Source organism: Henckelia pumila, chromosome 4 (assembly GCF_033568475.1).
Source record: "Henckelia pumila isolate YLH828 chromosome 4, ASM3356847v2, whole genome shotgun sequence".
Taxonomy (NCBI): Eukaryota; Viridiplantae; Streptophyta; class Magnoliopsida; order Lamiales; family Gesneriaceae; genus Henckelia; species Henckelia pumila.
Window position 1 is genome coordinate 159,834,959 of NC_133123.1, and position 72,089 is coordinate 159,907,047.

Genomic DNA, 72,089 nt, shown 5'->3' on the forward strand with positions numbered 1-72,089 from the left:
TACACTCTTGGGAGGATTCATGTTTAAAATTGCTTTGATTTTTTCAGGGTTGGCCTCTATTCCTCGTTCTGACACCATATAACAGATAAATTTGCCTCCTCGTACACCAAAAGTGCATTTATCCGGATTAAGTTTCATACCTATATTTTCTGAGTATACTGAAACATTCCTCAAGATCTTCCAAATGATTAGATGCTTGAATACTTTTGACGAGCATGTCATCTATATAAACTTCCATGTTACGCCCGATCAAGTGTTCGAACATGGTATTTACCAAACGCTGATAGGTAGCTCCAGCATTTTTCAAACCAAACGGCATTACATCATAACAATAAATCCCTCGATCAGTGATGAAACTTGCTTTTTCCTGGTCTTCGGGCGCTAGGCCGATCTGATTGTATCCTTGATATGCATCAAGAAAAGTGAGCAGCTCGCATCCTGCTGTCGAATCGACTAACAAGTCAATTCGAGGGAGTGGAAACGGATCTTTGGGGCATGCTTTGTTGAGATCAGTGAAATCTATACACAAACGCCACTTTCCTCCAGGTTTCGGTACTAAAACCACATTTGCAAGCAAATCTGGGTATGAAACTGGCCTGATGTACTTTGCCACTAAGAGTTTCTCCACTTCTGCGGCTATATGCCGATTTTTCTTTGGACCAAATGCTCTTTTCTTTTGCTTCACCGGTCTCATTTTCGGATCAACACGGAGGTGATGAAGCGCATATTCATGAGGTATTCCTGGCAGATGCTCATCACCCCAGCAAACACGTCCAAATTGCCACCAAGAAAATTTTTCAACTTCTCTTCCAGCTCAGGAGGTAATTCGGTCCCGATCTTTAGGGTTTTCTTGGGATCAGTTGGAATGATTGCCACATGTTTCAGAGTTTTGGTTGCTGTTATTCTCTCTTTGCTCTGGGCTTCTTCATCCACCAAATGTATTCCGTTTTCACGTAAAATTTTTCCAGGTTTTGGTGCTCTTTCCTCACTGGAAACTTGTCTTTTACGATTTCCTGATGAACCCCGCAATGTCACCGCATGACATTCTCTGGCTAGACGATGGTCACCAATGGCTTCTCCTACTCCTCCTGGAGTCAGAAACTTCAGCTTCATATGATATGTCGATCCGATGGCTTGGAATATATTGAGACTTGGTCGTCCCAATATCACATTGTATGTAGATGAAGCCTTTACTACAATGAATTTCATCATTTTAGTAGATCTTTTGGGGTAAGAACCCAAGGAAAGAGGAAGCGTTATTTCTCCCAAAGCTTCAACTATTTCTCCGGAAAATCCAACTAATGGAGTGTTGACTGGAGCTAACTGTGCATTACTAATACCCAACTTCACGAATGCATCATGAAAAATTATGTCGGCTGAACTTCCTGAATCCACTAGAATTTTCTTTACCCAGAAATTGGAGATTGTGGCTGAGATAATTAAAGCATCATTATGGGTGCCCCAAGGGTTCTCCAGATCTTTGTCACTGAATGATAATCCCTCTTGGATGGTTCCAATTTCATATATCGACAAGGATGTGGGGCTAGATAAATTGTTGGTTCCTTTTGCTGCCCGCAGAAGAGCTTTTCTTGCATTGTTCGAGTCGTCACAAGCAGGCCCCCCAGTGATTACGGCGATTACCCCTCCTGAGGGCAAATTTTCATCAGCTCGTTCATGTTGTTTCCCAGTTTCATCATGTCTCTTTTGATAGTCACGTTTTGGTTGTTCGTCCCAACGCCTGTCATCTCTCTTCTCACCGCGGGACTTGTCCACAAAATTTCCCAAATGCCCGCGTTTTATGAGTTTTTCAATTTCTGCTCGCAAACTGAAGCAATCTTCTGTAGTATGGCCTTTATCTTTATGAAAATGGCAGTACTTGTCCGAACGCTGGCGCTTTGGGTTATTTTGCATTGGGCGAGGGGGACGCAACAACCCTTGTTTTTCAGCCACTACCAGTATATCGGTCAGACGTGCATTGAGGGGCGTATTTTGGAGGCGGGGGCTCTGTGTTGTTCGCTTCTCGTCTCGCTTTCTAATATCTGATTTATCTTCTTCTCTCTTTCTTTTATTGTAGTGTGGCTCTATAGATTCTTCAACCCGTATGTATTTCTCAGCTCTTTCCAATAATTCCTCTAAGTTTTTGGGCGGCCTTCCCGCTATTGATTCTTTGAACTTCCGATGGCGCAAGTTTTGTTGCATTATTCCAGCTAACAAATCATGGTTCACGTGTAAGACTTCGTGCACCGCATGAGTAAATCGCCGAACATAGTCCCTCAAACATTCTCCTTCTTTTTGAATGACTGTGAACAAATATGCTGCTGTTTTTGGGTATTTTTTGTTAATTGAGAATTGCTGGATGAAGCAATCAGTAAGTTGCTCCAAATTGGCAATAGATCCAGAGGGTAACTTGTTGAACCATGTGAGTGCTCTTCCTGATAATGTTGTTCGGAAAATTTTACAGTATGCAGCATCTGTGATATCATACAAATCCGCTTTCGCGTAGAATTTGTCAATATGGTCTTGGGGGTCACTCGTTTCATTGAACTCAGGTAAGCTGGGGATTTTGACTCCCTTTGGTAATGCTTCAGATAATATGTCATCAGTGAAGGGGCTTCGACGTGACGGCAAAATTGCGGACATATTCTCTCCAATTACATGTGTGCGAGATCCATCCTTCCGAGCTGGATTAGTGATCTTGTTTTCGCCAGAAATGTCATGAACTATGTGAACACTTGCTTCACCGTCTTTCTGAGTAGTATTTTTCTTGGTCCCCCCTTGATCTTTATCATTCACTTTAGACTTATCTTTATTTGGGTCTCCGTTATTAGGGTCAAGAGATGACGAGCCTTCAGTCTAAGCCTTTTTCTTGCTGCTTTTGTGCTTGCGGGTTTCTAGGTACTGAGCAACTGCATCTTTTGCTGCGAGTGCTGCTGTGTTTTCCATTAGCGCAGTCAAGTCTTCACGGGTGAGAGTAATACTCGGCGGTGCGTTTCCATTGTTAATATTTCCTTGAGACATTTTTGAAGTAATATGTGTTCTCAATGACGTAATGAACAGTTTTCCACAGACGGCGCCAAGCTGATGTAGCCAAAAATCACTTGTACTCAACACGTTTCTTCCGCAAAGTCTGGAGTATGAATAAATCCTTGTACGTTCCCTTGGAAGATCTTCAGTGGGTTGTTCCTACGTCACAAAACAAAGTCAGAGGAGCCGGGAGAGTTCCCGACGAAGGCACTCCGACGATCAAGTCAGTTATTACTCAAGGAATAATAATCGAGAGTAGAGCGATATAGTGCTAAAGAAAGTGTGTACCTTAATAATGAGGTGACTTGAGCTATTTATAGATATTCGGAGAGTTTCACGGGCTTGAGCCGCTTATGGGCTTTTGTAGAATTCAGGGCCTGCTTGAATTAAATATATAAAATATTTAAATAAGCTTGGGCCTGAAAAATATTTGGAGTGGACCTTCATGATTGGGCTCAGGCCCAGTTGAATTTTTAGGTGTAACCTATCACATTGATACATTAAAGTGCGCCTATGTGCAACGCACATATGTTTTTCTAGTATATATATAAATATGTAGCTTTCATTGTGAATTTATTTTGGTATACTTATTAACTGTTTTTCTTATTAATTGTTTTTTTCTTTTCTTCATTAATTGTTGTGCATTATTTGTTTGATTTTGTTATCATACATTATTTTTAAATTCATTGATTTTTTAAAAATAAGACTGAAAGTTATGTTCTTCAATAATTGTTTCTACCAATAATTTGTATCATATATTATTTTTAAATTCATTGGTTATTTTAAAATTATATATATATATATATATAAATGTAGCTTTCATTGTGAATTTACTTTGGTACCCTTATTAACTGTTTTTTTATTAATTGTTTTTTTCTTTTCTTCATTAATTTTTGTGCATTATTTGTTTGATTTTGTTATCATACATTATTTTTAAATTCATTGATTTTTTAAAAATAAGGCTGAAAATTATGTTCTTCAATAATTTTTTCTACCAAAAATTTGTATCATACATTATTTTTAAATTCATTGATTATTTTAAATTTTATTTTATATATATAAATATGTAGCTTTCATTGTGAATTTACTTTGGTACCCTTACTAACTATTTTTCTTATTAATTATTTTTTTCTTTTCTTCATTAATTGTTGTGCATTATTTTTTTGATTTTGTTATCATACATTATTTTTAAATTCATTGATTATTTTAAAAAAAGGCGGAAAATTATGTTCTTCAATAATTTTTTCTACCAATAATTTTTACTTTGGTATCAATTTTAATTTTTTTAGTTATTAATTGTTTTTTTATTTTCTCATTCATTATTGTGCATTGTCTGTTTGTTATTTTCTCATTATTGTCATTAACAAAAAATTATATGTTTAAAATTATATACCTAAATAAAAATATCAACTAAATCATGTGATTTGGTTTCTTATATCTAATTTTTTTTATTTTTTTTAAATTTTACGGTTTGTATTTAAAATTAAATTAAATAAAATTTGGTCAAAAGATTAATGTGTATACCTTTTGTTGATTAAATTTTTTTAATTTCATAATTTTATAGTGTGCCCCAACTTGAGAACAATTTTTTTATAATCTCGATAGCACCTTGGTCCTTACTGGTTCTCGATAATATGAATATAAACACTTAAATATATATTGAATGACTAGAAACTTCTGAATGTGCATTTTTAGATCTTATAATTCGTTAAACTCTTTATTCTACTTTCAAAAATTAACCACAAATAATATTTTTAATAAAAGTTATATTAATTTTTTTCAGAGCTTCTAATTTTCTATTGGCCTTATTATACTTATTGTCATTGATCATAAATTATATGTTTAAGTTAAGTATTTAAATAAAAATATCAACTACCTCATGTGACTTGGTTTTCTATATATAATTTTTTATTTCTATCAAAATTTTTACGGTTTGTATATAAAACTAAGTAAATAAAGTATGGTCAAAAAAATAATGTGATAAACTTTTTGTCGTTTAAAATTTTTAAATTTCTTAATTTACTTGTTACTCGACCCGGATCCACAACTAATCACTTCATAAGCATGTAATTAACTCAATTAAAATATTAACATATAAATAGCGGAAGATAACTGAAATTTAAGAATCAATTATATAACTCAATCAAATTACAACAAAATACAAAAATAAATTTAAACTAAAACTATCGGTAACCTTTGCTCCTACGCCTTGGTAATCGAATGAACATTGATCCACCTCCTGTACAACTTGAAAGTTGTCTCGTCGAATGTGATGTTCGTGATAGAAACATGGTCGTGAGTGAAATCATCATGTACGTAATCTCTTAGTACACATGCTTACATGCAATGCATGAAGCATTACTACTCTGGTAAGCATAGATTAAACATTGGAGCTCATGCTGATTATAAGCATCCCCAGTATGAGCACGCTGCTCCGAAAATTCAATTGGTGCTACACATACTAACTATGATCTTGACTAAAACTGTCAAGGGTAAGATTGCACATGCTGCTCTATGTACCCAGTGGTTGTCGCATGGTTATCAGAAACGAGGGTTGAGCGACCTACTCAACTGAATATCTTAAATGTTATCAGGGCTCAACATGATACATACATGTTCATATATCACATGACATAATAAACATGCATCATATGACTATTAATAATGCAACAAATAACAATGCAACAAAAAAATATGCATACTAAACTTGATATCTCATTCAATACTTATGTACATCTAAACAACTGGTTTATGAACATAGGGTCAAAATACCTAGCCTAAATATAAGTGTGTGCTTATCCAATAGCTACTGTCAAAGTTCCAATTAAGAAAAAGATTCGGGACTATAACTTTATCTGTCGTTAGTCTACATAACTCAAAAATGTCGCAACTTGAGAACAATTTCTCTTTGACCTCGGTAGGACCTTGACTCTTGCTGGCTCTTGATAATATAAATAGAAACACTTAAATATAGAATAAATGGCTTGGAAACCTCTGAATGTGTATTTTAGATTTTATAATTCTCTAATCTCTTAATTTTAATTTCAAAAATTAACTACAAAATATATGTTTTTCCTATATCTAATTTTTTATTTCTATCTAAATTTTTACGGTTTGTATTTAATACATATGGTCAAAAAAATAATGTGATATACTTTTTGTTGTATATAATTTTTAAAATTTTAAAATTTCTTTATTTACTTGTCACCCTACCTGGAACAACAACCAATCACTTGATAAGAATGTAACTAACTTAATTAAAATATTAACATATAAATAACGGAAGATAACTAAAAACTTAAGAATTAATTATATAACGCAATCGAATTACAACAAAATAACAGAAATAAATTTAAACTAGAACTATCGGTAACATCTGCTCCTAGGCCTTGGCAATCGAATGAACATTTATCCACCTCCTGAACAATTTGCAAATTGTATTGTCTAATGTGATGTTAGTGATAGAAACAGGGATGTGAGTGAAATCTTTATGCATGTAATCTATTAGTATACATGCAATACATGAAGCATGACTACTCTAATAAGCAGGGATCAAACATTGAAACTCGTGCTTAGATTAAAGGTATCTCAAGTATGAGCACGCTTCTCCGAAAATACAATACACATACTAACTATGATCTTGGACTAAAACTGTCATGGTAAGTTTGCATACACTGCTCTATGTACTCTGTGGGTGTCACATGGTTACAAGAAATAAGAGTGGAGCGACCTTACTCAATTGAATATCTCAAGGGTTCAGAGCTTCTAATTTGCTATTAGTCTTATTTTACTTGTGGTCATTAACCAGAAATTATATGTTTAAATTATATATTTAAATAAAAAATATCAACTACATCATGTGGTTTGATTTTCTATATCTAAATTTTCTATTTCTATATCTAAATTTTTTTGGTTTGTATTTAAAAAATAATTAAATAAAATATGGTCAAAAAATTAATGTGATATATTTTTTGTTGTTTAAATTTTTTAATTTACCGGTATTGGTCAAAGTTTTTATTTTTTTGTTAATTTATTTTATTGTTTTTCTCTGGATAGATAACTTGCAAGTTATCTCATCGAATGTGATGTTCGTGATCGAAACAAGGACGTGAGTGAAATCGTCATGTACGTATATAATCTTTTAATACACATGTTTACATGCAATGCATGAAGTATGACTACTTTGGTAAGCAGGGATCAAATATTGAAACGTGTGTTAAGAGTATAGTCATCTCCAGTATGAGTATGCTGCTCCAAAAATCCAATGGGTTCTACACACACTAACTGTGATCTTGGACTAAAATTTTCATGGCTAAGGTTGCACACGTTGCTCTATGTATCTAGTGGGTGTCACATGGTTACAAGAAACAAGATTTGAGCGACCATACATCACTGAATAACTCAATGGTTATCAGGCTCAACTTGATACACACATGTTCACATATAACATGACAGGATAAACATGCTCATATGACTATTAATAATGTAAAAAAATATAAATGCAACAAAAAAATACATACTCAATTTGATACCTCAATCAGTACTTATGTACATCTAAACAGCTGGTTTAAGAACACAGGTGCTAAAGTCCTAGCCTAAAGATAAGTACATGTTTATCCAATAGCTACTCCCAAACTCCCAATTAATAAAGGGATTCGGGACTATAACTCCATTTGTCGTTAGTCCACATAAGTAAAAAAATGCCGCAACTTGAGACCTATTTCGCTATGACCTCGGTAGCATCTTGGTCCTTGTTGGTTCTCGATAATATGAATAAAAACACTTAAATATAGATTGAATGGCCCATGAACCTTTGAATGTGCACTTAAGAACGAAAATCTCGCATCTCTTTGAACTTATGTGTTTAAATAAAATTTTTTTGCAACAATTGTAGTTTACAATTATAAAATATTTTAACAAAAAATGATAACAAATCATTTTGATATTTTTTTAGAGTTTTTAATTTTTTAAATCTGTAATTCATTTGTTTATGAAATTGACTAGAAGTTGTTATGTTTAAATAAAAGTGTCTTTATCTAACATTTTGTTGTGATTTTATATTTATAAATTACTTTAAAAAAACATGTTAAAAGATCATTGCGATATATATTTTTTTAAGTTCATAATTTTACAATCTCTTTTATGTTTAAATAATATATATATTTTTAAGAGTTTCTAATATTCTAATATCTTTTTTCAACACGTGGTCAAAAAATTATATATTTATAAAAATATCACCTATATAATGTGGTTTGATTTTCAATATTTTGATCATATTTACAAATAAAAAATACATTTGACAAAAAAATTAATATTTTTTCATGTCTGACCTAAATAAGAAATATATCTTATAAAATTAACTTCTCACGGTTACAAGAAACAAGAGTTGAACGATCCTACCCAACTAACTATCTCAAAGGATATCAGGCTCAATGTGATTAGCACATGGTCATACATATATTACAAGATAATATGCATCATATGACAAATAATATTGCAACATATAAAAATACATACCCAGCTTGATATCTCAGTCAATACTTACGTATCTCTAAAAAATTGGTTTAGTAGCACAAAGTCTATAAAGTCCCAACCTAAATATAAGTGAACATCATATGCCTATTTTTTTAATCTAAAGTTTCTATTAATCCAATAGATACTCCCAATACCTATCAAGTATTAAGGACTATCTTTCATCTGTCGTTAGTCCGTAAAAGTCGAGAGCCTTGCAAATGAGCACAGTTTCATTACGACCTCAGTAGCACAATGTTTCTTGCTAGTCTTCGCTAATATGGCTAGAACACTCAAATATAGACAGATCTCAAGAAACTCTATTGCACTTAGGCATGAGAATCTCACGTCTATTTTAACTTATGTGTTTAAATTAAAATGTTTTGCAACCAACATATTATTGTGATTTTTATTTATAAAGTACATAAATAAAAAACAATAAAATATCGTTTTGATATGATATTTTTAGAGTTTTTAATTTTTTAATTTGCAATCATTTCTTCCAACCAATGTTTTCTTGTGACTAGCGACCGAGGCACACACGATACGTGTGCGACGTTTGTACATGAATATTAAGCATAACAATTGAAATGACATAGTTGTTAAAGCATGGGTACATAAACACAAATTATGGTTTAATGAAAAAATTTTGCGTTTAAATATAAAACTTACATGTGTCTCATTTCTTTCTGAATTTGGTGGGCACTCATGCCGATAGTTCCATCGTAATCCAGTGGTTTGAATCCTCATAAGCTACAAAATTATTGTAATAAAATTATAATAAGTTGCATTTTCAATAGCACAATAACAGACAAAAAAGGTCCGTTGATAGTATTAGGTACAATACATTGTGAATGTTATTAGTGTAAAACAAATCGTAATTGGTCAAATTGTTCCACTGATGACCTGCATAGTAAAAAAGTTACGTCAGCAAATATGTGAGTAATTTTCTCAGTGTGAAAGAAAAAACCATAACATCATATCATTTTTAATGATCAATTATTGTGAAGTAACACGTCCTTGTAAACGACGTTTTTGGTGTAAACACCAAATCTATGATTTAGTTTTCCATCTCTGACCAAAAATTTTGTGGATTGCTGTGAAACACCTCTTGAAAGTGCAACGTAGAGTTGACCATGGCTGAACACATGATCATGTAAAAATATACCTACATTTGGTATAGTTTTTCCCTGTGCTTTATTTATTGTGAGAGCAAAACTTAATCTTATAGGAAATTGTTTACGTGTCAACTCCAATGGCAATCCAGAATCTAGTTCACTTTTCAAAGGCATTCGGTGGAGAAAATATCTTGTGCCTTTATGAGGACCCGCTATAATCTCAGCATCTATGAAGTTTGTGTAAAGATTGCGACATATCAACCTTGTTCCATTGCATAGTCCAAGTTCAGGTCCCACATTTCGTAAGAGCATAATAGGACAACCTACTTTTAATACGATTCTATGTAGTGGCAAACCACTTGGACTTAGAGTATTTAAGAACTCTTCTTGGAAAAGGTTGTTGTTGTCATCTTCAATGGTATCCCAAGATGCATATTCTCTTTCTTCCCCAGGAAATTTTGAAATGAGCAATTCATTTATTTTATCAACATCGGCATTTTTGGGAGTAATGATGGCTCTACTGACCATATAGTTTGCATCATTGATATGTTCTACCATATCTGGAAAAACAAAATCAATCAATTGAGAAATTGAATGTTCGTTTTCCCATGGTATGACCATTGAATCTGGTAATTTTATAAAATCACCATTTACGCAATGTTGCAAACCATCGCCTATGCGTAGTAGTAATTGTGAGAACTCAATGTCTTCCACAGATCTCATATTTTGATAAAGATGTATTACATTAACATCATTCCAAAATGTCGACCTTGAAATGCTTGCAGCAATTTGTTCTCGTGCGGATCCTTTTTTAACGACAGGTAATACTTGACGAAAATCTCCACCAAAAATCATAGTTTTCCCACCAAATGGCAACATGTTTTCCATAATATCTTGAAAAGTTTTGTTGACAGATTCAAAAGCATAACGATTAGCCATCGGAGCTTCGTCCAACACAATACCTGATGCGCGTCTGATCAACTCCGCAAGATCTTTTTGTTTTTCAATGTTTCAAAGAGTTTCTACTGTTGGATTAAGTGGAATTTTGAGACATGAATGTGCAGTCCTTCCACCTGGCAATAAAGTAGCGGCTATTCCTGAAGTTGCAACTGCAATTAGAAATTTTTCTTTCTTTCTTAAATACGCTAAAATTGAGTGGTATAAGAATGTTTTTCCAGTTCCACCTGGCACATCGATAAAGAATAGTTTGTGATGATTGCACATGGTACTTTGCACGACACTGCCAAAAGCTGCCCTTTGTTGAGAATTTAAGTTTTCTACAGATCTGAAATCTTCATCTGAAATTTGAATAGCAAGCTCCTCCTCAATTATCCTTGGAAGTGGAGATTCATCCAAAAATTGAACACTTATGTGCGGTAAATCAAAGTCACGGAGTTTCATTTTATGCTGATGTAACAATCTTTGTAACTAAAGCAACAATTTGTTTGTGATGAATAAATTGGTCGATGAAGTTGATATACCGTAATCCTCAGACATATAAGGATGAAACTCATTCCAAAGTTCTCTAACTCGTGTTGGTTGACAAAATACCAATACTGACACAAATAACCTTCTTAATGAAGATGAAAATTTTACAGAGAATGCTTTTTGCATACAATGACGAACATAATAGTCATGTTGAAGAAGTCCCCGATATTCAGCTGCCTCTTTGAATGTTGTGTACACGACACCATTTATAGTCCTGAGTTCTTCAAAATTTCTAGGCCCTCGAACATGATTTAAAAGGATACGCTGATAGAACCGCTCACCTTCAGATGGGGACACAACATATATCCTCCCAACAACTTTGTTGTAGCCCCTTCGTGGAACCCATTTTTTTTGAGATTGTACCCATCTGTAATATTGTGGAAATTCTCTATACAAATATCTCTCAGTTAATGAAGTATCATGATTCGCTGTGAAAAATTCTGTCAGCATTGTCTTTGAGTTATCATGATCTCCAATTATATATATCACTTTCATGTTCATCTGCGCTGAATCTAATTGACGTTGATTTGGTAAATGTATTTGCAGTCTAAAGACTGACGGATACATTCGACTAAATTCAAAACAAAAAATTCTCCATAATGCCTCAGGTGCACAAATCCACCTTCCATCCACGAATTGTTGTATTTCATCACAGTTATGTCCATTGCGTAATTCTAACGCCACTCTATCAGGTCCTTTATGAATGTACTTATAAATGTATTTGACACATTTTATCCCGCCGCACACTTCAACATTTATATGACAATCAAACTTTAGTAGAATCCACGGATTATACGGTACAAACCAACCATTGTCAACCATTACTTGACCATTTTCACTAACTGGGACTGATGCAGCTTCACGTCTTCGATATATAGGATATGAATCATTTTCTCGAGTCCTGTATGATGTGAAGGGTTTAGGGAATTTCTTCTTGCAAATACCATCTCGCATACATGGACTCCGAGGGTTTAGTAATCCACATGGTCCATGTATCATGTGGCAGATTACAGCTTCGTACAAACGGGGTTCATCTGTTTGTGATGGTATTTCAGCACGTACAACTGAATCAAAGTCATCAAGATTGTGCAACTTGTCATTGGTTTCAAATATGAGCAACATATGAACGTGAGGTAAACCTCTCTTTTGGTATTCGATAACATATGAATAAGAAAGTACTTATCCTAAAACCCCTTTCTCAACGACATCTTTCTTGAATTCTTCGAATTTTGCCCTGAATACCCTTGTTATCAAATCTGGACAATCTTGAGCTGATTGGCCAGGTAGTAGTTGCTCTTTTATTTCATTCCAATTTGGATTGCATGTCATTGTAAGAAATAAATCTGGCTTTTCATATGTTTGTACCAAAGTCATTGCATCCTGATATCTTTGATACATATCACGTGGACTTCCAGCGAAAGATGATGAAAGTACTATTCTACGACCGACATTTCCTACATTATAATGTATTTAATTTAATATGTAAAATTCATAACAGAAAATAAAGCTTATTATGGAAATTTGTCACAATTAAAAAAAAATGAAACCTGCAATATTTTCACCGCCATCTAAACAATCTTGTAATCCTTGGTAAAGTTCTGATCGAATATTTTGCTGATTTGTGCGAATCCATCTCAGCCGTTGCGTTTCAATCTTCACGTAATTGTCAACAACATATTGTTGTAGTAGACGACCTCCTCGTAAAAATAATGATGAATCATTTTCTCGTATCTAATACAAAAGACATTAACAATTTGAGATTTTTAATGCACCGAAACTCTAATCCATATTTAGTTAATAATATTAAGAAAGATATGACATGTTAATTTTGGATATTTCTAACCTGTAAAATGTAGGAATAATATTCTAAACATGTCAGTCGACTTCCATCAATAATGAGACTATTCATATCCCAGCCATATGTTCCATATGGTAGAAGAAGTGGATATTGCAAAGGATCATAATATCCCACCACGTCTTGAATATTCAGAAGACGTCCATTAACTCCTTCGACTATAATATCTCTACAATTCAGGTTTTCTGGAAATTCATTGTCTACAATAACTGCTGTGACTTGAGATACAGTAGGTAGGCAATATTGACGTTCATTTGATTTTTGCTGCTTTATGATTAGTTTGCAACTGTGTATATCTTGACGTTGTCCAATTTGTCTGAAAACTTGCACAAAAGGATTTCATCGATCAAGTATCCTCTATATCTTTACCAACAATTCTCTTCTCAATTCTTGGTTTTCTAGAAGTCTGTTATCTACTTCATGATATGTATCTACTATATACATTTGCATGTATCTTGGCCTACCATTTTCATGTAGTAGAATGCTTCCAATTGAGTGATATATATTACTCTGAGCACGAAATGCATAAATCGATCCCATTTGAACCAGTCGCCAATGCTTGATCTATGTTAACTCCTATAGAAGTAAAGGAGAAAACATGATTGTATGCTCTTATGTATTGCCTAAAGTGTTTGCCTTCTTCATTTTTCATGACAAATAATTCTAGTAGCTCAACTGGTGATAATATTGGATCCAGTTTTGTACGTCCATTTCTGCAACACAATTGAGATGTTTCTCCATGAAACAACAAAGCTTGACAGTGAGGGCAAGTACTTGGATTAGGCAATATCGGTCGATCGTGTGTTTGAAAGCCAATAAAATTTCTAGCCAGATTATGAAATCTCCGTGGACGTGTTCGCAGAAGACTGCTATTGTTAGTTCCACTACCAGTAAGATAAATTCCTGTAGTTGGATAAATATAATTAAAGTGGAAAAAACATATATTAAATACAAACACATGAAATTTATTATTGAGGTGTATTTAATTTTTTTTATATATTGAATGTAATAGTATTGTAATTGTAATTAAGAAAAAACCATCCTATATGTTTTATCTATTTGTAAGATATGATATTTATGGAGCAATTTGTGAAATGTTATGAAAATTTTTTCTTCTCGATTTATTTAATTTAAGTTTTTGTAATGCTGTAAATTGTAACACATTGTTATTCATGAACAAATTTTATTATATTGGGAATTTTTGTGTTTTGCGGCTAATTAATCAATTAATTAATATTAGGTATTGATAAAATAATATTTTTTTATTTGATATTGCTTGGATCAGTTAGGTAAATGGTTAGTAAATATAAATGATATTCTCTATATATATCTTGTATATGTTTATGGAATATATATGGCTAGCACGGGACACGCGCGTCGTATGGGCTATGTAATACACAAATATAAATAATTTTTTTTTATGTGTTGTTGTATGAAATCAATGTGTTACACAGAACAAATTATTTTTTATTTTAACAACAACAAATTCATTATTGAAAAATATATATTCTACCTTACAACATTAGAAAATTTTTAATTAAAGAAATTGTAAAGTGCAAAAATTTAACAACATGAAACAATTTAATCATGAAAGTTCACCGCTTACATGTTGTGAATTGTAAAAAAAATAAAATAAAAATTAATTAACAAAATAAATCAAGCACCAAACTTTTGTACTGATATTGCGGTCCTTATTTCTTAATTTTTTTTAAAAAAATCCTTATTATGTTTGTTGATAAAATATTATGATCTTTATATTGTTGGGATACGGAATCATCAAATATAAAAGAAGACAATTTCATTGCATAAAATGTTTCGTTTAAATCCTTAGATCTTATAGTTTATTTATTTCTACTGATGTTTGTGCATTCGAATTAAAAAGTATGTATGTGTGTGGAACAATGTTAATAATTAATCATGATTTAATTACGTTTTACCTAATAATAGATAAGTATTTTATGAACAAATAAATATTACATTGATTTTGTTGTTATTATTTTCACAATATTTGATAAAATTAATATTTGCTAGTGAAGATGATGTTATAAATTTGAAAATAACAATTACTTTAGTGCATGTATAAGAGGTATGAAATTTATCTCTTGACATAACAATATGATGACATTAATTAACAAAAACAACTTTAAAAATTATAAAAAATAGTTGTATAATATATGTTTTAAATATGTGTACATCTAATGAGTGAAATAAAATAACCTGCATCTGTTTGTGCAGATGGAACATGCACTGCATTTGTGCCACCGCTTTCAAAAGTAGAATAACATGTGCTATAAGTTCTTGGACGTAAGGTTGAAGTGTGCCGGACAGAATACGAAGCATCGTCACCTATGAGATTAGTTTCAAATATTAATGGCAAAATTAAATATGTAACATGGAAAAATTTTCGAAAATAAAACTAAATTAATTCAACTTAAAAATAATGATTGTAAAATAAAATTGATGCAACTTCCGTTTTATAGTTTACCTCCTCCATCTGCACGTTCAATTGGATTTGTGCTTATATTGTTGGTCATAATTTCATTATTTGTACTTAATAATTCCATCCGACGCCTTTGATATCTTGCACGCCTACGTGCAAGATATGCCTCATGCTCTTCATTTGTTGAAAAACGCCGCTGATGCGGCCTCGTATTTGCAATATTCCAAGATATCGATTGTGATGCTCTTGTTCCTGATGTCATTTTCAAATACATGAGACAACACAATATATGTATGAGAATTATTAAGAGTGAAGGATACATTATCTTCAAAAAAATTAAAAAATGTCAAGGATATATTAGAATCTTAATTAACCCTATGTAACATCATCAACCTCATTTCAATTTTAAATGTAACAGAGTAATGAACATAAAGTTATTTTAAGTTAGCACACCAATATATCAAATCAATTAACAATTATAAATTTTTTATATTTACTTGGAAATCAATAAATATTATTCAGATTACAATTTTTGTGGATTAATAAAAGTAGTCGTCAAACATTAGAAATCAAATATAAACACCAATGAGAAGGAAAAATATATACGTACAACCTAACCACAATGATAGGAATGAGAAATTTAAACTTTAAAATTTATATGCTTAAAAAGTTAAAAATAGAAATATAACGTTTCTATAGGAGACGCACAATCAAACATGTTTCAATATTTGAGATTTTTTATCTGACAAACAATCAAACGTGTTTCAATATTTGAGAATTTTTATCTGGCAAATAATCTATAGACTATAGTCTATTGCAAAAATCATTAAGTTGCAATGAAGAAAAATAATGAAGAGTTTAGAGAAACAGAGAAAGACACGCGAAAGTGTACAAATTCACATGCATGTAGAGAAACTGTTGGGATCGGTTCAGAGGGTAGAGGGGGGGGGGGGTGAATACACTCTGAAACTTTTCTTCTTCTTCTTTAAAATGATCAAGTGAGGTTTAGTTCACTTAATCTGTTTTCTCAACTTCTAAAACGTTTTGAACAACTTAAATAGTGCGGAAATAGTTCAGAGGTTTTAGTGATGCAAAGTTTATAATGCAATGTATGAGCAGGATGTAAGATAAAAGGCAGTAAAGATTAAAGCACGATCTTTATGGAAGTTCGAAGGCTTAATCCTTCTACGTCTCCCCTTCTTCCACTTAGGAAGGAATTCACTAGAAGACTTTGGTTATTACAACGTCTTGTAATACACCCACTTCAGACTTAGGACTTATCCAATGCCTAATCCAAAACTCCTAGATTTACACAGATAAGATTCTCAGTTCTTATCAGACTGGTGGAAGCTTTCAGAGCAGCTTCAAGTCTCTTCAACACTGAGTATAGTTGAGTTGAGCTTCTCAGACTGCAGAGCGGTCGAGAGGCTTGGAAAACCTAGTATGATCCTTGATGATCAGATACGTGAACTGTAGGCGAGGGTTTATTTGAGCAGCAGATGAATAATCTTGTAAGTGTGCTCAAGTATATCAGATGAGGACTTCTGATATTGCTCAAGTGATTGAGGTTTTTCTGAATTGCTTGTCTCTCTTCGTTGTCTCGAATCACTTGTTGTTATTCTCTTTTTTTTGTTCGTCGTTATTCACTTCTTGAGCAATCCTCCCTTTATATAGGTCAATCATCAACGTCTTTATTTTGAACGTTCTGATGCTGCATTGAATGCACATTTAATGCTCATAAATGCATTGATGATTCTGCATGAAGATCGTACACTGCAGACAACTTCCAGGGTCCAAAACTGGAATAAACGGTCGAATGCTTTATCTGCAGTCATTCTGTGTTTTTGCCATTTTGATACAACCTGTTGTCTTGATTTGCAGGAGTCAACAAATCTTCTGATACGCCGGTTCTGCTTTTAATAAAGAATCCTGCAAAGGACATTTTGTCACAGGTACTTGTCTCGAGATATCTTGATAGGCAGTTGTCATTCTACCGGTAGAGATATTTGTCCTCTGCTGGTTTGAATGACCAGTCGATAGGCTTGAGACTTCAACCGGTCGAGAGACATAGGCGGTTGACAAGCTTCCGGTAGATAGATTTATCCTTGTGTCTTCAGCCGGTCGAGAGCAAGGGCGGTTGACAAGCTTTGGTAGAGGTTGTAGTAGATTCCTGAAATACAATGGTTGGCAACCCATTCCAATACAATGAGTTGTTGTTTGTTATCACCAAAATATCGGATTCAACAGAAACTCCTAAATTTAAAGCAAAAACTAAACCTACGTAAAATTATGAAGGTGATTTAGCACAAATAATTGAAGATAACAACATAAAACCAAATAATTAAACTGTAGCAATTATAGGTTGAGAATTAAAGTAGTTATTCACATGTTTAACTCTAATATTAACAAATAAAAATTGCCTTATTTCGTAATACTTGCAACCTAATTCAAAAAACTGCACTGAATAAATTAAATTAGCAAAAAAGAGGCAAAGAAAATGCTAAGTTTTTAAAAGAAGCAATTACCATTAGATGAGTCAGGGGCGCCTGAGACAAAGTTTTGATCATTCCTTGAATCCTCCATGGATGATGAGAACGAAAAAGTGTAGTAACACAACCAACGTAGTCAAGTGATACAATGAACTTGAAGAGTAAATACAAATTTCAGGAATAGAGGCTTGAATCATCCATGTGAGATGAAAATGAAAGACTGGAGCAACACGATTGATGAAAAATGAGCAACACTATCCACAAAAGTGCGCGATTGACTGTAGTGAAACTCAAGAGGGAAAAAAATTCAGTAGAGGGTGAAACATATCTGAGAAGTGGAAGCAACAAACATATTTTTGCACTAAACGAACCGGTGGAAACTAACTGATTCTGCAAATTTTTTGGGATAATTAAATTTTTAAATTTTTTTTTTTAAAAAACTGAGCATTTCTTGGTAATCAGTTTTAGATTCTGTAGGAGGTGATGGTTTTGAACAGAAGTTTGGGCCTGTAAGTGGATCATGTCATTTTCTATTTGTAAATAACATGGAAGGTATTTAGCAATTTTTAATTATATTAAATAGTAAATATACTAATTGGATATGCAGAAATAAAAATTTTGTTTCCTTATTGACAGGTGCATAAATACAACCAAAAAATTAATTAAAAAAATACAGGTGCATAATATTCAAAAAAGTAAATTTAAAAAAAAATTAGAGTAAAAGGAGTTCAAGAATGCAGTTCCAGACGAAGATTTTGTATCGACACGATGACAAAGAACTTGAAAGTTGTGACAGAATTTTTGTTGCATGAAGTTTGCTTTTGAACATTTAATCAAATAGATTCAAAGCAGTAGCAGTTATATCCAAAAAAAAAATAATAATAAGTCTCGGTGTATCACCATCCTCTAATTGAATGGAAAACAAAAAATAATTAAGGAAAGTAAAAGTGAAGACCGAAAAGCAAAATTATCCCATTAATTTGGAATTATCCCATTAATTTGGAAGGAATTAAACCACATACTTTGATAAAACAATGAGTGAAGGAATGGAAGTTGAGTTATTTTTGGGCGACAATGACAGTGGAGATGAAACTGATTGGATTTGAGAAATCGGTTGTAGGGAAGACACAAACGTGGGTTGAAGTTATGGGGTAAGTTGTGGAATGAGCAGTGATAAAAAGACAAATTTGGGCATAGGTTTTGTAACGTGATTTTTGTTTTTTGCATTTACAATGACATGTAATTATGAATTTTTAGCAAGGGCAATTTAGCCTAAACATTAAATAGACCAAATCAGTTTTTCTAATATGTTTAACAATTATTAGATAGTAAAGTAATGACATGTAATTATGAATTTTTAGCAAGGGCAATTTAGCGTAAACATTAATTAGACCAAATCAGTTTTTCTAATGTGTTTAACAATTATTAGATAGTAAAGTAATGACATGTAATTATTAATTTTTAGCAAGGGCAATTTAGCCTAAATATTAATTAGACCAAATCAGTTTTTCTAATGTGTTTAACAATTATTAGATAGTAAAGTAATGACATGTAATTATTAATTTTTAGCAAGGGCAATTTAGCCTAAACATTAATTAGACCAAATCAGTTTTTCTAATGTGTTTAACAATTATTAGATAGTAAGGATTTACATTAATAAATTACTTTAATAAAACATAGTAAATGATCAATCTCACAAATTTGACTCATGAGACTGTCTTACTCAAGTTTTTTATTATTTTTTTTAATTTTAATTAATCTGTCGTATGTTCCCAACGTGCAATGTACGTGCACATTTTCTAGTTACAAAAATATTCGATAATTAAATAAATCTATTTAATTGATTCAGATTAAATAGGTTTACTCAATTTTATAATTAGGCAGATATGGTTTTGTATATAGAACTAAGTTTCCTTGTAAGTATTTTTCATATCTTTATTAATGCTGAGAGGTGCATAGAACTTCAATTAGGAATTTAGAAAAACTCAGGTTTCGAAGAAGGATAATTCATTCTTAGGAACAAGTCTCTTGTTCAAATCGAGCAGAACACTATCTTGACATTTCTCGAACCTATGAAACAACATGGATATAGTTGTGGCGTCAGCTGAGAAACCCCTTCTAAGTTTTAACCATTTCTTTCAAGTGTGGCATTGCTTCAGAAAGCTTTTTCCTTTTAAGCAAGCCTTGGAAAACTACGTTTAATGTCACACTATTGGGTGTACAACCACCTTTTTCCATATCCATCAGCATATCTTTTGCCTCTTGTAAATGTCTCATTAGACAAAGTGAGCTGATCATGTTGTTATAAATCACAATATCGGGCTTCAAACCTTTCGAATGAAGTTCATTGAAAAGAATTTTAGCAACATCAGGTTTTCCACCCTTGCATAATCCATTTATCATGACAGAATAGACGACTAGATTGGGATTTAGACCTTTATCTTCCATAGTTCGCAAAAGCGAAAGTGCTTGGGTGTTGCGAATTTTACGCTCGCAAGCGCACGATTGTCAAGTTTTAGTAAAGAGTAAGTGAAGTGTCGATCCCACGAGGAGTAACGTAAAAATATTCAGTGCTTATAATTAAAATAGTCCTAATTTTATTTATAAAACCAAGTTTTTATAAGAGATTTGCTAGAAAATTAAAGAAATGATAGAAATTAACAAGCACGAGCACACACAATTTTTAAAGGTTTATCAATCAACGAAAAATGATCTAGAGGTATTGATTTCACCTGGTTTCAACAATATTCATTCCTAATCAATCTATTTTCATGAATTTCTTTCGACTAATAACCAAGAACACTTATTATTCTATTTTTCTCTCCCGAGTATCAAATAGGTTCTGTCAACTAAAATTCAATTCCAATATCCCTATTAAAAATCTAGTCTTAGTGATATGTGTAAAACGATGTTCTTTTAAGGCTATATTAACGACATATACTCTTCCGAGTGATATAAATAATTAACAATGTTATTTCTAACGATCCTATTCAAAATCCCCTCTCCCGAGTGCCGGATTTCAAATAAATTTAACAAATCAATTTATGGACAGTAAATTGAAAAGACATTCAAATCTAGAAACACAATTAATCTCAAGAAATTCAATTCAATAAAAGTAAATATTCATGAACATGTTTCAACCAGGCTACATCAACCTCTAGACTAAGAAAATTAGTTAATAATAAAATTCAAACACACCCAAATCATGTTTAATAATCCAAACATAATTCAACAATCAAAAGAGTATAAAATATAGTAAAACAAAGCCGTAGTCTTTCTTCTGTGTCCGGTTGAAAATCCTCCATCTTCGTTCCAAGAAATTCTTCACTTCACAATCTTGATTATTCTTCCAAAAATCTTACAAAGTTGATCTCTCAAGAGTATTGTGTGTATGACAGCTGTTGGATCCCTCTTAGGGTAAGAAAAACTCCCTTTTATACGCCTAAAAGTTGTCCAAAATAATCCCGAAAAAATCCCAAAGTTTCCATAAAAAAAAAAATTCTCGGCTGCAAAAACACGATGCACGGGCGCGCCTTCTCTTACGCGCAGGCGCTTAGGTATCTGATTATATCTTTCAAAATTCTCGAACACGCGCGGGCACACAGATCCTTATGCACAGGCGCGCACTTCTCTCGGGCTCTAGCATTCACAAATTCCTTCAGACCGCGCGGGCGCGCAGCAGGACACGAGCGGACGCGCACATGGTTCGGCCTTTCTTCTTTTTCCTTCAACTTCTTGAACCAAATTTGCTCTGTTATCCTTTTTTCTTGATTCTTTCAACTCTATCCAACACCACTTCAATGTTTTCTGTAATTCCTAAAATCCACACAAACAACAACAAACCACTCATAATTTTGCTTGAAACCAAAAAATTAACCATGAATATCAATGTAAATTAAGTGCACAGAATGCACTTATTAAATTCCCCCAAACTTAATTATTTGCTAGTTCCGAGCAAAAAGCACTCAAAACCCACAACCAAAACACATAATACTCACTCAATCCATAAAAAAAATCAAGAAATAATATGGATCAATGGCCTCAGCAATGCATTCTGAGAATTTTTTTTTACTCCAATCACTTCAAACCTACCAACCTTTTTTTTAAAATAAATCACAAGCTAGTGAACCTTAAAGATTTACAAATCCCGCAACTCACGTTCAAAATACTCTTATCTAAGTTAATTCACACATTCATAGATCATGAGGACTTGCATAATAATAATGGATCAATCAACAAGATAAGATTCAATTGAAAACACACACAATCAGGTTATTTCAATGAAAAATAGTGTGTGCGTGTTTTGATAAAAAAATCCATGTTCATCAAAAGTGTCAATCGATAGTCCATAGGCAAGATCTCGCAACCCTTCTCCACTAGTATATTGGGCGACTGTGACTCGGTCAATAGGACTTAATCGGCTTGTAATGTTAGGCCTGGCTCATGGATACAAATTAAGGATAACAATTCAATGTAAGGAGTAAGTTAAAACCTATCATTATTTTTCATCTCCTTTTACATTTTTTTTTCAAGTTTCACTTCATCACACCATTGATTTCACAACCTTTTTCAACTTTTCTTTCTTTTCACACATATTTTTTCTACTACCTTTCTTATTTCAATTTTTCTCAACACTTCATTCCACTTTTCAGATACAATTCAGGAGCATATACAATTTTCTCGTTTAACTTACTCCTTCTACAGTGGGAAATAGTGTATAGGCTATAATAGGTAGTATATTTAGGGCCTTGAAATGATGTTGAATGGGGTTTTATCATACGTTTTCACACATGTCATTCATTTTTCAGTTAAGCTCAAAACAAGGTACTAGAGATATAATGTATCAATGGGTAACTTGAAAGGCACAAACGATTCCTGAAAAATTTTCTAAATAATTCCTAATCACAGTTATGCACGTATGTTGCCTCGAAGGGTGTCCGACTTAGTTCTAGACAAGTCTTAATCCACAATTAAATCACATGAATTTTAATCAGTGCAGAAATGAATAATCATCAACAGTAACAATGATTTTCAAACATGATTCATAATTTGTACCCAATGTACTCATAGATTTCAGTGACAGCTCAAAGGGCAACTAAGGATAAAATTACTTAAACAACAAAAATCATGTCCAAATATTACAAAAAAATTTGCCTCAATCATGTATATGTCTGTATGTTTCAAAATTAAGTTCAAGCATAAATCACAGAGTATATAGGAATTCACTCATCTAGTTGGTTCACCAACAAAAAATTTTTGTACGTAGGTTAACGATCATGGATTTTAGATACTAAACAAAAAATATCTTCATCATTGGCCATTTTTTCATTTCATTCTTGATTTCTTGAACTTAATCACACAATAACCAACTCACACTCACAACACAAATCCACAATGTACGTAACACAAATGTTCACTTGAAATATTGTCATCCAACCACTTGACACAACACACAAAAAATACAATCCTACGACTCCGAAACAACTAAACTACAAACAAGAAAAGGTATAAAAACATCAACGACAAATTTTTCATCAAAGTCAACCCCCCCCCCCCCCCCAAACTTAGGCACATTCATTGTCCTCAATGATTAACAATAAAGAAGTAAGGACATGTACCTGGAACGATGACCATTAGTGGTCGTCGAAATCATCACCATCAGCACCATGGGAAGGGTTCGAGGGACCATACGTAGGTGGCCATTGCGATTACGGAGGAAAGGGTGTGCCGAGCTCGCAGCATGAGGAAACTGGTGGCTCAAAGCGTCAGTAAAGCCCATCATATAATCCATCAATACACCAGTCGTATGCTGAAAGTGCCTGAACTCCCGTCGGTGCTGGCGGATTTCCTCCTCAAGAGATGTGACTCTGGAATCCAAAGAAAAGGGAACCACGGGTTGTGGTTCTGGGACTCGTCGAGCTGCAGCTCTAGCATTGAACGCCAATCTTGAATCTCGTTCTCGCAACTCAGACTCAAAAGAAAAGCGGGAGGATGGATCACATGGTATGGAGGCTTTGGGCTTCAAAAGTTCTTCATTAGGGCTCCAGTCCATACCCACGGCCTCGCACAGATCCGTAATAAGAGATGGCAAAGCAAGCCCCCCACTTGAATGATTGGCGATAGAATGCTGAATCGTATCCTGACATATAAGTCCCAAATCCACTGCTTTATCCACAACAATGCAGTACACAAGAATAGACCGTTCTTTAGTGACCTCGTGATCATGATCAGTGGGCTTCAGGCGAGCACAGACCAGATTATACCATCACTTAGCATCCGTAGTCAAATTAGTTTTTCGCAGCTTCTTTGGTTTGTAATCATTGCCAAGCCTCCATTCAGCTCCCTCAACACAGATAGTGCGAATAATGGTATCGTAATCAATTTCGCCAGACATGTACTCCACATATTCATCAATGTGTATCGGAGGAATTTCAAACATAGTGTTTATCGAGGTAGAATCAAAGGGCACCATATTTCCCCTCACCAGCACTTTGAACTCGACATTTTTAATCTTCAAGTTTGCATAAAACTCCTTAACCAAGGGTACCACGACATCTTGTGGCTGTTTAACAAAGTTATTCCAATGTCTCGCAATTACCTCACGACCCGCATTGCTCAAAACAGGTCCATCCGGATCAAATCCAATGATGTATCAAATCCCCACTCTTGCATAATGCTCTTAGATAAAAACAGTTGATAATTTTCCTCGGCCTTTGCATCCCAAAATCTATGGGCATCAAAATCAGGAGCCGAAGAAGAAGATGATGCACCATACTTCAACTTTTTCTTTTGTGCCATATCTCAAACACTTAGTGGGCGGGGCACAAAGGCAAACAATACAATATAGATCAATATCCTTCAATTCCCCAAAAATTGCAATTGACTACCACCAAACCCAACACAACTCTCAACACTGAATAATACCACAAGGCAAACCACAATCGCAAGCCAACACCTGAATCAACAACTCAACCTATATAACTCGAAAGCTTGCAACGCCATCAAAGAGAGAAAATGTACCACACAACCTCAAAAGAATGAAATAGAATGCACAAAAATTCCCGATGGTGAACTCCCACGGCTCGAGGAGAAAATAGAAGGGTGATAAAGAAAAATACGGAGAAGAAGCTAGAGTTTAAGTAGATTAAAAAGAGGATGGACTGTAGATGAGGAATTGAGGATGTAAATTAAAGTGTAAGAGGCGATTTGAAGAGAAAGGAGAATAAGGGGACGGATTGTAGGGTTGGAAAGGGAGGAAGATTGGAGAAAGAAATGAAATAATCTACGTTAAAACACAGAATGGGGCGGGCACGCATAGGGATCGGGAAGGAATATTTTTCGTAGCATAAGAGGCGCGTGCGTATGTGGAAAAAAGGGCGGCCACACATAGCTCATCGTTTGGGAAGAAAGATTGCACAGGGATGGCGCGGGCGCGCCTAATATGATGAGCGGCCGCACACAAACTTCTGTTTCGTTTTTTTTCAGGCTAGGGTGCGCGGGCGCGCCCTTGATACTGCGTGGGCGTGCATAAGACTCTGAAAAGAGCGTTCCTGGAAAAAAACTAAGGGATCAAAAAAAATAAAACATACAGATAAATAAGTGCACTAAAAAGTAATTTATTGAAAGAACAAAAATAAAGAAAAACTAAGCAACAACGAAATGGAATGAAAATTTGGGTTGCCTCCCAAATAGAGCTTAGTTTAGAGTCGCCAACCCGACTTTCACCAGATTTAGGCAGGGTCTGTGAGCGAAGTGCTCTCAGCATTTCATACTTCATTACCAAAATAGTGATTGCCTCTCTGCCCGTTCACCTTGAATGTCCTTCCATCGGTACATCGCAGCTCAATAGCTCCATGCGGATACACCGTTTTCACAGCAAATGGCCCGGACCATCGCGACTTCAATTTTCCTGGAAGCAGTTTCAAACGAGAGTTAAATAATAATACTTTCTGACCTGATTCTAATTTCCTGCGGACAATGTGTTTGTCATGCCACTTTTTTTTTTTGCTCCTTGTATATCTTGGCATTCTCATATGCTTCATTCCGGAATTCGTCCAATTCATTCAACTGCAATTTCTGCAACTCTTCGGATACTTCAAGATCCATGTTCAACTTCTTGACAGCCCAAAACGCCTTGTGCTCTAACTCCAATGGCAAATGACATGCCTTACCAAACACCAACCTGTAGGGTGACATGCCATTGGGCGTCTTGAAAGCTGTTCGATATGCCCAAAGAGCATCGTCCAGCTTAGTGGCCCAATCCTTTCGATTCATGTGAACTGTCTTCTCCAAGATTTGCTTAATCTCTTTGTTAGAGATCTCCGCTTGGACATTGATTTGTGGATGGTATGCGCACGCCACCTTATGCCTAACACCATACTTAGTGAGCAAGGTATTAAAAATTTTATTGCAAAAGTGCGTACCTTCTTCACTGATTATTGCTCGTGGAGTTCCGAATCACGTAAAAATATTCTTTTGCAGAAACTTTACTACAACACAAGAGTCATTAGTAGAGGTGGCAATTGCTTCCACCCATTTCGAAACATAATCTACTACAATTAAGATATAAATGTAACCAAAATAAGAAGAAAATGGACCCATAAAATCAATACCCCACACATCAAACAATTCATCTTCTAAGATATTTGTGAGGGGTAGTTCATGCTTTCTAGATATATTCCCAGTTCTTTGACACTTATCGCAAGATTTCACTAATGTATAACTATCTCTAAACAATGTAGGCCAATAAAAACCTGATTGCAATACCTTAGCCGCAGTCCGTGTTGCTCCAAAGTGGCCTCCTTAAGGGGATGAACGACATTGCTCTAGGATTTCATTTGCTTCTTGACCCGCCACACATCTCCTAATCACTTGGTCTGCACAACGCTTGAAAACATAGGGGTCATCCCACAAGTAGAACTTGATGTCATGGAGGAATTTCTTCTTTTGATGGTTATTCAAGTCTGGAGGCATGACACCACAAGACAAAAAATGAGCAATATCAGCAAACCATGGAATGGAAAAACTTACCCAAAAGATTAGTTCATCCAAAAAAACTTCTTTTATGTTTTTATCCTCCTTAACCTCTTCTAACTTCAGTCGAGACAAGTGGTTTGCTACTTGATTTTCACTCCCCTTCTTGTCCTTGATTTCAAAGTCGAATTCTTGGAGGAGTAATATCCACCTTATCAAGCATGGCTTAGCATCCTTCTTGGCAAATAAGTAGCGAATTTCTGCATGGTCAGTGATCATAATAGGTGTTGTGATTAACGCCGTCTTGATCTTCTCAAAGGCCTACAAATAATCATCATCAAATATGAAAGAATAATTTTTTTCAAGCTAGTTACATAGGGGTTTAGTGATCTTAGAAAAGTCTTTGATGAATCGCCGATAGAACCCCGCATGGCCTAAGAAACTTCTGATGCCCTTGATATTCTTTGGTAGTGGAAGTTTCTCAATTGCTACCACTTTGGCTCGATCCACCTCTAATCCATGAGATGACACTTTATGTCCAAGGACAAAGCCCTCTTGAACCATAAAGTGACATTTTTCCCAATTAATAATTATGTTCTTTTCGTGACATCTCTGCAAAACAAGGAAAATATTATGCAAACAGTGATCAAAAGATGAACCAAAGACAAAAAAATCATCCATAAATACTTTTATAACGTCCTCCACCATATCGGAAAAAATCACCATCATACACCGCTGAAAAGTCGTTGGTGCATTGCACAAGCCAAAAGGCATCCTCCTGAAGGCAAACGTGCCATAAGGACACGTAAAAGTAGTTTTCTCTTGATCCTCTGGTGCTATAACAATTTGATTATACCCTGAATATCCATCTAAGAAATAGTAATAGCAATAACCAGCAAGTCTATCAAGCATTTGATCAATGAAAGGAAGTGGAAAATGATCCTTCCGATTAGCTTTGTTCAACTTCCTATAATCTATACAACCTCGCCAGCCAGTTACTATACGCATGAAGATTAACTCATTATTTTCATTTTTGACCACAGTAATCCCACCTTTCTCAGGCACCACTTGAACAGGAGATACCCAACTACTTTCAGATATATCATAAATCACACCAGCATTTAACAATTTCAAAACTTTCTTTTTAACTACTTCTTTCATAGCAGGATTCAACCGCCTTTGATGATCAACATAAGGAGTATAAGACTCTTCCATCAAAATTTCATGCATAAAAATTGTTGGATTAATACCCTTAATATCATAAATTGACCATCCTAAGGAAATTTTAAAATTTCACAAGACTCTCAACAACTTATCTTTTTCTACCTCAGACAGATGAGAAAAAATAATGACAGAACATGTAGAATTCTCACCAAGGAATGCATAACATAAATGTGCAGGAAATTCTTTAAGATCATGAGTTTCAGCAGATACATCTGGTGCAGTATTTTCCAATGCTTCAGATTCCTTAGGACTCACCATTTTTTTCTTGGGATCTCCTTCGAGAAATGCTTCTTGTTCATGTCGCTCCCAATATTCTTCCTTATCAAATGACTCATCCGCAACCAAACATCTTTCTAATGGATCATTAATTTCTGCACATGAAAAAGAATTATGAGAATCAATGACTTCAATACTTTTACATGTACTTACCTCGTTTGGTCCTCTCATGGTGTGATAAATGTTGAAGATCACCGCTTCACCACCAACTCTAAGTGTGAGCTCGCCCTTATGGACATCGATCAACGCTCTTGAAGTGGTCAAAAAGGGTCTTCCAAAAATCAAGGGAGTTTCTTCATCTTCATCCATATCCCAAATCACGAAATCTGCTGGAAATATGAACTTGTCTACCTTCACCAAGACATCCTCCACAATACTCTGTGGATATGTGATACTCTGGTCAGCCAGCTGTAATGTGATGGTGGTCGCCTTGACATCCCTAAGCTCCAAAGTCCTGTAAACAGAAAAAGGCATCAAATTTATACTGGCTCCTAAATCACATAAATCTATATTTACTTTAGAACCACCAATAAAACAAGGAATCGTAAAACTCCCTGAATCCTTAAGCTTTTGTGGCAACTTTTTCTGTAGGATTGCGCTGCACTCTTCTGTTAGATTCACCACCTCATTTTCTTTCAATCTCCTCTTCTTTGACATCACATCCTTGATGAACTTGGCATAGTTAGACATTTGTTCCAAAGCATCTACAAACGGAATATTGATGTGTATCTTCTTGAAGATGTCTAGGAACTTGGAAAACTGCTCATCAATTGCCTTTTTCTTGAACCTCTGTGGGTAAGGAAATTGTGGCTTGTACATCAGTTTTTAATCGGAATCATCCTTTTTCTTTTCAACAATGACTTCTTCAACCACTGGTTCTTCAACTTCCTTTACTTTTCTTTGCTCATCAGCCTCTAAATTTTTACCACTCCTTAACTTCACTGCTTTGCATTACTCTTTTGGGTTCAATTCAATATTGTGGGGAAACTGTCCTCGGTTTTGATCCTTCAAATAATTTGCAAGCTGCCCAATCTGTGTTTCCATTGATTTCATCATAGCCCTAAAACTACACATATGTGTCTCCATGCTATCAAACCGAGTCTCAGTTCTCGACATTCTCTTGCTATATTCATTGACAAACGTAGAGACAACATCCTCCAAAGACGTTTTCCCTTCACTGTTGTTTGTATTGAATCCCGGAGGGGGATTCAACACATTTTTGTTGTTCAAGATGATAATTATTAGGGGTAGGGATACCTCGATAATTTCCATAGCCTCTGGGATTAATATACTGAGTTTTCTCAGGTGGGTGAGATTCATCAATTGAGACTGACACACCTGCAGGTTCTGCTACATTCACGTTGTTAAATGCAGCAACTTGTGTAGTCAACGCAAATAATTGTGCATTTATTGAAGTTAGAGGATCCACTGCATATACTTTTGACACCCATACGCTCAGATGACCATTGAAAACTGTTGATGGTCATCTATTCCTGCATATCGTAGGCCTGAGCGGGATCTTTTGCAAATATGGTAACTCCAGCAATGAATCCACCGACATCCGAGTAGGCGTGTTTAGAACATTGTAAAACCATTCTATCTGCTCCCAATCTGCAAAATTTTGGTTAGGACAACGTCTAATTAATTCTTTATACCTTTCTCAGGCTTCATAAAGTTGTTATGAGTCCATCTTCCTGAAGGTACTGATCTCAATCTTCAACTGGGTGGATTTAGCAGGTGGGAAATATTTTGCAAGAAACTTGACCGCCATTTCCTCTCAAGTTTTAATGCTTCCTAACGGAAAGAATTGTATCCAACTTCTAGTCTGGTCCCTGAGAGAAAAAAGAAACAAGCGTAAGCGTATAATGTCCTCAGAAAAACTGTTTATTTTTACCATATTGTTTATCTCCAAAAAAGTTCGCAGGTGTAGATGAGGATCAGCTGTGGCGCTCCCATTGAATTGGTTCTGCTGAACCATGTTGATTAATGCCGACTTTAGTTCAAAATTGTTGGCGTTAATGGTCCCTCGAGCGATTCTAGAATAGTGAGGCTGGATTGTCGGCTTGAAATGATCTCTGATAGGCACCAGGGGAGCTTGATTTAAATTCTATTCAGCCGTGTTCAGTTCTTATTCTTCCCTCGCTCTTCTTAAAGCACGTGCAGTACGATCGATCACCGGGTCAAAAAGCAGAGAATTCGCTCTTTGAGATCTTCGCATAAACTGCAATTAAAATTATTAAGAAGAATTCAATTAGCACAAAACTATAAAATAAATAAAAGCTCTAAATTAAAATCTAGACTAATTGGTAACAAGACTAAAATATAATCAAAAATTACTCCCCAGCAACGGCGGCAAAAACTTGTTGCGAATTTTACGCTCGAAAAGCGCACGATTGTCAAGTTTTAGTAAAGAGTAAGTGAAGTGTCGATCCCACGAAGAGTAACGTGTCTTGATTTTATTTAGAAAACCAAGTTTTTAGAGATTTGCTGGAAAAATAAAGAAATGATAGAAATTAACAAGAACACGCACACACAAATTTTAAAGGTTTATCAATCACTGAGAAATGATCTAGAGGTATTGATTTCACCTGGTTTCAACAATATTCATTTCTAATCAATCTATTTTCATGAATTTCTTTTGACTAATAACCAAGAACACTTAGATTATTCTATTTTTCTCTCCCGAGTATCAAATAGATTGTGTCAACTAAGATTCAATTCCAATATCCCTATTAAAAATCTAGTCTTAGTGATATGTGTAAAACAATGTTTTTTAAGACTCTATTAACGCTATTTACTCTTCCGAGTTATATAAACAATTAACAGTGTTATTTATAACGATCCTATTCAAAATCCCATCTCCCGAGTGTCGGATTCCAAATAAATTTAACAAATAAATTTATGGCCAGTAATTTGAAAAGACATTCAAATCTAGAAACACAATTAGTCTCAAGAAATTAAATTCAATAAAATTAAATATTTATGAACATGTCTCAACTAGGCTACATCAACCTCTAGACTAAGAAAAATTAGTTCATGATAAAATTAAAACACACTCAAATCATGTTTAATAATCCAAACATAATTCAACAATCAAAAGAGTATAAAAGATATAATAACAAAGCCGTAGTCTTTCTTTCGTGTCCGGTTGAAAAGCAGGTCTTCGTTCCAAGAAATTCTTCACTTCACGATCTTGATTAATCTTCCAAAAATCCCACAAAGTTGATCTCTCATGAGTATTGTGTGTATGATGGCTGTTCGTTCCCTCTTAGGGTCAGAAAAACTCCCTTTTATACGCCCTAAAAGTCATCCAAAAAAATCCCAAAAAAATCCCAAAGTTTCCATAAAAACCAAACTTCTCGGTTGCAAAAACATGACGCGCGGGCGCGCCTTCTCTTATTCGCAGGCGCGCACAGGTCTCTGATTATATCTTTCAAAATTCTTGAACACGCGCGGGCGCGTAGCTCTTTATGCACGGGCGCGCACTTCTATTGGGCTCTAGCATTCACAAATTCCTTCAGACCGCGTGGGCGGGCAGCAGGAAACGAGTGGGCGCGCACATGGTTCGGCCTTTCTTCTTTTTCCTTCAACTTCTTGAACCAAATTTGCTCTTTTAGCCCTTTTTTTCTTGATTCTTTCAACTCTATCCAACACCACTTCAATGTTTTCTGTAATTCCTAAAATCCAACACAAACAACAACAAACCACACATAATTCCAATCGAAACCAAACAATTAACCATAAATATCAATGCAAATTAAGTGCACAAAATGCACTTATCATTGGGTAAATTGCTAAGTCTTACACAAGATTTCCAATATAAAAGAATAAGTAATCAAGTCAGGAAATACTTTTCGAGCTTCCATCTCATTGAAAAGCTTTTGGACAGCATCATATCTACCTCCACGAAATAATCTTTGTATCATGATGTTTTAGGAAATTGTTGTAGTATCCAACCCGATAGCGGAAATTTTATGAAAGTAATTCCACGCTTCATCCATCTTTTCTTTCTTAATATATCCATTGAGCATATTGTTGTAGGTAAAGATATTTCGCTTGAGACCCATAAATGCTAAGAAATCAGACAATCTTTGTGCTCTATCCATTTCCCCTCGTAAACAATATTCATCTATCAAGGAATTGTATGTGACGATATCAGGAAAAACATCTCTTTTCTTCATGCTTCTCAACAAATCCTCTACCTCATTGACCATTCCTTCCTTGCAAAATGCATCAACCAATATATTAAAAGTAAACACATCTGAATGGATTTTGAGACCTTGCATATCAACGAACAAGTCTTTCACCTCTTTCCATCGACCAAAATTGCACAGTACCTGGATCACTGAATTGTAAGTAACAACATCTGGACACACCCCTTTCTCAATCATCTGGTGCAATAATTGGAGTGCATCATCTACCATCTTATCTTTACAAAGACTATCAATTATCGTGTTGTATGACTTGACATCAGGTTTGCAAGTTCCTTTTGCCAATGTACCCAGTAAATCATGGGCCATGATAGTGTAACCAGCTTTGCACAGCCCATTTATCATGGCTAGAAATGTGACTTGGTTTGGCTCACATAGTTTCTCTCTTAATACCTTTCTAAAAAGTTCCACGGCATCATTAACCTTATCTGCCAAAAACAACCCTTTAATGAGAGTGCTAAAGGTGATTGTGTTTGGTTCATGACCAAGCTTGAATAAGCTACCCAATAGGGAGTACCCAAAATCTACTCGATTCAGCTGTCAATAGAAATTAATATCAATATTCAGTGTGTAGTGTTTGCACACAAAAATTGGCTCGAGCGGGTTGATTGCAGGAGTGCCAGACACGTGAGTGCCAATTGAAAAATAAAAAAATTAAAATAAAAATCTAACTTCTAACACCAAGAGAAAATGAGTCCCGGTTTTGTCGTCGGTCTCAAATCCATCGGTAAAACACTAAAGAACTAAAATAAAGTAAAAGAAGAATTATTAATAGCAACCGAATATTGATTCTTTGCTACTGAAAATTCAAAATGAAAAGTTCTTGCCATACTAACCACAAAAGAAAGTGTTGTAATAGTTTGAGGAACCCATCAAAAAGAAGATAAGTATGTATGCTAAAATGTCTAGAAAATGACAAGATGAAGGTACGAAATTTTTTGCAGAAAGATTGCTGAAAATACAAAGTTTTTTGAGAGCTATGTTTGATGTTGAGATGATGTCTGTCTCCTCTTTCTTTTCGACGGCTCTTTTGTTCCCAATTCCATAACTTCCACCCCATTATCTCTCAAAAATGGGCCATGTTCTCCTCAATTGTTTTCTGACTTGGTCACCCTTTTAAAATATAACTTCCACTTCATTTCTTGCCGATGGATTTTTGTCTTCTGGGCTTCATTTCTGGTGGGCTGAACCACTCGAGCTGCACAGTTTTTAGGAACTGGGCCAAGGAAGTCGAATTCATATAATATTTTATTTTATGGGCTAACAATTGCCCCCTGCAGGTTGATGGCCCATTGGGCCATTAAAACTGGATGATGAATTTCTCACTAACTGTTGAGCCAATGGATACGCTTTGTGACTTTGTTTTCAAGAAAAAATCTCAATGATCCTGTACTTCAAATTTTAAATCCCCTGATCACGTCACCTCAGCATTATCATTATTGTTCCTCCGATATTCGCGCCTCTCTTTCTCTCCTTAGGGCTCTTCATCTTCACCGACTCATTATTTTGAGCTGGTTTCGAATTTCATCCCTTTGCTCTGTGTAACGCCTCGAGAACCTAGGTTTTGGTCTGACATCCAGCTGCTTCTCTGACTAGTAAGTTTATATCCTTTTGGTGGTTCATATGTTAAAACCTGCACACACAGCAGAAAATACCATTCAATGGCTTAATTCACCTTTTATTTGTGCAGTATTTTACTCCTTCTTCTCCATGGCGTCTACTCCTGCCAGTTCATCAATCTCTCCTGAGGAAATGGAGGTCATCAGGTATGTTCACTCTCCTTGATCTCACTGCTAATATTATCGTTGTTTTGATTGCTTGGCTCTCCTATTTTCTTTATTTGATTTATGTTCCTCACAGGCCTACAAATCCCCTTATTAAACCTAACTCCGTTGAAGTTTTGGCAACCATAACCCATGCTCCATATGTAGAAGTTCCCTTGCCCTCGGCGGTCTTTTCCAACATGTTTCCCCTTGATTCTTTATCGGCTTCCTCACTACTTTTGAGCAGTTCTGTACAACCTCCTGCTAAAGCGGCTAAATTAAAATCTTGGCCCTGTTTCTCTCCTGAATGGGTGAATTGGATCAATAAACTGGAACCCCATTTTGGTGATATTTGGAAATCCCAAGGGTTGTATTACTTCATTCAGCTTACGAAAGGTCTGTTCCCATTGCAAACCAACTTACTAGAATCTGCACTCCATTTTTGGTCTCCCTCTTGCAATTCCTTCATATTATCTTGTGGACCAATGACCATTACTCTTCATGATATCCTCCGTTTACTGAGGATTCCCATCATTGGTCTAGAATTGATAGGTGTCATCTCGATGACGGATGTTCTAAACCTTCCAGATGAATATCTGAATTACACCTCATATGCTTCTATCATAGGAACTTGGCATACCGCCTCTGAGACCCCAAATGCTGATGAAAATATCTTGTTTATGTGGGTACTCGTTTGCAAATTTTGTTTTGTCCTGCTTCTGGTCAACCATCCGCAGAATACTTATCTCTTGCGCGTCTGTTGAGTATTGGGAACCTTGTCAATTTAGGGGTCATGTTCTTAGGATCTGTCTACCGAGGGTTGAGTAAAAGTGTACTCGATACTCCCCTCTGCAAACTTCAAGGTGTTTGCTGGTTCTTGCAGTTGTGTCTCTTTTCCTATTTTTCGGACATTAGGAACCTTCCGTTTACTAGCATTAATCCTTCTGACAGTAATGCTCTATCCTACTGCATCACCATAGTTTCTAAGGATTTCTTGATGACTTTTTTCAATACCCTTGGAGAGGGGAGTGTTTACCATTTTCCAGTGTTTCTCAACACGATAAATTATCCTTGGATCTTGCGTTTCATGTCTCACCAAAGCAGGTCTTTTCCACAAGTTGTTGATGGCATACGACTTGCTTGTCTTCATTTAAAATTTTTGATCAGCAGTGGTACCTTTTCCAATGATAATGCCATACTCCCTTTTGAAATATACAATCCTTTGATCGTGGCCCGACAATTTGGCTTTCCTCCTATTGTACCCAAAAACCACTTTTTCTTCCCTCAACAGTTGCCTAAAATTTGGGATGAGTTAGTTGATCGTCGTTTCTCTTTGCCAACTGCTAAATTAAACCTAGTATGGGGATCCTTCTTTCAAGCTCCAATTCAGGAAGTGACTCGGGAAAGCATCGTTCCTTTTATGTCATGGTGGACTCCCAAATACCAAGCTCTTACTGCTGCTTTGATAGTTCCTCCTGGTAATTGTACAATCTCTAAACTAGACTTTTAAAATTAACTGGCCTACTTATTATTACTTTCCTTACTTTAGCAATTCAAAACTCTGTCAAAAAATTGAAAACCATGGGTAGTGGAGTGCCAAAAGAACATTCCCCTACCAAAGTCAGAAAAAGTACCCGTGTATCACGAAGATTGGCCATGCAACCCTCACGTATTTTTGAAGTTCCTGTTGATTCAGAAGAAGATGACACCATATCTGTTTCCTCAATTCCCTTCAACGTTGATGCCCCTAGATCAACTATTGAGGTAACTCAACCAATGAGTTCCATGCCATTGAAAGATGCAGCGCCTCTCAACAAGCACTTAACGCCTGCTGATGCTACTGAGAACATCATTGCGGCGCAAATCATCACTGGCATATCTTCAAAAGCACCTCTTCCCAAACTAAGTATTCCCATTCATGTTCCCCATGTTGCACAAGTTTCCAACATAGCCACCGCATCAACTGCTGTCAAGGTAACACTTTGTTTATGACTATATTCTTGTACCTATTTTTATTATTTCATTACCTCCTGGTACCTTTTGCAGGATTATTTCTCTTGGCGGATTCAAATGTGCACTCTTCCTTCAGTCACGATGGATTTAGATTTCAGTTTTTTGCAAGATTTCAAAAGTGAACCCATTCCAGAGGTTCCACCACATCCCAGCATAGAGTCCGTCAACCACGCTATGACCACCATCAAGTCTTTAATCACTCAGGATTTATTCACATTAACAGAGCAGCAATATCAAAAACTTCTGACTGCTTTTCACTTGCTTCAGAATTCCCAAGGGTTTACCGAATCCCCACTAGGTATAGCTTCTCATTCTCTACCTTCTATTCTTTCACAGGCCCGAGATGCTGTGAAAAAACATATCGAGTTCTTGGTCAGAATGGAGACTTTCAGGGCCTCTAAAGAAACTTGGGATAATCTCAAGAGAGTGAGAGAGAGTAATGTCAACAAACTGATTGAAGTGGGTCAAACTTTTGACATTGTGGAAGAATAAATATCGTATTTGAAGAGAGAATTGGCTACCTGTGAAGCCAATAGAGTACAACTACTTGAAGAAGGTGAATCTCTCAAAGCACAAATACTGTCGGCTGACCAGGAGATTGGTGACACTGGGATTCAATTGGTGAATCAAAAATCAGAGTATCAAGGATGGAACACCATTCTGAATGAATCCATGTCCATACAGCTAGAATGTAAGTAAAAGTGGGAAGAATTGGCAGCCGCACTAGGTAAAATTCACTGTTTCATGGAGAAAACAATATTTCTTTTTGTTGTTAAAACCTTTTCAAACGCCTGCTTTTGAACATTTAGGTTTCTTCTCTGTTTCAGACTAATGGTCTGAGTGTCCATTTATCGTTGGTTATTTTAAGCAATCATTCCTGCAAATTCTCAACTGTTTTATTTATTTACAACAATCGGCCATAATTTAGCCTGATAATTACAAACGTGGCATTTACAGCCACTTTACATTACTTAGAGAGCATGTTCCTCTCGCATACTAGGAATGTATTGCTTCAAATATCTACCATTGATGCATCGTTTGTGAGGTTCCCCTTCTACACTGGCTAGCCAATAAGCGTTTCCATCCAAAACTCGATGAACTTTAAATGGTCCTTCCCAATTTGGAGACCATTTTCCCAATTCTCTGTCCTTAACTTCCACAGGTAGTATGACTTTCCAAACCAGGTCTCCTTCATGAAACGACTTCTTTCTAACCCATTTATTGTAACTCCGAGCCACCTTTTATTTTTGGATCATGAGGCTATTGAGAGCTTGCATTCGTGTATCATCGAGATCCTCTAACTCCGTGATCATGGCATCAATGTATGTTTCCGGAATCAAATGATTTTGCATAGCTATTCGTAATGACGGAACCATGATCTCCATAGGCAACACAACTTCATGCCCATAAGCCAATGCAAAAGGACTCACCCTGGTTGCGGTTCTCTTTGATGTTCTGTACGCCCATAATGTTTCAGATAATAGCCTAGGCCAATCTTGGATTGTCTTCCATCATTTTCTGCAAGATTTGAATCAGCACTTTATTAGAGGCTTCTGCTTCCCATTGGCCTGAGAGTAATATGGCGAAGAACAGTGTAGCTTAATGCCAAAATATGCTGCAAAATCTTTGACTTCCGACCTTACAAACATGGTTCCTTGATCTGTAATAATAGAATTTGGTATACCAAATCGATGTATGATGTGCTCCTTGATAAAATTGATCACATCTTTTTGTTCCACCTTTTTCAATGGTATGCCTCCACCCATTTGGTAAAGAAGTCTGTAGCCACAATAATGAAATTATGGCCTTTAGATGAAGATGGGTAAATTTTCCCGATCAAATCCATAGCCCAACCTTGTGAGACCTCGGTTCCAAACAACTAATCTCGGGATTAAACAACAATAAGGCATACAATAACCAAAGGTTAAAAGCAATAAAGATTTTTTTTTTTTTGAAATAGTGCCTCGCTCGATTCGCATGATCTTGCGGATCGAGCGAGCAACTTTTGCCAAAGCTACTGCCCGGAAAACCCAGCCCTCGCTCGATCCGCAAGATATTGCAGATCGAGCAAGCCACAAAAATTTGAAACAGAGGACTGCACAGCTTGCCCTCGCTCGATCCGCAAGATCTTGCGGATCGAGCGGTGACAGAAACAGAGCCAAAAATAGCAGAATTCATGATAGAAACTTGAGTCCAAAACCAAAAACATTTTATCATGCATTACAATCACCAGTTCTCTAATTAATAGATGAAATTCTAGGGTTACACAACCGCTCAAAAGTATTGGATTTGCAACGAAAAAATTTCAACACAGCTCGCATAAACAATACAATAACATAATGAAGTTCGATATCTAAACATGTTCAAATACAACTAGTTAGACATGCTGACACGACTTCTAAACCGAGTCTCACCACTAGCTCTCCCTCTTGCTGCTAGCCAGGCCTACGCTGACTTGGTCCTGCCCCACCTGTTGCCAAGTACACATACAAAACAAAGCAACAGCCGGATAAACCGGTGAGAATGACATTCCCAGTAAAAACAACATAACAAGTAATGAATATACAACATGCTATCAAAACAACATATTCAAGTCGAAGCTAATGATATGCATGTCTTTAAAACCAGGATGTCAATTCTGATAAACAAGGGAGTGCTGCTCTGCTTTTGGGATCCCGAGGATGAGATCATGTAACGACTCACTGACTCTCCCAATCGAGGTGGTGCCACGTATCCCACTCCTCTAGACTTTGAGAAACCATAATGATTATGCTAGCACTAGGCAAAATACTACAACCTAGTCCACTCAATCATAGTTCCCAAACGTCTAAACAAAAAGGGCGGTTCTGCCCACTGAAATCAAAGTAGGCTCAAGATGAATGCATAACAGAAACATAAACATAAGCCACATAACAAAACTCAATCAATCAACAAAATACAAGTTCCATATGCTAGAACAAGTATCGATGCAATATGTGATTTAAATAGGGAAACTCGAGAACCAACAGTCCGAGTATGCTATCCCGCTACGATGACTGTTTTTACCTTTCAAGGCAAGTAGTTCCAATCTCTGGAAAGCTACAACAAAAGATTGTATCAAAGTCTAACCAATCTAAACAACAACAAGGCTCAAGGTAAAACTCTTTACCGATCTTCGTCCAACTCTTGACGATCAAAACGCTGTTAACTCTGGCTTGACAAACTCCAAACGAATCTGTTCAGATGAAATACAAGATCAATAACCAAGATCAACTTACAAGCCAAGTTCAACAACTTAAAAAACGGTTCAAATCTCCAAAACTCAAACCGACGGCATAACGGCTATAAACTGAACAAACCGGAAACGCAGACAGCAGTTCAATACCGATATAATCTCATAACAATGCTAATACCACAACAAAAAGGCAATACCAACAAATCTCAAAACTCAAACTTTCGAAAATGGCTTCAATATGATTTTGTTACCCCTTTTGTGTCTGCAAATGCATCTGGCATTTGATTTGCAATTCTTTGCAAGTGCACAATTTGTTGTACATTTTTCTCACATTGTTTGGTCCTTGGATCCAAATGTAACAATGATGGTACATACCATGTGATTTCTTTTTCGATGTGTTTCTTTTCTCCCCTTAACATTGGGAATATTTTTTCATTAAAATGACAATCAGCAAAACGTGTTGTAAATACATCGCCTCTTTGAGGCTCAAGATATCGAATGATTGATGGACTATCATAACTGATATAAATACCGATTATTTTTTGAGGACCCATTTTTGATCGTTGAGGTGGTACAATAGGCACATACACCATACATCCAAAAATTCTCATATGAGAAATATTTGGTTCTTTACCAAATGCAAGCTGCAATGGGGAGAATTTATGATATGCACTTGGTCTGATGCGAATTAATGCCGCAGCATGTAAAATTGCATGTCCCCATATAGAAATAGGGAGTTTTGTTCTCATAATCATTGGTCTAGCAATCAGTTGTAGACGTTTAATCAATGATTCAGCTAATCCATTCTGTGTATGAACATGAGCAACAAGATGTTCAATAGTAATTCCCATTGACATACAATAGTCATTGAAAGTTTGAGAAGTAAATTCTCCAGCATTATCAAGTCTTCTTGATTGTATAATCGGGAAATTGATTCCGCAATTTTATTATTTGAGCCATTAATCTTTCAAATGCCACATTCCGAGTTGACAATAAGCATACATGTGACCATCTGCTAGAGGCATCGATCAATACCATAAAATATTGAAATGGTCCACATGGTGGATGAATTGGCCCACAAATATCACCCTGAATACGTTCAAGAAATATGGATGATTCTGTTTGGATTTTAGCTGGCGATGTTCTTATAATAAGTTTTCCAAGAGAACATGTTTTACATTGAAACTTATTATTCTGAAAGATCTTCTGGTCTTTCAATGGATGACCATGCGTATTTTCAATAATTCTTCGCATCATTATTGAACCAGGATGTCCCAATCGATTATGCTAATTGGTTAATATTGAAGAATTATTAACCAACATATTTGATTCGATTGACCTTATATATAATGCAATCCAGTAGGGAGCATTGATAATTTTTCAACCACATATTTCTTTCCTGATTTATATGTGGTAAGACACATGTATTTTTGATTTCCATCAGTTATCGTCTCAGTATCATACCCATGAGAATATATGTCATTAAAACTCAACAAATTTTTTTTTTGATCCTGGTGAATATAAAGCATCATTTATAAAAAAATTTGTACCATTAGGTAACAAAAAAATGTGCTTTTCCACAACCTTCAATCAAGTCTACAGGACCTGATATTGTATTCACCATTGTTTTTGTTGGTTTTAATTCCAAGAAATATATTTTATCTTGGAGAATGGTGTGCGTTGTACCACTATCGGGTATGCAAACTTCCATGGGTTTATAAAAATCATAACAATTCTGAACGTCGCTCTATTTCAAAACTGATAGATAATAAACGATCAGAACACTGTAGAGAACAACATACTCGAATCTAGAATGATTCTAACAACATCCAAAAACTAGAATGTATCTGATCGTAGAAAAACTTACGATAGAACGAAGCTCTCGCAGCAGTGATCGCTAATCTGCCTTCAGAAATAATTACCAACAGACGGATCGAGCTCGGACTGAAATCCCAAAGCTTGGAATGAGAAGGGGGCGGCTCTAATGGAGGAGGCGTGCAATGAGGAAGAAGGAGAAGATTTTTCCAATCAAATCCAAGTGTAGATAATATATGAAAATCAATATTTGCATTTTAGTCCCTAAAATTTCCAAAATTTGCAAAAAGGACCCTGATCAAAATCAAGTCGGCTCGAGAACTCTGTAATCTCTAATTAACTCAAATAAACTCATTTAAGATAAAAACGGGGCGTTACAATTCTCCCCCACTAAGAAGAGATTTCTTCCTCGAAATCAACGAGAACCACAACTCATAAGATAGAATAAAGAAATAAAGACAGTAAGAAGAACTCACGTCATCCAAATAACTCCGAAAATCACTGACTCATGTCAGATTTATCTCCCAAGTTGCTTCCTCGACTCCGTGACGGCTCCACTGCACTTTCACCAATGGAATCAACTTGGTTCTGAGTTGCTTTTCTTTCCGATCAAGGATCTGAATCGGTCGCTCAAAGTAGCTCAGAGTCTCGTCTAACTCGGCTCCATCAGGCTGAAGGATATGAGAAGGATCTGGATGATAATTTTGCAGCATAGAGACGTGAAAAACATCGTGAATACCAGATAAAGATGGAGGAAGTGCAAGTCTGTAGGCAAGATCGCCTATATTCTCGAGGATCTCGTATGGCCCGATGAATCTCGGAGATAACTTCCCTCTCTTTTCGAATCTGACAGTGCCTCTGAAAGGAGAAATCTTAAGGAATACACGGTCTCCCTGCTCAAAACTCAGAGGTCTACGTCTGACGTTCGCATAATTCGCCTGTCTATCTTGAGCTGACTTCATTCTGTTCTGAATGATCTTAACCTGCTCTGCCATATCTCTAAGCAAATCCGGTCCCAAATCTGGTGACTTGAACAAGTCGTCCCAAAACAACGGAGATCGGCATTTCTTACCGTACAATGCCTCAAAGGCACCATACCGATACTCGCTTGGAAGCTGTTGTTGTAAGAAAACTCGACAAGAGGCAAAGAATCCTGCCAACTAGTGCCAAAGTCTAGCACTATCGCTCGCAGCATATCCTCTAACGTCTGAATAGTCCGTCTGACTGTCCATCCGTCTGAGGATGATAAGCTGTACTCAGAGTATCAAGTGCCTCCTGAAGACTATGCCAGAAGTGCGAAGTGAATCTAGGATCTCTGTCTGAAACGATCGACTTCGGCACACCATGCAATCTCACAACATTGCTAACATACAATTCAGCCATCTGATCATGACGATACGTCATCCTGTACGGAATAAAACAAGCTGACTTCGTCAATCGGTCGATCACTACCCAAATAGCATCGCATCTTCGAACGGATCGTGGTAGCTTCGTGACGAAATCCATGGAAATGTGATCCCATTTCCATTCAGGAACAGATAGACTATGCAACAGACCTCCTGGTCGCTTCCGCTCTGCTTTTACCTACTGACAATTCAAACACCGAGATACAAACCTCGCTACGTCGCTCTTCATTCTCTTCCACCAAAACTGAATCTTCAGATCGTTGTACATCTTACAACCTCCAGGATGAACGCTGAACCGACTGCAATGAGCCTCTCGAAGAGTACGCTGTCTCAACTCCAAAATATCAGGCACAACAACAAGGTTATTCACAAACAAAACATCATCTCTAACCTGAAATTCAGACTGATGTCCCGATCTGACTTTCTCTACTGAAACCTGAATGCTCGGTTCAGACTTCTGTGTTTTTCTGATTGCAACAAACAACTCCGGCTCGGCTTGAATAGCAAATACTCTGATAGTCTCCCTATCTGTTTCAAACTCTAAACCATAAGTGCAACAATCATCGATCAACTGAGAAACACCAATAGTAGAAAGAGATAAAGAACATAGCTTTCGGCTCAAGGCATCTGCAACTGCATTTGACTTTCCCGGATAATACTTGATTTCACAGTCAAAATCCTTCAACAGATCTAACCATCTTCTCTGTCTCATATTCAGCTCTGCCTGTGAAAACAAGTACTTAAGGCTCTTATGGTCAGAAAAGATCTCGAAAGACTCACCATAAAGATAGTGATGCCAGATCTTTAGAGAAAAGACGATCGCAGCTAGTTCAAGATCATGAACCGGATAACGAGTCTCGTGCGGTTTCAGCTGCCTCGATACATATGCTATCACATGCTTATGCTGCATAAGAACACAACCCAAGCCTCGGTTAGAAGCATCAAAATAGACTGTGAAACCTCCAGTACCCTTCGGAATAGACAGAATTGGAGCACTGGTCAGTCTCCTCTTCAGATCAACAAAGCTAGCCTCACAATCTGGAGTCCAAACAAAAGGCGCATTCTTCTGAGTCAGCTGGGTAATTGGCTTGGCAATAGATGAGAAACCCTTGATGAAACGACGGTAATAACCAGCTAAACCCATGAAGTTTCGGATCTCCGACACTGAAGTAGGTCTAGGCCAATTCATAACTGCTTCAATCTTGCTGGGATCGACAGAAATCCCATCTTCAGAAATAATGTGACCGAGAAAGAAAACTCGATCTAACCAAAATTCAAACTTAGACAGCTTGGCAAACAACTGCTCAACTCGCAAAATCTGCAATACGGTCCTCAAGTGCTCTGCATGGTCAGTACAGTTCTTTGAATAAATAAGAATATCATCGATGAAGATAATGGCGAAATCATCTAGATAACGCTGAAAGATACGGTTCATCAAACTCATAAAAACCGCTGGAGCATTAGTCAAACCGAATGGCATGACTATAAACTCAAAATGACCATACCTCGTCCTGAATGCGGTCTTAGGAACGTCTTCCTCTCGCACTCTCAACTGGTGATAACCTGACCTCAGATCAATCTTAGAGTAGACAGAAGAACCCTGCTGCTGATCAAAAAGGTCATCTATTCGGGGTAAAGGATACCTGTTCTTAACTGTATCCTGATTCAATTGGCGGTAGTCGATACAGAGCCGCATAGAACCATCCTTCTTCCAAACAAAAAGCACAGGAGCACCCCAAGGCGATACACTAGGTCTGATGTATCCCTTGGCAATCAAATCCTCAAGCTGCTCCTTCAACTCTCTCAATTCAATAAGTGCCATATGATACGGAGCTTTGGAGATAGGTTGAGTATCTGGCACTAAGTCAATGCTGAATTCGATTTCTTGAATAGGTGGCAAACCATGAACATCTTTCGGAAATACATCAGCAAATTCTCTAACCACCGGTAAGTCTACCAAAGCTGGGCTAGATTTCAGTACATCAACCGCATAAACCAAAAATCCTTCTGCACCTCTCTGTAGCAAACGAGTCATAGATAACACTGAAATCAAAGGAATTCTAGATCGAGAACCCTTACCAAAGAATTTTCACTCGTCTTCCATTTCAGGTCTGAACCTGACAACTTTTAGAAAACAATCGACTGTTGCCCTGTACTTGGTTAAAGCATCTATACCGACAATACAATAAAAATCTGACAGTCCAAGTACAATACAGTCGAATTCTAACAAATTTTCTTCAAAACACAGTTCACAGTTCCTGAATAATCTGACAGAAACAATTCCTCCACCCAAAGGTGAAGTAACAGCTACTGCTGTAGGCAACAACTCAGTAGGCAAAGCATGCAATAACACAAATTTCTCAGAGATAAAGGAATGGGAAGCACCTGTATCTATCAAGACATGAGCAGAATAACCGAAAATCGAACAGTTACCTGCTATAACATCGTCAGGTGCTGCCTGAGCCTGATCCTCTGTCAAAGCAAAGACTCGTGCCTGCTGTCTCGGAGGCTGATTTGCACTGGTACTACCTCCCTGTCTGTTCTGCTGCTGCTGAGGTTGGAAAGAGTGAACTGCAGAAGACTGCCTCTCAGGCTGAGCTGCAGGTCTAGACGAACTCCCACTCTGAGCTGTATCTCTGTTAAGCTGTGGGCACACTTTAGAGAAGTGTCCCGGTTGCTGACAGGTGTTACAATTGCCAAAGACTCCCACACACTGATCCGGTGAGTGTCTTCCTCCACACTTGCTGCAGTACATGGCTGAAGATCCAGAACTCTGTCCTGAACCGAATTGCTTCGAACCACTGGAACTAGAAGAACTGTTCCCCTGCCTCTTGAACTATTTACCTCTTGTTTTGTACTGATCCTTTCTGTTTCCCCCACTGCTACAACCTTCATACCTCTGCTACTGGTACTGATGCTGAGATGGTTGATTTTGATACTGAGACGGTTGGTTCTGATACTGCATCTGCTGCTGAGGTGCCACCTGATTACTCTTTGCCTCCACAAGCCTGCTTCTGCTCCCTTTGCGTGATTCATGGCATCCGCAAAGTTGTTAGGCCTGTTGGTGTTAACCAACGTGAAGACGTCAGGGTTCAAACCATTGATGAACTGATCTGCCGTAGCTTCTTCATCTCCGGCAATTAGCGGCGCAAAACGCAACAGACTATCAAACTTAGCCACGTACTATTCAATGTTCAGATTCCCTTGCCTCAGTTTGGCAAACTCTGCTCCCTTATCTTTGCGATACGAGATAGGGAAAAATCACTTCTAAAATTCAGATTTAAAAAGAGTCCAAGTAACTTCCGTACCTCTACTTTCAAATTCTTTCTTTGTCATGATCCACCAGCTGTTAGCACCACCACGCAGCTGATAAATTACTAACCTGATTCGGCGGTCATCGGTGTAGTCAATGGAATCAAACAACTGATCCATATCATCCAACCAACTCTCACAGTCAACTGGATTTTCTAAACCCATCAACAACGGCGGATTGAACGACTGAAACCTCTTCAGCAAGGTTTCCATAGGAGTCGCTGAAGTATCCAACTAATCAACTTCAGTGCTAGCTTGCTCAGTCGTAGGAATAACTGGCGGTGTGTTTTTGTTTATCACTCGACGAGGACCCATCTGATAATCAAAGGTTAGGACACGAGATATCTCAATCGCTACAATTAGTGCCCTTACAACCGCTTGGAATATCGGATACCAGTCGATAACAGAAACAGTTATATCTCAAGTAGATCATGCTTTATAAATCAAATCACATAACCATGTAATTCAATAATTCTCAATAATAAAGCATGCTCGCATGGAATTAAGTACACAGTTAAAATAATTCAAACACATGCGAGGAGCCAATATACGCAGACTCGATCTACCCGCTCACTCTAGTTCGACCAAGAATCTTAATGCTCTGATACCACTTAATGTGAGACATCGGTTCCAAAAAACTAATCTCTGGATTAAACAACAATAAGGCATACAATAACCAAAGGTTAAAAGCAATAAAAATTATTTTTTTTGAAATAGTGCCTCGCTCGATCCGCATGATCTTGCGGATCAAGCGAGCAACTTTTGCCAAAGCTATTGCCCGAAAAACCCAGCCCTCGCTCGATCCGCAAGATATTGCAGATCGAGCGAGCCACAAAAATTTGAAACAGAGGACTACACAGCTTGCCCTCGCTCGATCCGCAAGATCTTGAGGATCGAGCGATGACAGAAACAGAGCCAAAAACAGCAGAATTCATGCTAGAAACTTGAGTCCAAAACCAACAACATTTTATCATGCATTACAATCACCAGTTCTCCAATTAATACATGAAATTCTAGGGTTACACAACCGCTCAAAAGTATTGGATTTGCAACGACAAACTTTCAACACAGCTCGCATAAACAATACAATAACATAACGAAGTTTGATATCTAAACATGTTCAAATACAACTAGTTAGACATGCTGACACGACTTCTAAACCGAGTCTCACTACTAGCTCTCCCTCTTGCTGCTAGCCAGGCCTACGCTGACTTGGTCCTGCCCCACCTGTTGCCAAGTACACATACAAAACAAAGCAACAGCCGGATAAACCGGTGAGAATGACATTCCCAGTAAAAACAACATAACAAGTAATGAATATACAACATGCTATCAAAACAACATATTCAAGTCGAAGCTAATGATATGCATGTCTTTAAAACCAGGATGTCAATTCTGATAAACAAGGGAGTGCTGCTCTGCTTTTGGGATCCCGAGGATGAGATCATGTAACGACTCACCGACTCTCCCAATCGAAGTGGTTCCACGTATCCCACTCCTCTAGACTTTGAGAAACCATAATGATTATGCTAGAACTAGGAGAAATACTACAACCTAGTCCACTCAATCATAGTTCCCAAACGTCTAAACAAAAAGGGCGGTTCTGCCCGCTGAAATCAAAGTAGGCTCAAGATGAATGCATAACAGAAACATAAACATAAGCCACATAACAAAACTCAATCAATCAACAAAATACAAGTTCCATATGCTAGAACAAGTATCGATGCAATATGTGATTTAAATAGGGAAACTCGAGAACCAACAGTCCGAGTATGCTATCCCGCTACGATGACTGCTTTTACCTTTCAAGGCAAGTAGTTCCAATCTCTGGAAAGCTACAATAAAAGATTGTATCAAAGTCTAACCAATCTAAACAACAACAAGGCTCAAGGTAAAACTCTTTACCGATCTTCGTCCAACTCTTGACGATCAAAACGCTGTTAACTCTGGCTTGACAAAATCCAAACGAATCTGTCCAGATGAAATACAAGATCAATAACCAAGATCAACTTACAAGCCAAGTTCAACAACTTCAAAAACGGTTCAAATCTCCAAAACTCAAATCGACGGCATAACGGCTATAAACTGAACAAACCGGAAACGCAGACAGCAGTTCAATACCGATATAATCTCATAACAATGCTAATACCACAACAACAAGGCAATACCAACAAATCTCAAAATTCAAACTTTCGAAAATGGCTTCCAAAAATCATAACAATTCTGAACGTCGCTCTATTTCAAAACCGATAGATAATAAACGATCAGAACACTGTAGAGAACAACATACTCGAATCTAGAATGATTCTAACAACATCCAAAAACTAGAATGTATCTGATCGTAGAAAAACTTACGATATAACAAAGCTCTCGCAGCAGTGATCGCTAATCTGCCTTCAGAAATAATTACCAACGGACGGATCGAACTCGGACTGAAATCCCAAAGCTTGGAATGAGAAGGGGGCGGCTCTAATGGAGGAGGCGTGCAATGAGGAAGAAGGAGAAGATTTTTCCAATCAAATCCAAGTGTAGATAATATATAAAAATCAATATTTACGTTATAGTCCCTGAAATTTCCAAAATTTGCAAAAAAGACCCTGATCAAAATCAAGTCGGCTCGAGAACTCTGTAATCTCAGATTAACTCAAATAAACTCATTTAAGATAAAAAAGGGGCGTTACAATTTCAAAAAGGCCACGGTTTTATAATGGAATACATTTTATCAGCATGAACCCGTTGGATATTGTCATGTCTTTGGCAAGGTTGACATCTTTTAGAGTATCTAATGCAATCCCTCAACATTGATGGCCAATAATATCCATGCCTCCTCACGAGCCATCTCATCTTAATTCCTAATTGATGTGCACCGCATACTCCTTAATGAACCTATTTCATGATTTCCATTGCCTCAGGGAACCCAATGCATCTCAACAACAAACCATTCATTCATTTCCTATATAAATCATCTTCCACCAATATATAATTAAGGACTTTCATCCTCAAATTGTAAGGAGTTGGTTTCTCGGGGAACTGTAAGGCTTCTTTTAGTTCCTCTCTCCAATCACCTGCCAAATTAACATCCACATTAAAAGTCTCAATTTGTAATCCCCTTTTTATGATGGAGGGATGATTCCTTTTCTGAATTAACACTAATCGATGAGTGAGTTCCTCAGACAATCTCAAGCCCGAAGCAATTTGTGCTAATTCATTGTCCTCCAAATTTTGCTGTCTTGGTACATATTGGAAATTTATCTCCTCAAAATCATCAGCCAGCTGGGAAGCGGCTGCAAATAGGGGATCAATGACATACTTGTACATTTATACTCTCCAGCTACTTGCCGAAGTACCAACTGTGAGTCTCCAATTACTTGAACGTTCTTTGCTCGCAAATCTTTGAGTACCTCCAAACCAATTACTAATGCTTTATATTCAGCTTGATTGTTAGTACAAGAAAAATCCAGATTAAAGGTCAAGGCTGTTTTTACTCCGGTTGGAGATATAATTACTATGTCTGCACCTGCAGTTCCCTCAGTGCTAGACCCATCAAATTCCAATGTCCATGGTGGTTCTTCGATCCCATACACAGAGATTTCCACTTTCTCTAGTATTGACTCATCAGAACCTAGATGGTGAGCTAAGAACTCCGCGATAGTCTGTCCCTTTATAGACTTTTGAGAACAATAAATCAATTTAAACTCTGTTAATGCTAATGACCATTTACCAATTCTACCTGACAACACCGGTCTACTAAGCATGTATTTGACCAAATCAGTTTTTGACACAACAAATACAGTTGACTGAATTAAATAATGTCTCAATTTAGTATATGCATAGAACAGAGTCAAATACAATTTTTCAATAGCAGAATATTTACATTCCACCTCATGGAGTGAACGACTTAAATAATATATAGCCTACTCTTTATTTTCTTCATTGTTTTGGGCTAATAAACACCCTATTGATTTCGGAGCGGCTGCAATATATAATTTCAAAGGAACTCCATACCTTGGAGGCATAAATATTGGTGGTTTGGATAAATATTCCTTTATTCTCTCAAATGCTTCTTGGTGGTGAGCTTCCCACATGAATTCGTCAGGTTCCTTGAGCTTCAATAACTTGGAAAATTCTTTAGTTTTACCTGCCAGGTTTGAAATGAATCTTCTTAAGTAATTTACCTGGCCTAAGAACCTCTGTACTTCCTTTTTACTCTTTGGTGGCCTAGCCTCTAGAATGGTGTTGGACTTGTTTTGATCCACTTCAACACTATGCTGGTGCACCAAAAACCCCAGAAAGTTCCCAGCTTTAACTCCAAAGGCACATTTCATTGGATTTAACTTTAGATTATGTTTCCGCATCCTTTCGAAACTCTTTCTCAAATGTTCCACATGATCTTCTGCTTTTCTTGACTTCACCACAATATCATCGATATATACTTTAATGGAGTGGTTAATCATATCATGAAAGATTGCATTCATTTCCCTTTGGTAAGTTGCACCAGCGTTCTTTAATCCAAATGGCATCACAAGCCATTCGAAAGTACCAATAGCACGTGGACACCTAAAGGCAGTCTTTGAGGTATCTATTTCATCAATTTTTATTTGGTTATACCAAGAATAACCATCCATAAAAGACAACAATTTATTGTTGGCTACTGAGTCAATGAGCATATCAGTTATTGGCATCACATATACATATTTTGGAGTGGCTCTATTAAGATCCCTGAAATCAATACAAACTCTCAACTTCCCATTCTTTTTAATTACAGGAACTACATTTGAAAGTCATTCCGCATATTTGATTGGTCTAATGAACCCTGCTTTCAACAATTTCTCTATTTCATCATTTACCTTTGTTTCTACTTCTTTAGACATTCGCCTTAATGGTTGTTTGAATGGCTTGAAATCGTCTTTGATAGGAAGACGATGTTCTACCAAGTGCCGATCCAATCCAGGCATGTCTTCATAACTCCAAGCAAAACAATCTTTAAATTCTGCCAATAATTCTTTCATCATGATCTTCAATTCATCTGTGAGCAACGCACTAATATACACATGTTTCGGATTATCGAAATCTCCCAAGTTCATTTCCTTTAAAGGATCTTGAACCTGAGGTTGGTGATCCTCTAACTGTGATGGTGCATATGCGAGATCTTCCAGCTGTAATTCTTCAAAAGAATCAAGTTCTTCTTCAAAAATAATCTCCGACCCATTCACTTCCCATTCTAAACTATCCCGTATCAAGTCAATTGTTTGCTGCACTTGGGCTTTCTTGATGGAGGTTGCAGCTGCCTCTAGTTCCACTTGATGGAACTCAATCATCAACACCTTCAATGATTTGCTGGATCATCGGCCTAGGAGGCGCAATGACCGTGGTCTTGAGAATAATATTAAACATTTCATTGGTTTCCAGTGTCTCCATATACACGGATTTAGGTTGACCACTTTTGCTCTTTCCATAAAACTTAATTGGTCCAAAATAACCATTGTAATACCTGGATTCAACCACGCTGGAACTTGCCTGGAAAGGTTGTGAATCTGCTTGCACAATCTCCACATCATCTCCAATCCAAAACATCAGGAACTGATGCATTGACGAAGGTATGCAATGATTTGCATGGATCCAATCCCGGCCTAACAAAGCCTGAAAATTGGCAGAAGAATTGACCACAAAAAATGCTGAAATTGATGTTTTACTTCCCCCCAAAACCTCTGCAGGGAATACTCCAATAGTCTTAGTAGCTTCCCCAGTGAATGCTATCACAGAAACCTCTGTAGGGATGAGATCAGTTTCCTCTTTTCCAAGCTTCTTCAACACCCTTAATCGTAAGATATTTACTGCAGAACCATTATCAATTAAAACCCTTGATATTGGGTGACCATTCACATGGGCCTTAATATACAAAGGTCTAATATGCTTTTTCATCTCAATAGCAGGCTTCTCAATAATCACCATATTTGGTTTATATGGTTCTTCTTCTATAGTAACACCATGGCATGGTTCTTTATAAACCTCGTCCTGCATTAAGTCCACTCAATCAGCAGGCTTCTCCTTGGACCTAAACATATCCGGCAAAATCACAGATCCAGTGGCACAATCCACCGATATAGTGAATTCGCCAACTTGGAAACTAACTTGTTTCTTGATACTTAGTTCCTCATCAGACAAAAAATCATCATCCTCAAATTCTTTGTCTTCTGTTGCCTTTCTACCAAATTTACTTTTATTTGGTATAGATGGTCCTTCTCCAGCTCGGCGTGCCCTTGCCTTCTCTCGTAAAAGCCTTCTTTTTTGAGTTCTTGTAAGCGGCAAGGGAAATTTTTTATGACGTAATAACTGCCATTGTCCTTCAGGTTGCACATTCGGTGGAAAAACAAACCTCGGTTTATCCTTTTTCAAACCTCGAGTTCCTTGACCATGGTTCACTTTCGTGGACAATGGTTGTAGCGACCCTACCCGGATCCGCTACCTAATTAGAGTTAACAGCATAATTAAACATGCATTAAATAAATCGCTGTGGAAGACTTTAAATAAAAACAGACCGGCAGAATACAACCGGTTAAATAAATTTGATTTATACAACCAAATCGAATAAATAGCCTAAAGGCAAAACCTACAGCTAATCCTGCTGTTTTCACTGGTCACTGACTACTCCAAGCTCCTGGTGCTCAATCCTGCACCTACACCTGCCCCTACGAATGGGGTGTCTAGATACACAGAAAAGACTGGACGTGAGCTCTAAGCTCAATACGAAAGCACTGGGCAAAACATACAAATATGATGCATGCAAATGATAGGGTATCCATATCTGGGATAACTGTATATAACTGCTCAGTAATGGCGCCTAGGACATGAGTGGTACAACCCGGGGAGCAAACCCTGCGTACACTGCTCATTCCTACAGGACGTGGACCGTGTCCCTCGATGCTAGCCACCCATGACCCGTCAGTCAATAGGCCCTAGACATCAATCGTCCAGACAGGGCTGAGCGGCCCTACGTGGCTCATCTCGCAAGATGGATAGGCACAATATGATATGCACATGCTGCATAATAAATGACATACAAAATGCAACATATAAGCATGCAAAACCCGCTGGCAATCTCAGTCTGTACTTGCGTACCTTACTACAAGCAGTTTCTAGCAGTCCCACTCTAGCTTCCAAGCCTATATCAGCTCTACAATGCAAATACCCATGCATCAATAATTAAGCTCTAAAAGCCTTAACTAAGCTATTACATACTCCTAAATAATTTAAGGAGACCATAGCTATACCTGCGTCCGTCGTCAGCCCGCTGATGACGATTGCCTCAAAACTAGGCCACAGCTCCACCTCGACGCCTAGATCGCTATGCCACTTCCGGATTCCCAATAGGATGCCTAGAACTCCCTAGATCTGAGTTAGAAGGCTTAGGAATCAGAGAGAAGAGAGGAAAAGGTGCACTTTGAAATGAAATCTCGGCCCCCTATTAATAGACGGAGTTCGGAGCCTCCGAACCTGGTTCGGAACGTCCGAACACGATCGGAACCTCCGATCCCACCTTCGGAGCGTCCGATCGCCCAATATTACGTCATCCATGATGTCACCTTGCTGACATAAGCGATGACATATGCCCTGGTCCCGATCGGAACGTCCGATCTTGCCGACGGAACTTCCGATCCAGTTCGGAGCCTCCGATCCTGAGTTCGGATCCTCCGATCCAGTTCGGAGCCTCCTGACTTGGTTCGGAGCTTCCGAACCCTCCGGACCTTCGGGACCTTCCCGGCTACTTTCGAGTGTCCTGAATCCATTTCTGGACTCCGTTAACTCTTTTGGAGTTTCCTTAATCATGTTTTACTTAACCTAAACATGATTACACGATTAATATACTCATTAATCGCTAATTCTGGATACGGGTCACAACATTCTCCCCTCCTTAAAAGATTTCGTCCTCGAAATCTAGGGTAAAACCTCGAGAACGTACAAGAAAACCTTGCTCGAGTGTCTGGTCGAAATATCCTCCGACACACTTATACTCCCGTCGAATTCTCTGCAAGCTTCATTAATGCTGAACTGCATTAACATTTTCCCAGCTGAAAATTTCTGCGCTACTGGTCGACAATCGAACTTCCCTTGCGCTAGCGTATCGTAACACCGACACTTCTTTCACTCGGACCACGATCTTCCTGACCACGAAGGATACAATACCCGCTTGATCAAGATCATCGTCTCAAAGGAAATCTTATACTGACGAAGACCAAGTCATAACCTGACCGGTTTTACTGCATTCGTCGATCACTAATCAAAACTAACCATCTAATGGTTTCAAAAGTTCTCGGTGCTCAACACCTCTAGTTAGGAAAACACTAATCCCCAACATTGTGCTGACACATTCTAATATGAATCTCGCTTTAAGATAAACCAGTTGACTCAAGTTTATACTTCAACGTAACTGCTCGCAATGTTCCCTAGACTGGTTACCCACTTCCTTGAAACACAACCGGCTTTCCAAGGAATACTGGGAACTTAAACCATCATGTCTAGTACATTCTGCTGTCCACGTTTCTTAGTATAACCTCAACACTGTGCCCTGATGATAACTATCATCACTTGCAATTCATGACGCTACGTCCTCTCCTAGCCATTGGCCTGCGAAATCACACATACATTGCAATGGAAGTCATCACACCTCTGATGATCTACATCATCTCGATCATAGGTTATTCACCTCATGAATTCAATCGATAAACATTCTCCTGATAGTTATACATACTCGCAATCACTGTACACACATCAAGACTAAGGCAAGCTCCCACCAATATGCTCGACTGGGACATTCCACAGTGCACAGACATATGGAAACGTTTCCTATTCCGTCTTGAAACTCGACAGTCATTGCACCTGATATAACTCAACTCAGAGTCTCTGATAATACCATCAGTTCATACCAACCTCCAAAGGTTGAACATACTGATCCTGGAACTAAATCTCAACGGATTCTCAATAGTCAAATCGCTCCCTTGCCTAACGCATCAGTCTCGGCACTGAACGATCTAACTCGTCGATTCCCTAGTTAATCCTGGGAAATACTTGTGCTCGAAGTAACTTGCCACACAATGCGTCTCTGATTGTCATTTGTTGCTAACGCGCAATATTCTTGACAAAACAATCCGCATAGATGTGACTCACTGATTCGAAAGAACAAAGTTGCTTCATCGCTATCTTGCGAAATCTTCGACCCCAGAGGCAAACCTTGTTGGCTACTAAGTCGATCCTTGACTATCTCAGTCACACATCGCACATCACTAGCTGGAAGATTAGTGACACAACCTGCTAGATCTCGAGAATCAAATCCTAGCTAATGTCACACAGATCAGACAACTAATGTTTCCTTGCTAATGTCCACTAGCATTTCCAACTACTCGTCGGATCAACCACAACGGTGTACATAGATGCCCTCACTAAACCGAAATGTTCGGTCAACAATCTTCACTATTGTTGTTCAATGGAAAACTCTCACATGAAACAATAACATGATCCTTTCCTGACCTATTGCTATCACTAAGCAATTGATTGGATCAATATCAGCTTCCTTCTTAACAAGAATGCACTATACTGGAAACTACCAACTCCCTTGCTTGTCTCCACTGTCAAGTTAGCACCTAACTTGATCATACAAGTCCACTTGCAATCGTTCCCGATTACAACAATCCCAGAAGATTTATCTCTGACGATCATTGAGACCAAATAACTCAAATCTCCGATTTCTCTGAGATGATATTCAGTACTCATCCTATAAGCATTTACTCGACAAAATACTATCCCAAAGTATTTCTTAATTGCTACATCCTGATCAACCCTGATTGGCTCAACCAATCGAACTCGTCGTTCTAATTAAGCTCGCAAACATCTGGTCAGACGACCATTGATCATTCAACCTGTATGGCTCAGTCAATAACTATGACTCGGCTGCCACAAAGAACCATTTCCAAACGGTATCAGATCACAGTACATAAGTAGTTTACTTGGCACAAGTCCTGCGCCTTTTCAGCACTACTAACCGCTGCTTCGTATTCTGAACTTAATCATCCTAACTCTGACAGAGTTACCCAATAACCACTAGTAGTCACTAGCACAGATCCCGTGTCACCTTAGCACTACTAATCGTTGTCTTGTTCACCCAAGGCAAACATCAAGATAGACTAAGCCCATTTCCTTCCCATGGAAAATCTTACGCTCAACCTCTGAATATTAGACAGTACTTAGCGCAACCACTGGACTCACTATCCTTGACTCGTTCATGCAGGATGAACATTGTGATTCGTCAAGTCCAAATTTATACCTAAGGAATTCCAAAGATTCGCAACATTCCCGGTCTTGCTCCTGATTATATCCCACACAAATATTGTGCAACAAATAAAGACTAAGGTAGCTTACCTCAATAACCCACCTGGACAATCACCAAGTTTTCACGGGTATAGGCCACGCTTCCCTCACATCTCAATTAATGCTTATACAATCCTTAGCATACGGTATAAACCATCACAGATGAAGTCCATCATCATGAAGTAATTCTCCTACTCGAGTTGAAGTGTTAGAACAACATCCTATCCAAGTTCTTGGATAATTCCTATCACAAGGAAATTCTAACCACAATTCTGGTGACAACCCCTAGTCATTGCTGGTAGAAATCCGTCCACTTACTAGATCCACACGTCTAGTTGTAACTCAAAGGTTAAAACCTATCTGCTCAGAGTACACACTTGTCAAGAAAATCCCTCCATGACTGGTTCCCACAGCAGAACGTAAACAATATCTCTGGCACACCAGACGATATCAAACCATCGATGTTTAAACCTGATATTTAATCCAAAGTCATACCCTGTCGTGACTGCTACCAAATCCCTAGACTGAGTAGCCTTCCCACCGCCAATCCTGAAGCACCAAGGCTCCCAGATAACCTCTGAAGTACAAGGACTCCCAGAGTAACACTGGCATAGGGTCGCGCCTCATCACGTCTAGTCATGGTCATAGTCCACAACTCTCGGTATATACTGGACCTTGTATCCCGATGAAAACCCATCATCACAAGTCTCAACCTAACAAAGGTAAGACAACCTACTATTCTCAAGGAAACAACCTAGAACAAAGCCCAAATGTTCTAAACCGAACAATACCCTTAATGCCTCTAGATGAGTCCACTCATCGCTGGCACTAACATAGTCCACCGACTAACTTGGTCAATCCTAGGAAAACGCCTAGACTAACCGCAAGTCAAACAGTCACAATCGGCCTACTCAAATCCCATGATTTACCACAGTTTGAACACTAATCAACTAAAACAATGCCAATCCTAGCAAAATCACTCGCAATCATTCACGAATTGCTGGATAAATAAAACATGTATCATTGCTTCCATTTATGTACAATTTCTCAATTACAATCCCATGTAATACATACAGTATTCAAAATACAATGAAATGTACAATCAAACTTGAAATGATACAACTAAAGTATGATGATTCATTTACAACTGAAATACTGTTTACAACTATATCAATACAGTATTTAAATCATCGTACTAGTCTTCGTTTCTTGAGCATGAAGCTTCTGATCGACACACACATCGATACAAGCATACTCCCGACCAAGTCTCTCTACATGTCCTCCTACGAAGAACTCCGGATAAATGGCTCGTGATAGCTAATCAGCTATGCTCTGCGTCAGTGCATGTCAGTCGACCCCTTCTGCTCACGATCTACCATCAGCGTTCTTCTTGTATTCATATCATGCTTTTGAACATGAAGTTTTCCGTGTGCCTACCGAACGTATCGATATCAGCATACCGGCAAAACCATGTTCTGCATGAGGTTAAAGACCTCACTCTCAAAACCTGTCATGCTTTAGGCACTCGAGGCATTCTTTGGTGAAGGTCTATCTGACAATCTCTCCAACTACTAGTGGAGAATTTTCAGAGTAGTGTCTTCATGGTATGGACTGTACAGATGCAAGCATCAAGTGCGTCCCATCCAATGCTCTGCCACTGCCTTTGGCATCCGGTACTTGATCCAAAACTAGGATCCATATGAGTAAAAATCTTGAAAACTCGGACACGATCCATCACTCCTGTCCGCACTTGCTGGAATCCCATAAGTCAAATATTCAGAAATTCTGCCGATGATGGTAGTATCTGGGCAAACTAATTGCCGCATCATCACTTCTTCCAAGGTTTCATCCATCCTATAAGGATAACCCAAAGTCTTATTACTATATCCCAAGTCTCTTGCATGCATATGCTCTGATACCAATAAACGTAGCGACCCTACCCGGATCCGCTACCTAATCAGAGTTAAGAGCATAATTAAACATGCATTAAATAAATCGCTGCGGAAGACTTTAAATAAAAACAGACCGGCAGAATACAATCGGTTAAATAAATTCGATTTATACAACCAAATCGAATAAATAGCCTAAAGGCAAAACCTACAACTAATCCTGCTGTCTTCACTGGTCACTGACTACTCCAAGCTCCTGGTGCTCAATCCTGCACCTACATCTGCCCCGTCGAATGGGGTGTCCAGATACACAGAAAATACTGGACGTGAGCTCTAAGCTCAATACAAAAGCACTGGGTGAAACATACAAATATGATGCATGAAAATGATAGGGTATCCATATCTGGGATAACTGTATATAACTGCTCAGTAATGGCGCCTAGGACATGAGTGGTACAACCCGGGGAGCAAACCCTGCGTACACTGCTCATTCCTACAGGGCGTGGACCGTGTCCCCCGATGCTAGCCACCCATGACCCATCAGTCAATAGGCCCTAGACATCAACCATCCAGACAGAGCTGAGCGGCCCTTCATGGCTCATCTCGCAAGATGGATAGGCACAATATGATATGCACATGCTGCATAATAAATGACATACAAAATGCAACATATAAGCATGCAAAACCCGCTGGCAATCTCAGTCTTTACTTGCGTACCTTACTACAGGCAGTTCCTAGCAGTCCCACTCTAGGTTCCAAGCCTATATCAGCTCTACAATGAAAATACCCATGCATCAATAATTAAGATCTAAAAGCCTTAACTAAGCTATTACATACTCCTAAATAATTTAAGGAGACCATAGCTATACCTGCGTCCGTCGTCAGGCCGCTGATGACGATTGCCTCAAAACTAGGCCACAGCTCCACCTCGACGCCTGGATCGCTATGCCACTTCCGGATTCCCAATAGGATGCCTAGAACTCCCTAGATCTGAGTTAGAAGGCTTAGGAATCAGAGAGAAGAGAGGAAAAGGTGCACTTTGAAATGAAATCTCGGCCCCCTATTTATAGACGGAGTTTGGAGCCTCCGAACCCGGTTCGGAACGTCCGAACACGATTGGAACCTCCGATCCCACCTTCGGAGCGTCCGATCGCCCAATATTACGTCAGCCATGATGTCACCTTGCTGACGTAAGCGATGATGTGTGCCCTGGTCCCGATCGGAATGTCCAATATTGCCGACGGAGCTTCCGATCCACTTCGGAGCCTCCGATCCTGAGTTCGGATCCTCCGATCCAGTTCTGAGCCTCCTGACTTGGTTCGGAGCTTCCGAACCCTCCGGACCTTCGGGACCTTCCCGGCTACTTTCGAGTGTCCTGAATCCATTTCTGGACTCCGTTAACTCTTTTGGAGTTTCCTTAATCATGTTTTACTTAAACTAAACATGATTACACGATTAATATACTCATTAATCGCTAATTCTGGATACGGGTCACTACAATGTTCTATTGGCTTGATTGTAGTGACCCGCACCGTGATCACCTACTAATCAGAAGCTTAAGCATACATTTAACTTAATCAAATAAAATATCAGAAATAACAGCAGAAACTTAAACAATAATAAAAATATTGTTTACAACCATATCGAATAAAACCAGTGTATTAACCCAAATACAACTGAAACAAAAGCTTAGACAATAACCCTGCTGGTCCTCCATCGCCTAAGCTCTCCTGGAACCACCCGCATCGTCCAGCCGCAGACCTGCCCCATGGAATAGGGTGTCCAAATACAACAAAGTACGGGACGTGAGCATGATAAGCTCAGTACGAGAGTATGAGTATACGGTGTTATGTGTGCATGTATGCAAGTGAACTGGGTACCAAGACTCTCAGGTCAAGAAACAAGCTCATAGACCGAGCCCAGGGTATATAGCACGCTGCATCGTCGCATCAGGAGGTGGCTCATATACCCAGTGGATAATGGTGGCCTGATACTAGTACATGTGTCCAACCATAAAGGTGACCTGACACAAGACTTACGTATCCAACCATCCACAAACTCGTAGGGTGAGCGCCCTACTACAGGATACCTCTAAGGTAAAAGCTCAATATGCTCATGTATGCAACATACAGTCATGACATGCTGTATATATAAAGGCATATAAAACATTCAATCACATAATCCATGCAAACACATAATACAAGCATACTCAATCTGGATATCTCGAATAATACTTCTGTACCTCATACACTAGGCAAGCTAGACCAGACTATGTCTAAGCCTACAGTCCGCACTACAATGCAAAGTACTCATGCATTACCACTTTATTCTAAAAGCCTTAACTACGATATAGCATACTCCCTATTTACTATAAGGAGCCAAAGCTATAACTGCATCCGTCGTCAGCCCACTGATGACGATTGCCCCAGAACTTGGGCACCACTCCACCGTAACCCTGGAGCGTCTCGCCAACCTCCGGACCAAGCCTAGGAAGGCTAGAATCACCCCTAAAACACCTAGAATACTCTAAAACCGATAGAGAAGATGTGAGATTTGTGTGAAATTGTGGCCCTCGGAACCCCTATTTATAGGCCACGATCGGAAGCTCCGATCACCTGATCGGAAGCTCCGATCGGTGCATGTTTGCCACGTTTTGGACGGCCGAGATCGGAAGCTCCGATCGCAGGATCGGAAGCTCCGATCTCCTGCATCTGGTCACGTGTTTAAATCTCCTTGACACCTGTTTCTGGTTGAGATCGGAAGCTCCGATCTCAGGATCGGAAGCTCCGATCTGCCCAGAAGCTCCGAACTGTTTCTCATGTTTTCGAACTGGTTTTGGGCCCCCAAGACCCCCGGGACCTACCCCATCATTTTCGGACGTTCCGGATCTGATTTTCCACTTATTTTTACCAAATAAGGACTCCTTAAACATGTTTTGACACTTTTAAAATTATATGTCATTTTTTAACATGTTTAAAATCACTTAATCTTGTAAAATGGAACCAGGCTACTACATTATCCCCCTACTTAAGATATTTCATCCTCGAACAATATTAAGTACTGAATGCAGTAAAACACTGAATAAACATCTTTTATTCAAACTGATTCATTTTACAAGTTACAATCTGAAAATACAACAATTCAAAATAACTCTGGATAATCTGTACGCATATGACTCTCAAGTTCCCAAGTGGCCTTCTCAGTGCCTCGACGCTGCCACTGAACTAGAACAAGAGGAATGGTCTTGTTGCGTAACACCGTATCCTTATGACCTATGATACGCAAAGGTCTCTCCACGTATGTCAAATCCGAGTCCAACTGTACCTCAGACGGCTGTAAGATATGAGACTCATCTGCCACATACCGTCGTAACAGTGAAACATGGAACACGTCATGGATTTTTGACAAATACGGTGGTAACGCCAACCTATAAGCCAGATCTCCAACACTTTCTAGAATTTCAAATGGACCAATTAACTTAGGAGATAGCTTACCTTTGTGACCGAATCTAAAAATCCTGAGAAATGGTGAGACTTTCAGGAATACTTTCTCACCCACTTCAAACTGTAAAGGTCTGCGCTTGACATTCGCATAACTAGCTTGTCGATCCTGCGCAACCTTAATTCTCTTCTTGATCTATCCAACAATATCAACAGCCTGCTGGACTAACTCTGGTCCCTCAACCTGTCGCTCCCCCACTTCCTCCCAGAACAGTGGAGTATGACATCGTCGCCCGTACAACGCCTCAAACGGAGCCATCCCAATACTGCGATGGTAACTGTTGTTGTACGCGAACTCAATCAATGGAAACTGATCTTGCCATGCTGGACCAAAATCCATAGAACATGCTCGCAACATGTCTTCAAGAGTACGAATCATGCTCTTTGACTGCCTGTCAGTCTCTGGGTGATATGTTGTACTCAAACTAAGAGTAGTACCCATAGCGCGCTGAAGACTCCCCCAGAACCTAGAAGTAAACCTGGGATCTCGATCGCTGACGATGCTCACAGGCACTCCATGCAATCGAACAATATCCTGGATGTACAATCGTGTCATCCTATCAAAACTAAAGTCTCGGTTATAAGGAATGAAATATGCTGACTTGGTGAGTCGGTCCACCACAACCCAGATAGCATCACAATTCCTCGAGCTTACCAGTAAATGGGTCACGAAGTCCATCGTGATCAACTCCCATTTCCACTCAGGAATAGGTAAACTGTGAAGCAACCCTCCAGGTCGTCGGTGCTCTGCCTTGACCTGTTGACACACCAAACATCTAGAAACATATAGATACACACTACTTTTCATTCCTTTCCACCAGAACCTGGCACACAAATCCTTGTACATCTTGTTGCTCCCCGGATGAATACTCAATTTAGAACGATGAGCCTGGGATAAAATCTCCTCCCTCAGAGTATCATCCTTCGGAACAACGATACGACCAGATAAACAAAGAAAACCATCTGACTGATAATGGAATCCAGACGAACTATCATCCCCGGCTAAACGAGCCAAACGCTGGGTCTTCGGATCAGCCATCTGAGCATCTCGAATCCGAGAATACAAAGCAGGCTCAGATAAGATCGCAAACATCTGGATACTCTGCATACCTTTCTTATGCTTGAAGGTATACCCTGAAGAACAACAATCTTCAATTGCACTTGCCACAGAACAAGTCTGTAGTGCTGACAGTCGCACCTTGCGGCTCAAGGCATCAGCAGTGAGATTAGCAGCCCCTGGATGATACTTGATTTCACAGTCATAATCCTTAAGCAAATCCATCCAACGTCTCTGTCTCATGTTTAATTCTGCCTGAGTAAACAAATACTTGAGACTTTTGTGGTCTGTGAAGATCTCAAATCTTTCTCCATAAAGATAATGACGTCAGATCTTCAATGCAAATACAATAGCTGCTAACTCAGGATCATGCACTGGGAAGTTATTTTCGTGAACTTTTAACTGTCTAAAGGCGTATGCAATCACATGCCCATTCTGAGTCAGGACACATCCTAGTCCCTGAAGAGAAGCAATCGTGTAGACTACATACCCTCCAGATCCAGACGGCAAAGCCAACACAGGCGCAGAAGTCAACCTTCTACGAAGTTCACAGAAATTCTCCTCACATTCTGAGGACCAATCAAAATTCACGCCCTTTCAAGTAAGTTGTGTCAAAGGTCGAGCGAGCTGCGAGAAATTCGCGATAAAGCGACGATAATATCCTACTAGACCCAAAAAACTACGGATCTCAGCTACCGTCTTCGGACGCGACCAGTTCATTACAGCCTAAATCTTGCTCGGATCCACAGAAACTCCATCTCTGGATATAATGTGTCCAAGAAACACCAACCGATCCAGCCAGAACTCACACTTACTCAATTTGGCGTACAACTGTCTATCCCTCAGAGTATGCAATACCAGCCTGAAATGGTAAGCGTGTTCATTTACATCATGTGAATACACCAAGATATCATCAATAAATAAAACGACAAACTTGTCCAGAAATTCTCTGAATACACGATTCATTAGATCCATAAATACAGCCGGTGCATTAGTCAACCCAAATGGCATTACTAGGAACTCATAATGCCCATACCTGGTCCTGAATGATGTCTTGGCTATATCTTGATCTCGAACTCGCATTTGATGATATCCAGATCTCAAATAAATCTTTGAGTAGACCGAAGTACCCTGCAATTGATCAAACATATCATCTATACGAGGCAAAGGATACTTATTCTTGACCGTTACCCTGTTCAACTGGCGATAATCAATGCACAAACGCATAGACCCATCCTTTTTCTTCACGAATAAAACAGGTGCTCCCCAAGGAGAAACACTTGGACGAATATAACCCTTGTCCAACAGATCCTGAAGCTGCTGCTTCAACTTACGCATCTCTAACGGAGCCAGATGATACGGTGCTCAAGAAATAGGCGAAGTCCCTGGCATCAGATCTATACCGAACTCAACTTCGCGTACTGGAGGAAATCCTGGAATTTCTTCTGGAAATACATCTGGGAATTCGTTCACAATAGGAATAGCTTCTATACCAATACTTCCAGCGAATGTATCAACTGCATAGATGAGGTAGCCTTCCGCGCCAGATTCCAAAGCTCGACAAGCTTTCAAAGCTGATACCAATGGCATCTGAGGTTGCGCTCCCTCACCGTAAAAGAACCAGCTATCATTGCCAACCGGATTAAATTTTACCAATCTCTGGTAACAATCCACTGAAACTCGATATGTAGTTAACACATCAATTCCCAAAATGCAATCAAAATCCTCCATTGCTAATATCATGAGATTCACCATCAAGACATTCCCTTCGAACTCTAAAGGCCAACCCATCACTAGACGCTTAGCCGACGCAGACTGAACCATCGGGGTAGAAACAACAACCACTGTGTCTAGTGATATGTATGGCAACTTATATTTCTTAACAAAACGTGCAGATATGAAAGAATGAGATGCACCAGTGTCAATGAGTGCAAAAGCAGGTATATCAAATAACAAGAACATACCCGCTATAACTTTCTCATTCTCATCCACCGTCTGATCATGTCTCAAGGAGAATACTTGACTGGAAGCACGAGGTTTCAAATTAGAACCCTCTGTTCACTGTCCCTGTGGCCTCTGCTGCACTGAAGCCTGAGGACCAGAACCTGAGCCAGAACCAGCTCCCCCGGCCTGTGGACAATCCTTCTTTGGGTGGCCAATTTCTCCACATCGAAAGCACGCCCCTGAAACCTTCCGGCACCTGTTGGCAGGATGATTCCCACCACAATGCTTGCAAGGACCTTGATTCTTTCTGCCGTAACGCATCACATCCCCTGATCCTGAAGAAGAAGAAGTAGAACTAGACTTCTTGAATGACTGAGCACGGGGACCCAAGGAACTCGCGGGTCTAGATGAGTAGAAGGATCTGTTACGGCGGATGTTGTCCTCTACCTGGTGACATCGGCTCACTAATCCCTCGTAAGTCATGTCATCTCCCACAGCAACTCGGTCATGAATCTCTGGATTAAGACCTTGCAGTAACAGATTATACTTCGCCTCTGTGCTATCAAAAATCTGGGGGCAATAGGGCAGTAACTCAAAGAACTTCAACTGGTATTCCTCGATCGACATCGATCCTTGTCGCAAACCCAGCAACTCACTTGTCTTCGTCTGTCGGAGAGCAGGAGGAAAATACAGCTTATGAAAAGACGTGCGGAACTCATCCCAGGTAGCAACTCCTCGGGCTGCAATAAAAGGCGCAGAAGTAGAATCCCACCACTTCCGAGCTCGCCCTTCGACCAGGAAATCAAGAGTCTCCATCCGCTGCTCCTCAGTGCATCGAAACTCCCGGAAACAAACTTCCATACGTCGTAGCCAGTTTCCCGCATCCTCCGGTGACTCTCCTTCGACTAAAGTCTTTGGACCCATTTGCATAAACCTATGCATGCTGAAACGCCTGTGATCATCATGGCGATGGTGATGACGGCCCCGACGATGCTCTCGATCATCCTGATCACCCCAGCGTCCACCTATGCTGCCGTGACTACTCTCGTCACCATGACCCGCCATCTACACGATGATTAAAATTTAATCCCAATTTCAACAATTTAGATCCCAAGATTACTATGCATGCTCTAATACCATAAATGTAGTGACCCGCACCGTGATCACCTACTAATCAGAAGCTTAAGCATTCATTTAACTTAATCAAATAAAATATCAGAAATAACAGCGGAAACTTAAACAATAATAAAAATATTGTTTACAAACATATCGAATAAAACCAGTGTATTAACCCAAATACAACTGAAACAAAAGCTTAGACAATAACCCTGCTGGTCCTCCATCGCCTAAGCTCTCCTGGAACCACCCGCATCATCCAGCCACAGACCTGCCCCATGGAATAGGGTGTCCAGATACAACAAAGTACGGGACGTGAGCATGATAAGCTCAGTACGAGAGTATGAGTATACGGTGTTATGTGTGCATGTATGCAAGTGAACTGGGTACCAAGACTCTCAGGTCAAGAAACAAGCTCATAAACCGGGCCCAGGGTATATAGCACGCTGCGCCGTTGCATCAGGAGGTGGATCATATACCCAGTGGATAATGGTGACCTGATACTAGTACATGTGTCCAACCATAAAGGTGACCTGACACAAGACTTACGTATCCATCCATCCACAAACTCGTAGGGTGAGCACCCTCCTACAGGATACCTCTAAGGTAAAAGCTCAATATGCTCATGTATGCAACATACAGTCATGACATGCTGTATATATAAAGGCATATAAAACATGCAATCACATAATCCATGCAAACACATAATACATGCATACTCAATCTGGATATCTCGAATAATACTTCCGTACCTCATACACTAGGCAAGCTAGACCAGCACTATGTCCAAGCCTACAGTCCGCACTACAATGCAAAGTACTCATGCATTACCACTTTATTCTTGTAGTAACCCGCATTTCTGATTAGTGATTAAATGAGTAATTAATCACGTGATCATGTTTAGATTAAGTAAAACATGATTAAGTAAGTTCCTGTTGGGATAACGGACTTCAGAAATAGATTCAGAGCACTCGAACTAGTTGAATTGGTTCAGCAGGACCGGACGGTCCGATGAGGAGTTCGGACGATCCGAAGTGGATCGGAAGCTCCGATCGAGATCGGAAGCTCCGTCGGCAAGATCGGAAGCTCCGATCGAACTCAGTGTACACGTCATTGCTTACATCAGCAAGGTGATGTCATGGCTGACGTAATATCGGGCGATCGGAAGCTTCGAAGGGGAGATCGGAAGTTCCGATCGTGATCGGACGTTCCGAACAGGGATCGGAGGTTCCGATCGTCGTCTATAAATAAGGGGTCCGAGCCCTCATTCTGTGCACCGATTTTCCCTTCTTTCCTCTGGTTTTCGACCCTTCTTACTTAGATCTACGGAGTTCTAGGCATCCTATTGGGAATCCGGAAGTTGCCTAGCAATCCCGGCGTCGTAGCGGAGGTGTGCCTAAGTTTTGAGGCGATTCTACACCAGCGGGCTGACGACGGACGAAGGTATAATTTGGCTTTCTAAAAATATTTAGGAGTATGCAATAACTTAGTTAAGGCTTTTAGAGCATAATTGTTGATGCATAGATATTTGCATTGTAGTAGCTAGTAGACTGGACTAGTAGGCTTGAAGTCTAGACCAGCAGAGCTAGGTTTGACCAGCAGTGTTAGAGGTACGTAAGTACTGACCGAGATAGCCGGCATGATATATTTGCTTATATGTTGCATGAGTATGTGCTATATGTTTTATCATGTTTTAGCATGTTTTACTGCCTTAGCACATACATGATTTTACATGTGACTGCATCCGGAGAGATGTGAGTCATTGACAGTCTCCAAAGGGAACAATGATCTCATTCTGGACTCGAGTCAGGTATGAAAGTTTCAATATCAGGCTTGTATCCTGTTTGGATTCGGGTCAGGATGGGGTTGGCTCAGCCCTGATATAGAAGATACGAGTACCCCGCGGAGTAGCTCTCTAGCCGGTACTGTATATTCTCGGTGCCATGAGCAAGTGTTTTCAATTGAGTTTTAAATCATCTGTGTGCGCATATTTGTATTTATATCATTGCTTCGTATTGAGCGTTCTAGCTCACGCCCCTGTGTTTGGGTATTGTGTACCTTGTGGCGGGGCAGGTTTGAGGCTGGACGTTCCAGGCGGCTCTCAGCAGGATTGAGCTTTGGAGAGTGCGAGGTTGTAGAGGGTAAGGATTTATTTACCCAGAACCTTCGATTTGGTTGTATAACAGTATTTTATACGCTTGTGATAGCGTCGGTTGTATTCTGCCGATTGGATTTGCTGTATTTTAATTATCCGCACTTTACGCTTTAAGCTTTTATTGCGTGCGCTTTTACTATAACTCTGATTAGGTAGTGGATTCGGGTTGGGTCACTACATTTTTGGTATCAGAGAGACGTATTGCACTGGGAATATCGTAAAGCGGATTAAGTAATTATCTGTTCTTATATAACAGATGGCAGATTACGAAGAACGTCACGGTAGCGTAGACGGCGGTCGTTGGGGCGATCCAGATGATCGTAGATGTCGGGGACAGCCCGAGGAGCGCAGGCGAGTCAGCATGCGTAGGTTTAAGGAAGTTAGCCCGAAGCCTTTGACGGGTGGGGAGACAGCTGAAGAGGCGGAGGATTGGATAGAGAGGATGGAGCAGTGCTTCCAGGAGTTCCGTTGCACGGCTGAGGATAGGATGGAGATTCTTGCCTTTATGCTTGAGGGCAGAGCGAGGAAATGGTGGAGATCTACTTCCGCACCGTTCATAGCAGCCAGAGGTGTAGCTACTTGGGTTGAGTTCCGTACTGCTTATCAGAGATTTTATTTTCCTCCAGCTCTTCGTCAGGCGAAAGCCAGTGAGTTGTTGAGTTTGCGGCAGGGGACGATGACGATCGAGGAATACCAGCAAAAGTTCTTTGATCTGCTACCCTTTTGTCCTCATATTTCTGATAGTTCTATGGCGAAGTTTGATCATTTCCTTCAGGGTTTGAATCCTGACATTCATCGGATGGTTGCTGTGGGCGGCGATGGGACTTACGAGGATTTGGTGGACCGTTGTCGCTAGGACGAGGACAGTATTCGCAGGAACAGGGGACTTTATTCTTCTTCCAGGCCAGCGAGCTCTAGTCCTTTGGGTCCGAAAGGACAGTCCTTCAAGAAGCCAGGAGGTACTTCTTCTTCTTCCTCTGGATCTGGTGGAGTGCATAACTTTGGTGGCAAAAGGCCGAACCGTTGCCGTTAGTGCCGACGCAGACATCCGCCAGGGCAGTGTGGTCGATCGACCACTGCATGTTTCCAGTGTGGCCAGGAGGGTCACATGAAGAGAGATTGTCCTATGCTGATTGGGGCAGCGAGTGGTTCTGGAGGTTCTCAGGCATTTTTTCAGCCACCTCAGTACCAGCAGCCACCTTTCCAGCAGCAGTATTCGCAGCAGCGCCAGCATCCGCAGCAGTCTCAGAGATAGCCTACTCAGACTCCTTCTCGGGGTCATTCTTCTTTGAGGCCACGTGCCCAGGGTCAGGTCTTTGCGCTTAACCAGGAGCAGGCAGAGGCTGACAGCGATCGTATGATTGCAGGTATCTGTAGTTTATGTGGTTTTCCTGCATATGTTTTAATTGATATCGGTGCATCGCATTCTTTTGTCTCAGCACGTTTTGCTAAGAAGTATAAGTTGCCATATATTCCTCTAGACGTGTTATTAGTGGTTTCTACTCCTATGGGGAGCGAGGTTTTGGCCAAGCGTCTAGTTGTGGGTTGTGTTTTGGATTTCGAGGGACATCAGCTTAGTGCGAACCTAATAATTCTAGCGATGGAGGATTTCGATTGCATCATTGGGATAGATCTATTGACTACCTACCGCGCGATAGTGGATTGATATTAGAGGTTTGTCCAGTTTCGTCCAGAGGATGACGAGTCATGGTATTTCTATGGTGAGGGAGCGCGACCCCCGATGCCAGTGGTTTCAGCTCTGAAGGCCCGGCGTGCGTTAGAGTCTGGCGGGGAAGGCTACCTTATCTACGCCATTGACGCATTCTTAGGAGAGCCAGATATCCAAGAGACACCAGTGGTTCGTGACTTTCCAGATGTGTTTCCGGAGGAGATTCCAGGTTTGCCACCAGTAAGGGAGATTGAGTTTGGCATTGAGTTAGTGCCAGGAACTACACCAATTTCCAGAACTCCTTACCGATTGGCACCGTCAGAAATGAAAGAGTTGCAGAAGCAATTGCAAGATCTTCTTGATAAGGGTTATATTCGACCTAGTGTTTCACCATGGGGAGCCCCAGTACTGTTTGTCAAGAAGAAGGATGGTTCGATGTGGTTGTGTATTGACTACCGTCAGTTGAATCGGGTGACAGTGAAGAATAAGTATCCTATTCGAAGATTGATCTTCGGTCTGGGTATCATCAATTGCGAGTTCGACAGGAGGATGTTCCAAAGATAGCATTTTGTATGCGGTATGGGCACTATGAGTTTCTAGTGATGCCGTTTGGTTTAACAAATGCTCCAGATGTTTTTATGGATCTGATGAACCGAGTTTTCCGCGACTTTCTGGATAAGTTCATGGTGGTTTCATCAATGACATTTTGGTGTATTCTCGCAGCATGGATGAGCATGCCTACCATCTCTATACTGTACTGCAGGTCTTGAGGGAGAGACAGCTGTACGCAAAGCTGAGTAAGTGTGACTTCTGGATTGACCGAGTTGTGTTCCTTGGTCATGTCATTTCTCATGAGGGCGTATCTGTGGATCCTAGTAAGACAGAAGCTATTTTGAATTGGTCGCGTCCGACTACAGCTTCTGAGATTCGTAGTTTCCTTGGTTTAGCAGGATACTATCGTCATTTTGTGGAGAATTTCTCTCAGATAGCTAAGCATTTGACTCAGTTGATGAAGAAAGATGTTTCTTTCATTTGGTCTGATGCTTGTGAAGATAGTTTTTGTGAGTTGAGACGTCGTCTGACGACAGCTCCAGTTCTTGCCTTACCGTCTGGATCAGGTGGATTTGTAGTCTTCACTGATGCTTCTCTTCAGGGTTTGGGGTGTGTGTTGACTCAGAATGGCCACGTGATTGCCTATGCCTCCAGACAGCTGAAGACTCACGAGGAGAACTATCCCGTACATGATTTAGAGCTTGCAGCCATTGTCCTTGCTCTTAAGATATGGCGTCACTATTTGTACGGAGAACGATTCGAGATCTTCACCGATCATAAGAGTTTGAAGTATCTGTTCACTCAGGCTGAGTTGAACATGCGGCAGCGTCGTTGGATGGATCTGTTGAAGGATTACGACTGTGAGATCAAGTACCAACCAGGTTCTTCAAATCCTGTTGCTGATGCGCTTAGTCGCAATGTTTATATGAGTTCCATTCGTACCAGTTCGGTTTCAAAGGCAGTGGAGGAGTGTTGTTCTTTGAGATTTACATTCCATCATAAGAAAGAACAACAAGGGATTCGTGTCTCTTCTGTGCTTGCAGATCCAGCGCTATACAGACGAATCCGGGAAGCTCAGAATTCTGATCTGAAGACTCAGAAGTTGGCCCGGCTGGCTGAAGGTGATAATACTTTTGGTTTTCATCTGCAAGGAGACGGTCTGTTGTGTCTTTCTGGTCGAGTTGTGGTACCCGAGGATTCTACTTTGAGGGATGAGATCTTATCGCAAGCTCACCGCAGTCGATTTTATGTACATCCAGGCAGCATGAAGATGTATAAGGGTCTTCGCACTCAATTTTGGTGGAAAGGGATGAAGCGCAGCGTTTATCAGTTCGTATCCCGATGCTTTGTGTGTCAACAAGTCAAGGCAGAGTTTAGACGACCCGGAGGGTTACTTCACAGCTTAGAGATTCCTGAATGGAAGTGGGAGCATGTGACGATGGACTTTGTCACCCACTTACCTATGTCTTCCAGGAGTTGTGATACTATTTGGGTTGTCATGGATCGATTGTCGAAGTCAGCGCATTTTCTTCCCTATAACCGCGATTACACCTTTGATAGGATGGCGCAATTGTATGTGCGAGAGATTGTGCGATTTCATGGGATTCCGTTGAGCATTGTCAGCGATAGAGATCCGAGATTCACCTCGAGATTTTGGGGTAGTTTCCAGCGAGCCCTTGGTACTACTTTAAGCTTGAGTACGGCTTATCATCC

The 72,089-nt window shown here is 38.8% G+C and overlaps 7 protein-coding genes and 1 pseudogene across 7 annotated transcripts; all 8 read right to left on the reverse strand.

Moving 5' to 3' along the window:
- Nucleotides 1–690: 690 nt before the first annotated feature.
- LOC140862209 (uncharacterized) lies at nucleotides 691–2,640 on the reverse strand. The gene has a single exon (XM_073265215.1). It carries the CDS (start codon nucleotides 2,638–2,640, stop codon nucleotides 691–693), a length of 1,950 nt encoding a protein of 649 aa, XP_073121316.1.
- A 213-nt stretch (nucleotides 2,641–2,853) lies between these two features.
- On the reverse strand, nucleotides 2,854–10,592 carry LOC140862210 (uncharacterized). Its single transcript, XM_073265216.1, has 4 exons — nucleotides 9,644–10,592; nucleotides 9,383–9,441; nucleotides 9,208–9,288; nucleotides 2,854–3,078 (listed from the first exon to the last, which is right to left on the reverse strand). The coding sequence occupies exons 1-4, from the start codon at nucleotides 10,590–10,592 to the stop codon at nucleotides 2,854–2,856; spliced, it is 1,314 nt and encodes a 437-aa protein (XP_073121317.1).
- Nucleotides 10,593–10,664: 72 nt separating this feature from the next.
- LOC140862211 (uncharacterized) lies at nucleotides 10,665–12,263 on the reverse strand. Its single transcript, XM_073265217.1, has 2 exons — nucleotides 11,205–12,263; nucleotides 10,665–11,081 (listed from the first exon to the last, which is right to left on the reverse strand). The coding sequence occupies exons 1-2, from the start codon at nucleotides 12,261–12,263 to the stop codon at nucleotides 10,665–10,667; spliced, it is 1,476 nt and encodes a 491-aa protein (XP_073121318.1).
- Nucleotides 12,264–25,911: 13,648 nt separating this feature from the next.
- Nucleotides 25,912–29,217, reverse strand: LOC140862213 (uncharacterized). Its single transcript, XM_073265221.1, has 5 exons — nucleotides 28,979–29,217; nucleotides 28,272–28,852; nucleotides 27,622–27,755; nucleotides 26,797–27,219; nucleotides 25,912–26,286 (listed from the first exon to the last, which is right to left on the reverse strand). Exons 1-5 carry the CDS (start codon nucleotides 29,215–29,217, stop codon nucleotides 25,912–25,914), a joined length of 1,752 nt encoding a protein of 583 aa, XP_073121322.1.
- Nucleotides 29,218–32,192: 2,975 nt separating this feature from the next.
- On the reverse strand, nucleotides 32,193–33,910 carry LOC140862214 (uncharacterized; annotated as a pseudogene).
- A 3,716-nt stretch (nucleotides 33,911–37,626) lies between these two features.
- On the reverse strand, nucleotides 37,627–38,151 carry LOC140862216 (uncharacterized). Its single transcript, XM_073265222.1, has 2 exons — nucleotides 37,925–38,151; nucleotides 37,627–37,840 (listed from the first exon to the last, which is right to left on the reverse strand). The coding sequence occupies exons 1-2, from the start codon at nucleotides 38,149–38,151 to the stop codon at nucleotides 37,627–37,629; spliced, it is 441 nt and encodes a 146-aa protein (XP_073121323.1).
- Nucleotides 38,152–49,078: 10,927 nt separating this feature from the next.
- Nucleotides 49,079–52,153, reverse strand: LOC140862217 (uncharacterized). The gene is made up of 5 exons (XM_073265223.1): nucleotides 51,500–52,153; nucleotides 50,980–51,456; nucleotides 50,308–50,883; nucleotides 49,443–49,929; nucleotides 49,079–49,197 (listed from the first exon to the last, which is right to left on the reverse strand). Exons 1-5 carry the CDS (start codon nucleotides 52,151–52,153, stop codon nucleotides 49,079–49,081), a joined length of 2,313 nt encoding a protein of 770 aa, XP_073121324.1.
- A 12,845-nt stretch (nucleotides 52,154–64,998) lies between these two features.
- Nucleotides 64,999–65,808, reverse strand: LOC140862218 (uncharacterized). The gene is made up of 2 exons (XM_073265224.1): nucleotides 65,313–65,808; nucleotides 64,999–65,219 (listed from the first exon to the last, which is right to left on the reverse strand). Exons 1-2 carry the CDS (start codon nucleotides 65,806–65,808, stop codon nucleotides 64,999–65,001), a joined length of 717 nt encoding a protein of 238 aa, XP_073121325.1.
- Nucleotides 65,809–72,089: the final 6,281 nt, after the last annotated feature.

Coding starts and splice junctions, on each gene's coding strand:
- LOC140862216 (XM_073265222.1), bottom strand. CDS start 38,151: ATGGGTGGAGGCATACCATTGAAAAAGGTGGAACAAAAAGATGTGATC. Junction 37,841..37,924: donor AAGCAGAAGCCTCTAATAAA/GTGCTGATTCAA, acceptor ATGGGCGTACAG/AACATCAAAGAGAACCGCAA.
- LOC140862218 (XM_073265224.1), bottom strand. CDS start 65,808: ATGGGTCCAAAGACTTTAGTCGAAGGAGAGTCACCGGAGGATGCGGGA. Junction 65,220..65,312: donor GGTAGAGGACAACATCCGCC/GTAACAGATCCT, acceptor CTTCTTCTTCAG/GATCAGGGGATGTGATGCGT.
- LOC140862210 (XM_073265216.1), bottom strand. CDS start 10,592: ATGGCTAATCGTTATGCTTTTGAATCTGTCAACAAAACTTTTCAAGAT. Junction 9,442..9,643: donor CTACGTTGCACTTTCAAGAG/GTGTTTCACAGC, acceptor TTTACTATGCAG/GTCATCAGTGGAACAATTTG. Junction 9,289..9,382: donor ACACTAATAACATTCACAAT/GTATTGTACCTA, acceptor ATAATTTTGTAG/CTTATGAGGATTCAAACCAC.
- LOC140862217 (XM_073265223.1), bottom strand. CDS start 52,153: ATGCAGGACGAGGTTTATAAAGAACCATGCCATGGTGTTACTATAGAA. Junction 50,884..50,979: donor CTAAAGAAGTAGAAACAAAG/GTAAATGATGAA, acceptor GTAATTAAAAAG/AATGGGAAGTTGAGAGTTTG. Junction 49,198..49,442: donor TGGAGAGTATAAATGTACAA/GTATGTCATTGA, acceptor TTAATTTGGCAG/GTGATTGGAGAGAGGAACTA.
- LOC140862209 (XM_073265215.1), bottom strand. CDS start 2,640: ATGTCCGCAATTTTGCCGTCACGTCGAAGCCCCTTCACTGATGACATA.
- LOC140862213 (XM_073265221.1), bottom strand. CDS start 29,217: ATGTACAAGCCACAATTTCCTTACCCACAGAGGTTCAAGAAAAAGGCA. Junction 28,853..28,978: donor AGCGCAATCCTACAGAAAAA/GTTGCCACAAAA, acceptor TTCTGTTTACAG/GACTTTGGAGCTTAGGGATG. Junction 26,287..26,796: donor TCAAGCGTTGTGCAGACCAA/GTGATTAGGAGA, acceptor GTTAGGCATAAG/GTGGCGTGCGCATACCATCC.
- LOC140862211 (XM_073265217.1), bottom strand. CDS start 12,263: ATGTTGCTCATATTTGAAACCAATGACAAGTTGCACAATCTTGATGAC. Junction 11,082..11,204: donor GGTTATTTGTGTCAGTATTG/GTATTTTGTCAA, acceptor TTGTTGCTTTAG/TTACAAAGATTGTTACATCA.